General features: G+C 34.7%; 5 protein-coding genes across 5 annotated transcripts in view; 2 read left to right on the top strand and 3 right to left on the bottom strand.

Annotated features, from left to right (window-relative positions):
• LOC107193438 (major facilitator superfamily domain-containing protein 6) overlaps positions 1 to 5,227 on the bottom strand; it is a 15,463-nt gene extending 10,236 nt beyond the window's left edge. Inside the window, exons 1-6 of the mRNA XM_015582881.1 lie at positions 5,023 to 5,227; positions 4,011 to 4,165; positions 3,348 to 3,559; positions 2,175 to 2,316; positions 1,452 to 1,694; positions 659 to 1,028 (exon numbers count right to left, since the gene is read on the bottom strand). Of these exons, the coding sequence (XP_015438367.1) occupies positions 659 to 1,028; positions 1,452 to 1,694; positions 2,175 to 2,316; positions 3,348 to 3,559; positions 4,011 to 4,165; positions 5,023 to 5,119 (1,219 nt within the window). The 5' untranslated portion in view covers positions 5,120 to 5,227. The remainder of the gene's footprint in view (positions 1 to 658; positions 1,029 to 1,451; positions 1,695 to 2,174; positions 2,317 to 3,347; positions 3,560 to 4,010; positions 4,166 to 5,022) is intronic.
• Positions 5,228 to 38,926: 33,699 nt separating this feature from the next.
• Positions 38,927 to 40,734, bottom strand: LOC107193537 (nucleoside diphosphate kinase 7). Its single transcript, XM_015583004.1, has 9 exons — positions 40,547 to 40,734; positions 40,311 to 40,477; positions 40,084 to 40,242; positions 39,801 to 40,008; positions 39,615 to 39,735; positions 39,415 to 39,539; positions 39,226 to 39,339; positions 39,061 to 39,168; positions 38,927 to 38,989 (listed from the first exon to the last, which is right to left on the bottom strand). The coding sequence occupies exons 1-9, from the start codon at positions 40,661 to 40,663 to the stop codon at positions 38,954 to 38,956; spliced, it is 1,155 nt and encodes a 384-aa protein (XP_015438490.1). The 5' UTR covers positions 40,664 to 40,734; the 3' UTR covers positions 38,927 to 38,953.
• Positions 40,735 to 45,534: 4,800 nt separating this feature from the next.
• Positions 45,535 to 50,195, bottom strand: LOC107193437 (chorion protein S38-like). The gene is made up of 4 exons (XM_015582880.1): positions 50,181 to 50,195; positions 48,711 to 48,907; positions 47,312 to 47,528; positions 45,535 to 46,011 (listed from the first exon to the last, which is right to left on the bottom strand). Exons 1-4 carry the CDS (start codon positions 50,193 to 50,195, stop codon positions 45,535 to 45,537), a joined length of 906 nt encoding a protein of 301 aa, XP_015438366.1.
• Positions 50,196 to 51,780: 1,585 nt separating this feature from the next.
• On the top strand, positions 51,781 to 59,709 carry LOC107193436 (proline-rich protein 4-like). Its single transcript, XM_015582879.1, has 3 exons — positions 51,781 to 51,879; positions 58,177 to 58,432; positions 59,279 to 59,709. The coding sequence occupies exons 1-3, from the start codon at positions 51,781 to 51,783 to the stop codon at positions 59,707 to 59,709; spliced, it is 786 nt and encodes a 261-aa protein (XP_015438365.1).
• Positions 59,710 to 69,925: 10,216 nt separating this feature from the next.
• The window catches only part of LOC107193435 (sensory neuron membrane protein 1-like), an 11,812-nt gene continuing 9,648 nt past the window's right edge, over positions 69,926 to 72,089 (top strand). Inside the window, exon 1 of the mRNA XM_015582878.1 lies at positions 69,926 to 70,030. Coding sequence (XP_015438364.1) covers positions 69,926 to 70,030 — 105 coding nt within the window. The remainder of the gene's footprint in view (positions 70,031 to 72,089) is intronic.

Raw genomic sequence — 72,089 nt, 5'->3', positions numbered from 1 at the left:
TGTTAGACTTTCTGTGGACTGGCACTGTATTACACATTTTCATAAATAATGAGTGCATATATATCATGAATATGTATATGAATCATTATATTATATTAGAAATAATTAAGATACATGTAATAAATAGACTGCGGAAGTTTATGCAAATTCAAAATTTTAGATCGTAATATCTGAAAGTTAAAATAGGACAGAATTTTGAATTCTATACTAGAGACTTTACTACCGTAGTAGTAAAACATAAATAATAATAATAAATTTCATTAAAATCTTGATTTTATAGAACCATCTACAGTCTAATAATAAATTTTCACACTTCTGTGTCAGTCTCCCCAATTCCCTTCCATGGAATCCGAAGACGCGCGTTAAAGCCTCTCCGCGCAGTTAAAACGACTTTACTGTAATTACTGGTTAATGAATCACAATTTCAATTTCTCTCGAGTTATGAAATTATTCTTTTCAGGGTCACGATTTTACCCACACTTCGGTGTCAGTCTCCCCAATTCCATTCCATGGAACCCTAAGGCGCCCGTAGAAGCCTCTCCGCGCAGTTAAAGCGACTTTACTGCATATATGAAATTTCACGCGATAAAATGAAATTTTTTACCTCGTAACACCTTTTCCCGCGGTATGTACTACTAACTTATCTGCGTATACTGACCAATAAACACTCTAATAGCGAAGTAGAGCCAGAAAGTCAGTCCCACATTGTACTCCATTATCATATCCATGTTAGAGCACATTTGCTCCCGTGGCGCAGTCACGATGCACCGTTTGCTGCACTCTTCACTGTTCAGGAGCTTGTAAGCCACCGGATTCATCGAGTAATTAACCAACGGCAGATTCAGGACCAGTCTCTCGTTCTCTGTGTCCGGATTACCGCAGGTGATTCTCTGAAATGTGTCTCCGGCCCACGCGATCTGCTCCGATACGTATCGCTGACGATTCAGCGCGCGATCCTCGTCCGTCACCTCGAGACTCTTCAGTTTCGATTTGTAGGAATGATAGTTTACCGTATAGCTCGCGTTATCCTGCACAGAATAAAACCAATTAAGTGATTAATGATTAATTCAACAATTTTTTGTGTTAGTTATTTCACTTATTCACCAGATGTTTCGACGTGTTCATAATCCAGAGAAAGAGTTTCGAATAACAAATAAAAGATAAAAGAGTATTTCACCATTGCCTAATCGATTAAACGTGGCAACGCCAATTTTTATAAGAGAATACTATTTCTTCTACTAAATTACAAAAAATTCTAAATTAGTGCAGAATTATTAAATTACTAAAAATTCTAATTTACTGCAAAAATTAATGAATTACCGAAAATTCTATAATAATGTAAAATTACTAATTACTTTGAATTCTGAATTAGCGTAAAATTATTAAATTACTAAAAATTCTAAATTATTGTAAAATGACTAAATTACTAAGAAATTACTGAATTATGGTACCTTGATCGTTAGAATCGGATTAAAAGTGCAAAGAGTTCGGTTCTCGTAGACCCTATTCGACATGGCGGTGTTCAAGGTTGATGTCTCAAAATCCTCGATGAATCCTGACACCGTGCACGCGAACTCGTAGAATTGATTTGTCGGGAAGAAGTACTCGTTCCTCGAGATCTGACGAATTGACGTCTTGTAGTGCTCGTCGTTGGTTAACTTTCGATGCTCTCTTAAGTCCTCGTCTCTCACTTCCTAGGATTCGAATATTCGATTAAATTCAAAATAATTTAGTACAATATAAATAATTCATAATATTGATATAATATAGATAGAATATTTGGTAAAATAATTGGACATAATACAGATGTAATACTTAGTAAAATAATTTAATATAATAGTGTTTAATACGATCAACATAGCAAATATAATTATAAATATAACTATAATTTAATGAACTTTGTTTGAATTCTGCTAAAATTCTCAACAGAGAGGACTAGTGTCTTTCCAATACCAGTCTCTGCAAATCGGTTCCCGAAAGTTTCGGTAAATCAAAAACAATCTAATTATTTAGACAAACATTTATAATCATCTATAGATATACTAAGCAGCACTACACGATTTCCACAAGCAACTATAAATATTAGATATTCGATTATGAATATGTATTTAGTTCCATATCAATACAAGTGACACTAAAATATTTTAGTCATTTAGTGAGTTGATACATACCACTGGTACGTCGTCTTGGGCAATCGAAAATTTGACCGAGGAATTCGTACCGGTTACCAAATTGTGCCGTTTAAGCGTGTATATTCTCGACGACAAAATAGCCTCGATGTCTGTGTCGTTATGAACATCCATGCGACACACGTACCTATTAGAAAAAGTATTAAGGAATTAGGCAGCGTAAAATGCAAAATTACACGATCACTTCTTAATTTAATTTCTCAATGAAAAGTGTTCCTTGCGAGTATATCTACATGAATGGCCTAGAAATTAAAATGGGCACCGGGGTTATTAAATACTGACAAGATCTTGTAAATATTATAGAGATAAGTATTATTCATACTTGTCGTGTGAGATATAGCACTCTATCATAACGCGAACTGTATTCGATATTCCTGCGTATTAATGGAGTTCGATAAGCCTCGTTATAACCTCAGAATATAAGCATATAACAGGGAATTGTTACTTTACTTTGGTACTCCGATTTATATTCTAAGGTTCTAAAGGAGGCTTATTGAACTCCATTAATATGCGGAATATTAAATGGAATTCGAGTTACGATGGAGAACTATGACAGGTATTTCATGCAACAAATGTGAATAATATTTACTAATATATATACATAATCACAAAGCATGTGAAGATTTAAGGAACTGTTGCTTGTAAGAATGTGCTTGTTGCATGTTCTGTTTTTGGGCACAACTTGTAGAAGTCTCCGAAAACGGTACGTATTCGTCAGAAAATACTTCATACTATTCGAATGTTCAAATATATACTTCATACTATACGAATATTTAAATGTGTACTTAATACTATTCGAATATTCAAATATTCGCATACACAGTACTATTCGAATTATCCGAATACTCCATACTATTCGAATTATCCGAATACTCCATACTATTCGAATTATCCGAATACTCCATACTATTCGAATTATCCGAATACTCCATACTATTCGAATTATCCGAATACTCCATACTATTCGAATTATCCGAATACTCCATACTATTCGAATTATCCGAATACTCCATATTATTCGAATTATCCGAATACTTCATACTATTCGAATCATTCGAGGTGTTCGAATTCTTCGAATAAATAATTCGTACCTATTCGAAATTATTCAAATTATGCGAATAGTTCGAATATCCAAATACTTACAGTGCTAATACCTACCCGCAACTCTCGAGCCTCGTAGAAACTGTCTCTTGCAAATTCACTTCACATGGGTGTTTCTGATTCATCGTGTAAATCAGTCCATTGTTCCCTGTGCAACCGAGGTCCATGATAACCCTGTTCGGATATTCCACGGTTATCCTACCAATGGGCACGAGCAGCAACAGAAGCGCAGCGAGTCCGCCAAACGACGAGAACAAGGTCAACAAAATCTGAATAAAACAGTACAATTTTAGGTGGTTTAGACTTCAACGGTTTCAAATAAAAATATATCTTTTGAAGTTTTTTATGTATATCCAGTTAAATAAGCTATAGGTATTCTGTAAATACAGTAAAAGTACATTCAAATTTTTCTTCTCAACCCTTTCGCTACAACAGGTTCCAACGTAAAGCAGGGTTAGGTATTAAATCACAGTTACGCGCAACGATTGCTAGCCAACGTTACCGCTGGAATTCGGCCAGCAGACTCACGCTCTGATTGGTCGGGGTTTTTTTGTTAATATCTCGTTAACAAAGCCTCGGATAACATTTTTGGTAAGGAAAAATTTGTTTCAAATCACCTCACGAGTCTCCCATTTCAAGGTCCTCCAAAATTTTTGTTACACCCTGCATATTCGGGAATACGTGTCACGATAGAAAATTAAACGTTTAACGGGATTTTACCTTGAAGTTGCCCACGCGATCAGCGACCATCCCTGCCAAGGGTGGCATCACCATCGCGATCACCGGCGTAATAGCGCTCATGATGGCGGTTTCCTCCACGTTTATGCCTAGCTCCCTCATATGTATCGTCAGGTATGGATAAAGTACATAGAGAGCTGAAAATGTAGTCCACCATTACTGTCGACACTCGAAACCACATCAATGATTAGACGATGGTAACAAATAGAGGTTGAAGTCAGTTGTTGAACAGAATTGCAAATTTTTATTCGACACGTTTACTGTTCAAATATTAACAAATAGGGGTTGAAGTCAGTGTTAAACAGAATTGCAAATTTTTATTCGCCACGTTTACTGGTCAAATGTTAACAATTGCGACTCATCCTTGACAAGATGTAGGTATCTATTCAAGTGTTCAATTTACTATTATAAAGATTTACAGGTTGACTCGTACATCATTGTCTGAGTCATTAAACTATTTGTTGAAATAAAGTAACGATCCATATGAATATTCAATGAAGCAAGCCTTCACGTGAATACATAGTGCGTTTAAATTTCCTTAGTCAGTATGTTTGTGTACATTAATATAACCATAACCTGTATTATTTATTCAATATGTGTATGTTGGAAAAATCCATGTGTAGTATTAATGCAAACATACAGGGTGTCCTATCTAACATGAGTACCTTAAATATCTTTCTTGTTTTTGAAAATAGAAAAAAATATAAGAGCAAAGTATTATTTGGTTTGAAGGGGCAAATATTATGATAAGCAAAAAATTTTGGTTCTTGATGAGTTACGTTCAGGATGGCCCATAAGTCACTTCACCATTAAAAAATTTCATACATTTTCTGTTAGTTAATTATTTGTATGTACTAGACTTACTAGATTTTTAATTGGTAAAGTGACTTATGGGCCACCTTATATACGAAAAGATGGGACGATAAGAAATTAATAAACACGAACGACAGGTTATATTTGTGAATATAATTAATAATGTTTTTTATTGGCTTACTGGACGCCTGAACGAAAAATATCATTTTCAGGGGTAGCAGCTCCTTGTGCCGGAAGTCCTTGATGATCCTCCGGAAGAAGCTTTTGATCAGCATCATCTTGTCGGTGATTGGCTATCCAGTGGCGTCGAACAGGTTTGTAGATAGCGACAACGGAAACTTACAGCCGAATACTAGAAACGACACCGATCGTCGGACATATTTTCGAAAACTGTTGCGTCACCGGTGCATGGTTCTTCTTCCTGTTGAAAAAGAAAGTCACGAACGTGCCTCATTTAACATTGTGTTGAGTGATCGCTCATCATAAATTACTGTAACAGGTCGAACACATATACCCGGTGTGTACAGTGACTTATTTTAATTAATCGTGAAATTACAAAGATCGATGCATTTGTAGGAAAATTTAGAAAAAAAATATAGAGGACCAGGGCGATAAAAAAAAGGAATGGAAGCAGTAATAAGTAATAATATTAATCATTTTTACGATTAAAAAGATTAATGAGATTAATCAGATTAATCATATTAATAAGATTAATTCTAATTTCATTTTAAATATCTCATTTAGCTATTAATTTTAAATATATGTATATAACAATAATATTAAAATGAAATAACCAATATTAAAATTGAGATTAATATAGATAAATCAATATTAATATTTATAGTTTTAAAGAAAGGGCTCTAGTTTTCAACATTCTAAAACCTGCAACTAGTAAAACAAACTTTTCTGTGATTTCAGTTTCTATAAAATAGTCTGTCTTTATTGTATACAATAAATGGTCCATATTTATTCAATAAAAATAGTCTGTAAAGAGAAAAATGATAAAGATCCACGATTTATCAGCTACACAGACTGTGACTGATCTCACAATCTATTACAAAAGTATCGATCTATTAATCACACACACTATCAAAGTAGTTAAAAATAATTTTTAAAATCAAATTCTCTAAATATTACACATTCAATATTGACTATTAAAATCACTTCCGAAAAGTCCACATTCGTGTCAATAAAAGTCACCATTATCTTTTCTTTCATTTGTCCATTCTCAAATCAATTCTTAAACCAAAAATCCATTTAAAAGCAATTTTTTTTCAAAAATCAGACGATTTTCCATGGATCACACAGTTCTTCTGACCGTATTAAGTACATACATTTGAAATAACTCGAACAAATTAGGAAGAGTGTTTCGACAATTCGCCGAGTGACACTTGGTCGAGGCAATCGTGACACTTTTCGGGACAATACCGTTGCTCAGCCGCGACCAACTTTTGCACCGCCTCTCCCATGAACGTGTGCGCGTCAGCTGATTCGACGTATAATATGCATATGTCTACAGCCGTCGAGTACCGTCCATCCGGTGGCACGTCTTGGGCATTTAAAGTGGCTTCCGCAAATTTTTAATAATTATAAATTTAGTTGAAAATTTAACAGAACATTCTGAAAAGCTTCAACTTTCGATTGCTACCAAAAAATAGCAAGGTCAACGATAAAATTATTGAAACAGAAACGTTATAAAAATTTCTTTTTAACGCGAGCCTTATGGAACTGTAGTTGATAGTGAAAGATTAATAATTTCTTATTTAGGTACAAAAAATGATGTTTTCATACAAAATTAGGAGGTTATAGATTTTTCATTAGACAATTCAGTCTTTACAGTGTTCCTTCGATGAATGTCGAGAAAAACGATTTTCTCAGCATACGTCATAAACTTTGGCTCAGAATGAGATGGACTTCCTTCTTCTAGTTATTTAAAAAATTTAAAACAAAGTGAAATGTCCACAGACTTCATCACTCCAAATAATGACAATAATTCAATATATGAATAAGGTTTCATATAAAATACTTGAATTACCGTCTCATCAAATATCACTTCAGCAAAACATATGGGATAAAATCAACATAAGTCTGTACTTTTTATAAACTATTAATATCGACAGCGTCTTAAGTCACTTTACAGCAATGAAAAATTCGTTAACGTCTGTGCGACATTATTTGTAATGAGAAAAACGTAAGTAACCGTGATAAATATAAGTGAAATTTTTCTTTATAGTCAGCATAAATATTTTTATGCGTATTAAAATGTAAACAATTTAATGTCTCAAAATGACAGAAAAGTGACTAATGCCACATTCAAAATAAACGGCTCAAATATATTCTATAATCAAATATATCACTGTAAAAAATATAAAGTTTACAGATTAATGTGCACAACAGTGTTGGGCAGAATTTTATTCGAATAATACACAGTGAAAAGCAGCAGTATCTAAGGGTGTCGTTCTGAGCTTCAAACAGTTAATGAGATTAAATAATTGTTCGACAAATGTCGATTCATTCATAAAGAAGTATTATTTCATTATAAAAATTGAAATTTCCACGTTTAAACAATTAAAAATGACGAAATACTTTATCTTTTATTCGTTACTCGAAACTTTTTATCTAGATAATGAGTTTGCCCATCTCTGGTGTACAAAGAGAGTGAATAATTACCAAATTGTTTCCGATTAATGTTTTCAATTATCATACATATGTAATTCCAAGAGCCACAATAAAAACAATAATGAGGCTCCAATGATTTCGCGGTCCTCGAATGTACAATTGGAGCGCAGCACGACACAATGAGGAATTAGATGTTGCGAACACTGTCATCAGTATTCGACGCACTGGCCGTGACAGTGGTACGCTTGTCAACACACAAACGCCGTGACTTTTACATAATGGTTTTACAGAAAATCGCGCTGTAAGGCGCGTGCACAACGGCTGTTCTACGTCAGCTTCCGCTCCATAGAACGAATCCGCTCGTAAACACCTCGTCGCTCGAGTTCTTAACTGTTCTAACTCCATTTTAAAATAATAAATTTAGTTAATCTACATGCGTCTCGTTGGCGCAAGGACTAAAAATTCCACCTGAAAAACAATAAATATTCTTTTACGGGAATTCTGTTGGCATTTTGATGGGCCTTCGTTGCAGTATTGGTTGGACAACAGTTAGAATTGTCACCCTTTTTTGCAACTGGGCCAACAATCATACCTAACGTATGGCCCACGTTATTATACTACGAAGAGTCAACTGGAGGTTTCTTCAATACACGTAGGCCCTATTTTTGGGAATTTGTAGGCAAAAACACTAACTATATCCCAACTAACTCCCAACTATTGGCCACCGTTGGCAAATCATAACTGCTACTAGGGTTATTAAAACTGAATGAATTTTTGGGGATTTCTTGTGAAGAATTTATTAAACCAATCTCTTTGAAATTTAATGAATACTTTATTGTACAATTAAACTGAAAATCTGAATTAAATTGAAATCTAATTCTGTTAAAAGAGATTTCTTCGTGACTTTGTTAAGTAATTTATCGACGTGTAATTTTACGCGCCTTGTATATTGATATGGCGTTCAGTCTCGACATCATTTTCTATTAAGCATAGTTGAGGTAAACTTAAAGTAATTTCAGTGGAAAAACATTATTCTATAGTGTCTCAATCTCTCCTCCTTGTTAGGATTTACTTGAATCACAGGGATACAGGGTGTTACGAGAAACATGGGACGCTTTTATTTTCAAAGTGAATATCACTCTACTTATATTACTCATTCTACTCATTTTGCCTATTTTGTTCATTTTACACATTCTACTCACTTTACTCACGTTACTCATTTTGTTTAATTACCCACCTTGCCTCATCATCCAGGCCTATATGTTCTCTACCGATCCTACCCTCAAAACCTTTACAACTCCTGATTTTTTTCTCAATAACAGAAATTCGTACCTCAAATTTCATTTCGTGTCGACCACTGTGTTATTACGCATTTTTCCCATTTTACTCATTCTACTCATCCAACTCACACTACTCATTTCACGTATTCTACTCACTTTGCTCACTACGCATTTTGCTCATTTTTCTTGTTTTACTCATTTTTTTTCATTTTATCCACTATACTCACTTTGCTTAATTTACTCATTTTTTCCATCTTGCTCATTTTACTTATTTACTCGTTTTACTCATACTTTACCATTCAGGCCTACATGGTCTCTACCGAACCTACCCTCAAAACTTTTACAACTCTGGACTTTTTCTCAATAATAGAAATTCCAACCTCAAAATTCATTCTGTGTCGACCACTGTCTTAATCAATATCAAATAAATTCTAAATTGTCAAAAATATCAGTCCGAATCATTAATTTCTTGTGTAAATCCATTACACTACTTCACGGTACACAACCCTCGAAAGTTCGAAAATGCTTTCGAAATAGGGTTTAGTATGAGATCGAATGGGCGACCCGAAATCTCAACGTCCATTTTGTCTACCAATCCCATCGATTACCGCACTACATCGGCAGGTCGTCTAAAATTAGATGCTTCTAACACAGGGCCTTATCTGTGTAATTAAATTTTCACAAACACGAACATGCCATACTTTTCTGAATTTTATTAAACAAATTCAATATTCATTGCATGAATAATATGCAATTATAAATATATAATAATACTTTTGTAACATTTTTCCCCGAAATGGAAAATGATGGCACCAGCCGCAGGCAACACTCCTAACAGAAGTCGCCGGCCGTAGGTAGCAGTCCGCGAGGAAAGTCGCCCGCCGATAATGTATCAATAGAAAAATTAAGAAAACAATGAAAATCAAATTTATTGCAGGTTCTCCACTTGTCTCGTTTCTCCGTTATTATCTATCAAATTGTCTGGCCTTCGCATCACGGTCTTCTTCGTCGACCTTCCCCCATCGTTAATTCATATTCCGAGGATCTTCCGCGACGAGCCATTGTTGTGCTCGCCTGTCCGCGCCGGTTGGAATTCGCGTTTATCAGGTAAAACCGATCGCTGAGTCGAGAAATGTCGAGAGGTGATGTTTATCGAAAGTTCGCGTGATACTGCACGGCAGGATGAATAATTCAACCGTGGATGGACGGGGACGGAAACGACGATACATTGCGTGCGGCAATGAACGACTATGATGACAGTCGTTGCGCAACGCCGTTTCGACAATGTGAATGGGGAACCGATAAGCCGAACGTTGCACCTGTTCTCGGACTTTTAGGATCATTTACTGATTATTCATTTAGAATGATCACTGTAAACAATTGATCGTTTCAACGTTATCACGAAATTAGTGTGTTCTATAGGGTGTTCAAAAACAGGTTCTGGATATCTGGACCCTAGATGTGTATTTGTGTATTAAATACACTTTTTTAAAAAAAATGACATTTTTCCCGTATCAAATTTTTCACTCTTTTCGATGGTAAAAATTATTTTGTTCTAAGTCGTTTAATTTTTAGTATAATAATGTAAACATTATATTAAGGAACATATGTTGTTCCTAGCCAAACAGTCTAAAGTCCATCACATAAGGGACTTTAGGGGGGAGCCTGGTGTAAACAGCTAAAAATTTTAAAAAGGAACTTTTTAGACTTTCTTGTGAAGAAAGTGTTAAACCAATGTTTTTCATACTTTGTGAATACTTTACTGTACAATTAAATTGAATAAAAAAATTTTTATTTTCACGACAAATCGATGAATATTATAGTTATAAGGATTTATATGTAGACGGTGAGCAAAAAAGATGTTCCACGCCGGGGTATGTAACTAAATAAATATTCAACCAACAAATCCTAAAAAATGCTAAAAAATATGATACTACTAAGGACGTTTTCACTGCGTTGGTGGCCATACTGAAAGGAAAAACGCGATTAAATGCCATTCCACAGTACGGTGTACATTTGAAATTCGTGTTTCCTCGATCGGATTACCGATTGTTTTGAAAGCTTTCGATAACGGAGCAACCGCGTGCACGAAGCCCAAGAGGCGATCCGTAATCAAACTCCTTGAGTATCGGTCGCAGTGTTTTCAAAACAGGACCACGAATGTGTTTCAATTGTTCGACGTGGAATTCTTTCTCGATTGGTTCGCGTGGTACGAACGGAATCTTCCGTTCAGATATATTTTCGAACTGCGTGTATCTTTGTGTAAATTCACTTTTCTGAACTGATCTACGAGAACAATTCAATTGAGATTTATTTTCTGTTCAAAAGAACTTTCAACTTTGAGTTTAAATTTAAAGGAATTTCAAATTTTTATTTTAAATTTTATAGAATCGTAACCTTTGGGATCGAAAATAGCATGAAAGCTTAATTAAACTCCGATGATATTTCAGGAGTAGATATAGGCCAAATTGGTATAGTAAACTATAGAATCGATTTTATCCACATTATTTTAAGTGTTTAGACATTTTTCTTTTAAGTATGATTCAAATTTCTTTAGAATACACTCACAGAAATACCAGAACCACGTGCTTATTTCTCAGCAGGTGATATTATTCGGAAAGTATCCATTTGTTAATAGAAAAGTCTCGAATATCTTAAAAAGATCATAATTTGACATAATAATTTCTTTCGAAATTGTTTGTTTTCTCCCATTTCGAATAACAATTTTACAATTAAACTTCACCAAATTCAGTAATCTTACTACGTATAATATTCAGGTATGCAATAAAGACGTAAATTATAATAATAATCCGCAAAATGCAGCGAATGCATACGTAAATTTCTCGAAGTATTTATTTAAACACAATACTAAATATTGCCATTCTGATGAATAATAAGTTTTAAAAGTATGGAAGATCAAGACAAGCTTGAAGAATATTCTGCGTCATTTTATAACGTTCAAGATCGCGCTCAAATTTATCGACACATTTTGGTAATAGAATGTACTGTATTCTCTGAGAGATATTTGTTTAAGAAACAATATTAAATATCTCAATTTTGTTGAATAGTGAATTTCAAAAATACGAAGATTCCAGACAAAGACGAGCTATCTGCGTCGTTTTGTAACACTTGAGATTGCGCTCAAAATTGACAAATTTTGATAATAGTATAGACACGTATTCCCTAACAACTATTTATCTAAAACAATGTTAAATATTGCAATCTTAATCACTAACGAAATTCAAAAATACGAAAAATCAAGACTAGTTGGACAAGTAACCTGTGCCATTTTTTAACACTTGAGGTCGCACTCGAATCTCTATCGAGCCTTTTTCCTAATAGCATACATACTTCGTGACAAATATTTATTTAAAAACAATAATAAATATCTCAATTTTGTTAAACAGTGAATTTAAAAAATATGAAAATTCAAACCAATTATATGACGAGTAGGTGATCTGCGCCATTTTGCAACGCTCGAGTCTCCGGAAACGTGCAAGTGAGCTTCACATAAATATTCCCCGGGCCTTCAATTCGTTATGTCACCGTTCTACCGTGGCAGACGCGGAAAAAAAATGCTAAAATTTATGGGGCACCTTGTATCACGGCGTGCATCTCGATCCCCCCTGGATCACAACTTCAAGAGAAGTCTCTATCGACACAAGCATTGTAATCGCGTACAGTATGAATTACAGTAATCCGCGATTGGAGAGTAGTCACGAACACCGGGTAGCCTTATGGAAAACCGTAGGATATGCTCGTGATAAGAATCGTTGCGTAACGTCGCGACAAATTGTCGCCCGAATTCTTAATCGTTCTAACTTTATTTTTCAAAAACGTTTAGTTAATTAATCTACGTTTCATTGGCCCAAAGAATAACAATTCGCCATGATATGAAGAAGATTCAATCTAGAAAACAACAAATATAAGTCCTCACTCCGAATATTTGAAAGTTCTTTTTTTCTTAATAAAAAACAATTAAAAATTTATGTTGATATCAGGATAAAATTTTGTAAACATTGTAACATATAACTGTTTAGTAGATCATATTATAGTGTGCTTGATTATTTCACTACATATTATACTTTCCGGCTTCTATAATATTAAACTTAAAAAATTTTAAATTCAGTTTTCTCAGTTTAGAAAGTAGTAGAGGTAGAACAATTAAGAACTAGAACGACGAAATGTTTTCGAGGAGGGGCCAAAGACATCGGATAAGATTTTCTTGAAAAATAAGATGTATGGGTTTCTGTATGAAAACGTGAAAATCTGTTCTTTATTCAGCTTTACGCCATAGATTCAATTCATTTCAATTGTATGGTTTGCACAGAACTTTAATTAACCAATTTAGGAACAAATAGTACAATAATACGATGTTTTATTTTTTATGTAACTATATACTTGGGTTGGAAGAAGTGTCGCGAAAATGATTAAGTAAACCTCTGGAATAATTGGATTGAATAATGTAAATTGACAGAAGCATGTTGTAAATGAAAAGTTACATTAACGCAACATTGGTCTTTAGTGGGTTAAGAAGGCTTAGAAAGGGAGTCTGAAGAACACAGTTAACGATTGTGTAGGGTATAGGTATTGATTCATGTAGTGCAATCTGGGAGATTAGAAAGTGTATTGAAGAATTATTAACTTAGGGAGTTTAAAAGTGTAGACAAATGTATTTAGATCGAGGGATCTCTGTCGACTGAGAAATACTAGTTTGAACTACTCAAGATTCATAAATTCCAATTATCCTGATTCAAGATCGAGAAGCTCGAGAGTAAGCCTGTTACGAATATTCGAATACTCGAATATTCGAATAGCAGTAGAATTCGAATCTGATATTTGAAGTATTAGAAGTATTAGAAGCATTAGAAGTATTAAACGTATTAGAAGTATTAGAAGTATTCCAAGTATTCGAATAAATTATTCGTATTCGCAATTAATCAGATGATTCGAATAGTTCGAATATCTGAATACTTACAGTTCTACTCGAGAAAAAACAATTTCATGTAGAAAGACTCAAACAAAATCGAAACATATCTATTCTATTCTACATTCTGTATATTTATTTTGCACCTACTTAAGATTGAGGGACTCGAATTAGAGAGATCTAAGGTCCAAGGACTTGAATATACCTTCAAGTTGGATTAACTCAATTGAGCCTTGGGAATCCAATGGATTTTGAAAGTAGAAGATCTTGGGGTTATAACAGCAAGTGAAGTAAATCCATAAGGTTATACTTCATAAGGAAGTCCTATTGATCCCAAGTTAAGTACGTTCATAAGGTTATACTTAATAAGAATGTCCCATACGTCCATAAGTATGTATATCAAATTTATAGAATCTCAAACAATTCCATAGATCTCTGAGATTTTAAATATCATATGCACTTGAAATTGAATCTTTCAATTCTTCTTAAGTTACAATCGATTATTGGAATGTAAATCTTTTAATTCTTGTTAATTTACAACAAGTTATTGGAATTTGAATCTTTTAATTCCTGTTATGTTACAATATGTCATTGGAATTAGAATCTTTCATTTTTCTTGTTTTCCATTCTTAATTCTTGATATTCGAGGGTTCCACTTCTTAATCCCTCGATTCTAAGCACTTCAATTAATGTTTCCTGACATAACTGTACACATATTATTTATATAATATTAATTATATATTCTTGTAAAGTTCGAAGAAAAAGTCGCGTTTCTTTTCCACCTGTTTCGAAATCCAGGATCGAGAGAAACTTTCGATTGATTCAAGAAGAAGCGGTATTGTCTTCCGCCATGAAAGCCTAGACAAATGATGGTTCTGTACGTACAATTTCATTACGCTTCCATTGTCTTCTTGGCGGTCACCGCAATCACGACGGAATGTTAACAAACTTGTCAGTCCGAGGTACCAATCAGGGTCTCCCTCTTTATTTTTCTTTCTCTTGAAATATCGTGCAATTTGCCACAAAGACAACAGTATTTGCTATCTTCTTAAAGTACTAAAAATCAGGCCCAACCAGGTGATTGTGATCAGTAGATTGTGATTATATTACAGGCATCACAAATTATACAATTACATTATATGTGTCACAAATAAAAGAATCACCTCTTTAATTATTTACAGGACAACAACGTTTAATCGGCTCAAGGTATTCTTCGGAAAACCCACGAACCCGATATATCAACTATAAGATGCTAAAAGGGTTAAGACAAGGTAACTAAAGTTTCGAGTGAAAGTTTCTATCGAACAAATAATCGATCATGTTCCTAAAGTGGTTCCTGTTCCACTTCAAAAATTTCCATAACTCCCCCCCCCCCTCCCAAAAAAAAAACAGTTAAAAAACAACTAAAGAAACGAGTTGATTTTCCGGAGCCACCACGGATCCACGGTACCTCGCGATCCTGCAAGCTTCGTTTCCACTTCCTTCTGTGCCGTGCAAGCGAAGTCTCAAGCAGCCGACGCGACCCGCAATGGATTACGAGACACGGGCACAGTAATTACCGCGAATTGCCGGAGCGTTGTCGGAGCTGAATGTTGGCCCATTACAAATGTAATTGCATAACTCGTGCAACTCGGACGGACTCTGTGGACGAGCGTGTAGTGCTAAGTATCTTCTTCCTGAGAGAATCTTCCATTTTTTTCCCTTCTTTTTTTTTCTTTTTCGTTCGTTCGTCCCGAAGACCGTGGAAACACGTGACGGTGGAAAATTGGCGGGAACGAGACACGCGCGTTTGAAACCGTGACCAATCGACCGAGAAATGTTTATCGTCGGAGATTACGCGTCACAAATTGTGTAAAACGGTAATTTTGTTTTTAATTGACTTTCAACTCGACTATTTGACACTGATTTTTAACTCGATGAATTTTATTCGGTATTATAGGTTGTAATAAGATTTTAGGTTAGGGATGGACGTTTAAATCGTAATTTCGAAGCGATTTAAAGTTTTTTTTCATAACTGTGAAAATTTGTAATCACTTCGAATTTTGATTCGAGCTTAATTTGGGGACGGGGAAGCCTATTTTTAAGCTTCAGAAGATTATGTTTCGTAGTGTAACGGTATAATAAATATACAGGTTGAGTCTATAAGAAGTACTATCTAAAATAACTCGTTACCTATTAATTGTATCAAGAAACGTTTTAATGAATTATGTAGCACTTTAAGGGACGCATCGAATGGATAAAATTCGATTTCTTTATAAAATATTTTTTTTAAATATCAGGGTGAACTTGAGTTTTGTCAAGATCAATCCATCTTTTTTTAATACCGTCATACCATAGATCATTGAATTCGTCCTTTTAATGACAACAAAGTTTTTAGTTAAAAAAGGATGCATCAATCTTGAAAAAAATTCGAGGTCACCTTGATATCTCAAAAAAAGTGAGATACAGAAAAATCAAGTTGTATCCCTTAAAATGTTACATAATTCGTTAAAACGTTTTCTGATACAATCAATAGATTACGAGTTATTTTAGATAGTAGTTCTTATTGTGTCACCCGGTATAAAACTTCTAATTCGAATATATAAAATGTTATAAAAAAACCTGCTTGCCCTCTAAAGATTAAAACTTTTGAAAGTCTTGAAAATTCTTGGATCTTAAGTCGATTGGTCCTCAAATTTTTGAAGATTCGATATATTCTGAAAGTCTTGGAAATCATTTTGAATGCTTTTTTAAGACATTGAATAGTCATCAAATTTTCAAGATTTATGAAAAGTTTCAGGACTTTGAAGACGATTCAAACTGAGGACCTATTGAATCTTTGAAAACTCAAGACTTATAAGGACTTTAAAGAGTTTCGAATATCGAATCGTATTCGAAGTAACTCGAATTTTTCGACACGTGTCCATATTCGAAGCAACTCGAAGTGCTTCAAAGCTTATCACTAATTGAACCAAGTTATGCAAAAAGCTACTACCAACCCTCAATGTTCTGAAATGAAGTAAATTTAGTTTGAAGATTTTAATTTTAAAAGAAGTAGCTTTATTTGCGTTGGATATATTTTATTTCTTGTTGTTTCACAATATTTTTTAATGGCATATTTATTAGTGAGTAGAATAATTAATACTATTTTCAATTTTCCATAGTTAATTTAAATTTTATTTCTAATTTTCTATGGTTTAGTAGTTTTAATAATTGTATAATGTAAGAGTCGTTCTGTGGGTTAGTAATTTTTTGCAAAATAAAGATCACAAAATTATGAGATCCGTACTATGTTTAACTAATTTTTTGTCATTTTGAGTATTGGTAGGTTTCTGCACAACTTGGCTCAATTATAGTCTAAGAATTGTGGACGTAGCTTAAGGTATGAATTCGAACACACGGAAGTGATAACAAAATAGTTCATACAAACGATCTTTTTGAATGTTGTATAAGGTGTTTCGTGACGAAACCTACATACATCTGTGGCATATTTGCAAATCATTCTCTGAGTAATAAAATCATGTCTATAGATAGGTTTATTTTAATTAGTCGAAAAGGTAACAGAGACAGTGATGTACTGCTGACACATTCCTGTGGTGTGCAGTCGCCTTTATTTGTCGTGTACATTTTTATTTCGGAATATTTATCAACTGTTTACGAGAAACAAAAAATTTTACGAGAATTATTCTATGTATGTACTTTGAGTCTTATGCAACTGCAGGTATCGGAGAACGATAACGCTGTCGAAGAAATTGACTTTCCTTTAATATATTTACCTGACTTACCTATCTATTTACAAAACGTGGTATTGAAAATTCACAATAAACAAGAATATTGTTACGATAAATGGAAACGTTCGCAGAGAATTTGTTGCTTACATTTGGAATGATTTGTTCTTTACATTTGTAATAATTTCTACGGTCAGGGTTTCAGTGTGTGTTGAACTGCTTCCTTTCATTAAGTGTGATTTGGGACAATCTACTTTAAATTAAGGAAATCTTCTCGATCTTCTGCTAAGCAAAAGTAATGCAAGATCTTGGACAATAATTTGAAATTTAAACCGAATAGTGTATTAGATTCATTACTTCTACAGAAATTAATATAAACTACTGTTTTCATCAGGAAATAATGGATTACTTATATGTACATCTGGCATATTTTAAAAATATGGCCTACAATTTTTGTAGTACTAACAGTGATAACATTAATAATAATATTTTTCTCAGTAAAAATTATTGTATACAGGTAACTGCGGAATCTTTGAAGAAGTTATTGCAGTAATGTCTTTCATGGCAAGGGGAAGTTTTTCAGCCCCTCATAAATTTGTTTTTTTCTGTTTACTCTGTTTTGATTGGTTCCCCTGTGGTGGGAATAACGCGGTTGCTCGTGTCGCATTCATCGAGAAATCACTATATTGTGGCACAAGCTGTAAGTCAACATGGCGACACATAAAGAATTAACATTTAAATATTAAGTTCGAAGGTACTTGGAAAAATATTTAAGCCGAACTCTATGATTTAAAAGTTTAAAGTAGCAAAAAATTATTGTTAATATTTGACACTAAGAATTGTTAATGTATGACTAAAAGGTATGTATATATTAATATTTATGTGTTTTCTGAGCGAATGGGATTGTGATTTGGCATTGAGAGTGATTTAAATCGCAAGTATGAAATTTAAATTTGTTACGCATCCTTCGACGTAGAAGATATTCTACCTGCAGACAGTTTCATTGTTTGATTGAATTTTTTTTATTTTGCAATTACAAAAACAATCCTATATAAGAGACATCAAAAGATTATTTAAAAAATTTTCGAAGAGCAAAATATTAAAAACAGCTGTTTAATTGATCGAAAACTTTGAACTTCGTCTTAATCGGCACAGCAACTGACACGCTTACCCAATACATATAATGTACTCTTATATTACATCAAATTCAATACTTAATTTTCAAACAATTTGTTTGACTTTCGGATTGAAGGTGATTTAAATTGTAATGTATGAAATTTAAATTACTTTCAGGCTTCCGTGTCCTTCGATCGTTAATCCTTCTTCGGAACGCTGACCTCCGTGTGTCGTGACCGTGTCAAGGTGTTACGATCAGTATGGGGTCTCTGTACCTACTCGAGCCTTGAATAGAGTACGTGGCTTGGTTTATTGAGCCCCGACACTTCCGTAACGCTGCTTTTTTTATCTGTACTTTTCTGTATTAAGATGTACTTTTCTGTAATTTTATCTGTATTAACCCCCATCCGTCCCTCATGTTCCCAACATAATTTGTCCCTCGGTGTTAAATTGATACAGTGGTAAGAAATTAATTTAACGAAGGGATAGTTAAATTTGCAATTTTTCTAAAATAAAAGTCACGGAGTTTCAGCTAAATTTACCTATAGATGACAGAATTATATCATTTCTTAAGGGAAAAATGTGTCAAATTGACACGAGGGACGGATGAGGGTTAAGTGTCCTTAATCCTTTCGAATTAACGTGAAACCGTGTTGTAAAAATACCGTGTTATTCGAGGGGTTTTCTCAAATTCTCTAAACGTGTTGGAGCAGGGTTAATTTGGAATTTAAATTTTCCGCTATTGTTGGGACACCCTTTACTAACATAAACATGAGGATGGATAAGCATAAAACCACCATTAAGAGTGTCATTACGACATTATCTTGTTGTTGCGTGAAAATGAAGCGTTGTAAACGTATTGAAATGGCATTCAGCAACAACGTGCATTATTCCAATATCGATTATCGGTGTCATAAAATTCAAACAACCAAGAATCACGTTTGTTACCGATTCCGGAATTTTTATTGTCCATAATTGCCAGGAATTCGTCCACCACTTTGACCGTATGCAAGACCTCTTAAAAAACGAGCAATTTTTTTCTCGAATTCCGTACATAAGATTCTTCCCATTAGAATCGAAAATTTTCGCATTATACGGTGTTTAGTTAATTTTTAATATTCCGCCATTTTAATATACTAAGCCCCCTTTAAAATCGAACAACTTTTTATATACTCGAATTCCATACAAAAAAATCTTCCCATTAGAATCGAAAACTTTTGCATTATATTTAGTTAATTTTGAATCGTCCGCCATTTTGATGTACCAAGCACTTTTTAAAATCGAGCAATTTTTCACTAAAATTCTGCACACAAAAATCTTTCCATTAGAATAAAAAATGTTCTGGTTACATATGTATAATATGTGTATACAGGGTGTACCACCTAACTCTGCCACCCTTAATTATTCTCTTATTCGTCACGGTCCAAAAAAGTGTTTCGGAACAAAGTTAGTGTATTTTAGAAGGGAAATTAAACTATAACATTGAAAGTCATCTCAAGGTCATATCTTCTGAGATTTCTCTAATGGTAACGTTTTGTTAAATGCAATGCCTTATTTTTTTGTTTGCCATTACAAAGAGGAGATCAAAACGTATCCAACAATGTGTCACACTATGGGGTGACAACACTTTGAACATGCACTAAATTAATAAATAATGCGATTATGGCGTTTATTTTGCTTCTGCAATTCATTTTCTGTGAGCTTCCACCTCAACCAGTTACGTGCAAAATTTACAGCCCAAGGTCATTTCAAGGTCATAGTGTGATACATTATTGGATACGTTTTGATCTCCTCTTTGTAATGGCAAACAAAAGAATAGGGCATTCCATTTAAAAAAACGTTACGATTAGAGAAATGTCAGAAGATATTACCTTGAGATGACCTTCAATCTCATATTCTAATTTCTCCCTTAAAATACACTAACTTTCTCTCGAACCATTTTTTGTTACCGTGACAAATAAGAGAATAATTAAGGCTGGCAGAGTTAGGTGGGACATCCTGTATAATGTATGTATACATAAAGATATACACGATAAACCACGAATCGTGATCAGTAGAGATTACTCTGTTATTAGTAGTTCGAACAAAAATGTTTTTATCAGGTATATCATGGTTTCAAGATAGCTTTAACGTGATTATAGCAAATTTTTTGTCAACTCTTTTGTTTCATGATTTTTCAAGGTCACCTTCAATTTTTTGTAAATACACCTATAATTTTTTTACGCCTGTATGTTAGAGGATTTCAAGACGAATTCGGTAAATATCATAACATAACATGTGTTCCTTTTTTTTTCATCTGGGTCGAGAAAAGATTAAAGAAATATTCGAACTGTAATATTACAAAGAGTATCGTATGCTACGCCATATTGAACTCTTGCCTACTGTTTGTAAACATTTCATTTTGTATACTGGAACACAACTAATGATATCTACTCATCACGATTCGTGGTTCACCCTGTATAATGTGCAATAGTTCCTGATTTCGAATCATTCGCCATCTAAGAATATATGAAGCCCTCATTAAAACCAAATGACATGCGTAAGAATCTTTACAATATAAATCAAACATTTTCAGGTTGTATTTAATAGTTGGTCATAATTTGCAGGTACTTCAAATTGGAATACATATAAATTTTAATCCTAATCCTTTAATACAATATAAATTTTTCTCCTAGATCTGACAGTCGGGTCGTAAAACGACACCTACGCTTGCATAATACTGCTTCCATTTATTAAGTCGCTGCAAAGGTTTTGACCTTTTCGACGATGCATTAAATAACAGTATAATGTTGTAGAAAGAAAGTGACAGAAGTAGAAAAAAAGTTTGTGCTCCTTCTTGCGTTTTATTTATCAACTATATCTTATACTTTCTAAATAGTGATTGTTACGGTCAGTTGATCGATGCATTTAAAACTTTTTCTTCTTGTTTGGGGAGAGTAATGGACAAAATTTATTCAACGTCCCGGTACTATTAGATTTTCTTTTTTTTCCGCGAGTTTATATCGTTGTTTGATTGGATTACGTGCATATTGCAGTCCACTGGGCTGTAAATAATTGTTGCCTTATTTTTTGCAGATTCTTGTTTCGATTGCAGCGACATGTTTGGAACGAATCCTTGTGGTTTTATGGGATTTAATAGAGGAATAGTAGAGGACATAATAGAGGAATTAGTAGATTTTGCGATGGCTGGTCTGCCTATATTGTCGTTTTTCTTTTTTTTCGTTTGGTATTTGAAACTGTGATACCTAATGATCTTTATTAAGTCAACCAACAGTTTTGATAAATTTTGAACGGTCATTTGACGATAACACTCATTAATAATTCTTCTAAAATTTTAATAAATGCAGTCATCAGGTATTTTACGTATTGAACAATGTAATCGAGGATCTACTGTAGAAAATATTGAACTTCCTGTTTAATGGTATTATTCTGACCATAAACTTGCTCCATAAATTAATTCCCAGAGATTCACGTGGTTGTCATACTTTTACCTATCAGCAGTCATCGAAGCTGTTTAGCGACTCGACAGTTTTTTTTCTACGCTGTTTCGTTTAACAGTTTGCCGTTATTATCGGCCAAGTGGGCCATTTCTTTGAAGCGACATGAAAAAGGTGTTAACCGAAATTACCGAGAAACTCTCTATGTACATACTTAGAGTCTTTTTAGGACTTATTCTGAGAACGATACAGAAATGGACTTTTCTTCGTTATTTACCTAATTTGCCTATCTACAGTACGAAATTCATATTCAGGAAACGTGGAACTTTAAATTCATAGTGAACAAGAATAATTGTTACTGGAAATAAAAACTTAAACAGAGAATTCAATTCTATGGGCCATGAAAGGTTGAAAACATTAATACTAAAACAACCAAACCCGTCAAAATGACGGAATTCAGATTTGTTATTTTAAAATTATTGAACTCATAAAAGTACTTTCGTCGATGTTCATGACTACCTTTAATTTATTATACATATATTTTATATTATACTATATTATGTATTTTAATTTATTATACATTCCACACTGGTAGTTCTAGCGTTAAAGAACTGAATATAACTTGAATTTGAATTTGAACATTACTTATTCTGTATTATTAGCAACATATCAAGTTACTTAAAATGTTGTGACCTCTGCTAAAAATGCATTATGTAACAAAACAATTATATATTGTAAATGCTAGCAATAGACCTTATCAACCTTCGATGCAGAAGATATTTTGCCTACAGACAACAATTTAACATTAAATCATTAAGCCACAATATTAACCTTTAGTTTAACATTAATCTTTAATTCATTTAGAATTGAATTAATCATTTAGAATATTTAATAATAAATTTAATTTATTTACAATACAATTAATTATTTTAAATATTTAATAGCAAATCTGATTTATTTAAGATTAACAATATAAAATATACAAAAACGATTCAAGGAGTCAAAACTACTTAGAACATTACGAACGAATACTTAAATATTCGAATAGTATTCGGATACTCTGATATTCAAATACTATTCGGATACTCTGATATTCAAATACTATTCGAATTATATTCGTCAAGAATTGAACAACTGAAGAAGAAGTCCCAGCCTACTTAATACCCAATAAAAAATAAACAGATAAAATGTATAAAACGACCCACATCTATTCCATACACATTATACAGTTAACAAATTTATTCCACAATTAACTGATTTTTTAAAAAAAGGTCCAGGATCCATGTTTTAAATAAAACCTATTAAAAAGTTCCATAACTTCTTCGATCCCCGAAAAATAAAGTTGACCTTCATATGACCTCTACGCGTCCACATAGAAAAAAGGTACCTCAAAAATTGTACCCCCTGATACCATAAAACTTTCGTCTGAAACATTTTTGAATATCGTCAATAGTTTCGGAGATATGCAAGCGGGTCAGTTTAAATAGAACACCCGATATAGCCGCCACTCTATTACTGAAACAAGATGGCAATGTAAATTCGGAAATTCCCACAAGAGTTCATTCTCGACCACCATGAACTTTCTTCTTCTTCCCAATCTGTCACATAACTGTCTTGCACAGAATGGCCACTGTTATCGTCCCAGAGGCTTCCTATTAGTCATGAACGTTCAAATATTTGACGATCGATGGTACCCTAAGTCTTTGAAATTTTCGTTGATATATATGTATATAACGGTCTGTACTGTTAACGGAGCCCTTAATTAACTGACTCACTGAACTGTTTGGCGTTACTCTGTCAAGCTTCTCCCCTTCATTTTTGTTGCACTTCGTTCCCATTCGTGGTTCACTTTCCCTCGCCCTCGGTACCGGTCCGCTGATCTTCGCAGCACAGATTTCTAACGATAAGTAAAATCCACGGTGTTACGTAAACATGGCGACGGTGGTTGTCGAACGGCCACGTAGATTTACGAGTTTCTCCGATCGTGAAAGAAACACCGCAGCTGAAATGTCTACGATGTCGCGTGTGTGTGCGTGAAATCTCGATAATTTACACACCGTGGAGATCGATCTCTGTCCGACGGTGTTCCTTTGTCACGGCATTTCACCTGCTGCGCCACTAGTTTATCTAACGTAGAACGTGAAATATGTATATGGAGGTTTCGATGAAAGTTTCAAAGCTGGTAGCGATTTTACGAGTCGTTATGGTTTATGAACTAGATATTTATTTTCAGGAAATTAGCCCTTTCGTTCCCACTGTTGCCATATGGATAGGGTATATGTCACAATTACGGATCCCATCATAATTGTGGAGCCTCTGTGTTGAAATCATCATTAAAAATAATACATGCATAAATAGACATTGACAAATATTTGAATTAAATTTAATCATTAACAAATTAGATTCAGAGTAAAAAACGACAATTTTAACATGTTATAATGTTATAAGTATTTGTTAGAATATATACATTACGCTTTCGGTGATTTCATAGAATTTCTTGTCTTACTGAACTGTTTCATATAAAGCAATAATGAACAGCATCTTCATCGTATAAAATACATATCACATCTTAAAAAGGGTTAGTGTAATTAAATAAAATTAATTCAGCACATACAAACATTTTCATTTTTCCTTTTAAGTAAATTCTGTAAATCCATGAGATTTTCAATGTTGTCCGTAATAGCCTTCGTGGGTCTTCCCTATAACCTTATTTTCGTTAAACCAAAAGTGAATTATAGTAAATATTACGGCCATTAAATTAATTACATAATTATGTGTTTTTTATTGGAACAATATTTGGAACAAAGTAGCACTACTTCACAAAAGCTAAATCAGGTGCGACATTTAAAGACACTGTAATACAGGGTACCGAAAGGTGGACAGGATCCGAAATTGTAGGCACCGAAATCCATCTGCAGCTACTGAAAGTAGCTATTAGTAGTATTCCAATAGTCGAAATGATCGAACTTTGGATTGCACAGAATAAGAATCTGAACATAATACATTTTTTCACACGTTATCATAAAATTCTTTGCACATTGGCCTTTACAGTTATTTGTTTTTCAAATTCCTACTCGGTACAACATGAAATTCGAACACTTTTGTTATTCGAATGTTGAAAGAATACTTCATACTTCATACTGTTCGAATATTCAAAGAAGACGAATACTTCATACTATTCGAATATACAAATAATACGAATACTTCATACTATTCGAATATTCAAGTAGTACGAATACTTCATACTATTCGAATATTCAAATAATACGAATACTTCATACTATTCGAATATTCAAGTAGTACGAATACTTCATACTATTCGAATATTCAAATAATACGAATACTTCATACTATTTGAATATTCAAATAATACGAATACTTTATACTATTCGTATATTCAAATATTCGAATACCCCGTACTATTCGAATTATTCGAATACTTCGTAATATTTGAATTATTTGAAAAATTACGAATTCTTCGAATAAATTATTCGTATTCGAAATTATTGGAGTAGTTCGTATATCCGAATACTTACAGATCTAACTGCTATCTTCCACAATTAATAACGAAATTCCTACTATTTAATAGTACCTACTACTATTTTACCCAAGAATGTAAATTAGCGAACATTAATAATAACTAATAATAATAATACTATTTTATTTTCACCACAATGGAGTCCACATTTAACTTACATTTCCATAAACTACTCAAGAAATACGTTATTTCTCCCAAAGATCGACAGTCCATCGACCACAACCGATCCTAAATAGTCGACACACCAGTACCCCTCACAGTATACCAAAATCCCTACTAAAATTTAACAAAATTACTATTTTATTTTGTCCTCAATGGAGTTCATTTAACTCATAATTTTCATAAATTACTCAAGAAATGCGTTATTTCTCCCAAAGATCGACAGTCCATCGACCACAACCGATCACAAACCTCTGAGCAATGACGTAACATTGCCTGCAAGGACACAGAGGAGGAATTGGAGTCGTTGCCCAGAGAATTCAATCACGAAGAGATTGGAGAAAAACTTGGGCAGGTGTTCGATTTCGATTCCGATTTCACTTTCACCCACGAGCGTCCCGACGTCGACGCCTAGGGAATCGGGTCAAGTGCATATTCAGTGGTCATTCCTACGTTCTTATATGACGGCTCTGTAGTGTATCTCTAGGGCGCGTTCAAAGGAACTTGCAAATTGCTCGTCGTTAAATTGTTGCCAACGACACGCGTCACCGTGCGTGTATGTACAATGAGACGATCAACAGAAAGTTTAATAACTGACAGTAGAGATCTTGTACATTCTTATACACCGTTGATTCGAATTATCAATTGACAACTTAGTTTTTAATATAGGAAAGACCAGGAACTAAACGTAACAGATTGTCTTTTTGAGTCTGCAACTTTTAAATTTTGTAAAATTTTCCAAAAATTCGTACACGACGACTAGCCTTTATCGTTGGACTACATAATCAAACCTAAAAACTTGAAATATATTACATTAGTTGTTTTGAGACAAGACTTTCTTTGAAATTACTCATTTGTTACTTTTGTCCATATTTTGTCTAATTTAAAAAAAAACAGTTAATATAAAAGATGCGTTTAAATAATATTTTTGTTTATTGTACAGATAGACATAAATATGAGCATAATGTAACACCAAAAATTGCTAAGGATTTTACGCAATTGAAAGAAAATGATATTCTTCAAAAAATGCGGGCTGAAAATTTCACTAACTGTGTTATGTTCGTAAAATAAATTTTTCGTAAATAAATGTACCACTAATTTAAAAACTATATATAGCTGAAAAAATGTATCCAGTAAAATTTTTCTAGTAAAATCATGTACAGCTGTATAAATCTCATAGAGATTTGGGTAAGTTTAAATAAAAAAAAATGATACTTAAGGAGGAACACCAATGTAAAATTTAAAGAAAATCAATTTTTTTTAGATACATTTTCTTAAAGTTTTACTCTTCAAAAACACAAAATCGATATTGAATGAATTTACAACGACACAGAACATTTCAATTACATAAATAATTTCAAGTCAAACTTTAAACGCGTTTTCCTCGAAACTACATGTTTTTAACTGGCGATACCCTTAGCACTGACGAGATATAAGAATAGACCTAACATCTTACGGGACTCGGTGTCCCACGAAAATCAGGCTGGTTAGAACGCACCTCTAGATAAAAGTTTCCGATATCTGGAATTACAGTCGATACTGTGATAACGAACAGCACACACACACACCCGTGACTGCATATAGCGAAACATACATACATTATTGCCCCGGCTTCGTTAGTAAGGAATGGAATTCCGAAATGGTATGGGACCTTCTGACGGCCCCGAAACATGGGACAAGAAATTACATTGCATGTTAGGTGCATCCTTATATCTCGTCTGTGCCCTGAGTAGCATTTACTGTTGGCATTTTTATGGGCCTTTGATGCACTATTCGTTGGCCAACAGTTACAATTGTCACCCTCTTTTGCAACTGGGCCAACAATCATACCCAACGAAGGGCCAACTGGAGGTTTCTTTTTGTAGGGCCAATTGTTGAGTATCTACAATAAACCAACAATAGGAAGACAGCTGGCTATACTACACTTCCATAAAATCCTTCACAAATATTTGAAGGAGTATAACACTTGAAATAATATTTATAATAATTACTTGTTGTAATAATTATATACATGTATAAATTGTATATGTATATTAAACAGGTAAACAAGTGTTTTACCAGCGAAGTTACCTTTATAATTTATTATGTACAATTTATACATGTAGCTAATTATTACAAATAATTATTATAAGTTATTTCCACTCTTCTTTCCCCTGACTCTATTTTCACAAAATGTCAAATGTCAAACGTATTGCGCGACAGTAACAAATTGTGAGAATGTTCATAAATAAGAAAACAAAAAAATTAATTTGAAATATAATAACAAGTTTTTGGTTGTAGCAACATTTCAGACGTCTTTAAGACGATATTTAAATGTTGGCAAACTTTGGGTGGGCCAATGTTGTATTATATCATTGTAAATTTCTTGTTAATTAACTATAATAATTGTAGGCCTAACATTGGATGTTCGTTGTCAAATTGTCATAACTTTTTCGTCCTAGGTCTTATTTTAGGAATTTGTAGGCAAAAACACTAACTATTATATCCCAACTAACTCCCAACTGTTGAATACCGATAGTCAACCATAAATGCTACTAGGGACCGGACGCACAATCGAGTACACTCAACTCTTTTTTTGCACGGAAGATAAGTTCCTTAAAAATTTGTGAAACAAAAACTGTGCAAAAAAAATACGTTTCCTATAGTAAAATAGGAAATACAGAATCGCAAATGTATTAAGTTATCATAATACATATTATACTAACTGTACTAATGGGTAACCCCTATTTTTCAGTAAAACGACAACGGTAAATTATTATATTATCTTTAACAAAGAATAACACACAAGTTTTCTGAATACATAATAGCCACAGTAAACCATCTTATGAAGTGCTGATTGATTTTCCACTATTTTCTTAATAACTTAACCACATCCAATTAATAGGCAATTCCCTGAATAATAGCAATAGCAAACCATTGTACAAGGTACTGATTGTTCTCTCACTATTTTCTTAATAAAGCTACATCCATTTAATACACAATTTACAATTTCCCAAGTAATAGCAGCAGTAAACCATTATACAAGGTATTGAGTGGTTGCTCACTATTTTCTTAATAAATTAGCCATATCCACTTAATTGACAATTTACCATTTTTCGAGTGATAATAACAATAGCAAACCATTGTACAAGGTACTGATTAGTTCTTCACTATTTTCTTAATAAATTAGCCACATAACCATTTTCTAAATAATAAAGATACTAATCGTCTCGTGTGAGGGACTTATTGGGTTCCGCACTATTTTCTTAATACGATGGCGATACACAATGCAGTTTTGAAGGTCGAGCGGCTCAATGGGGATTATAAGATTCACCAAACGTCACGGCGATTGATCTCGGTCAGAAGTACCGCTTTATTAAAAATTCTTGCCTATTGCCCCCGGTACGACTGGCGAAGCCCGCCGAGAAGCATTTGAAAGGAACTCACAAATTACATTATTAGTACCCTCGGACACGCGTCGCTGTCCACTTCGGTATGAACGAGCGTGAGCCAATTTGTGTACACGTCATCGATGAGGATCATTTTTTTTACGTACCCTTTTTCGCCGCCTGTCGATAAAATTTAATTTATTGACCGTCCAAATTAACAGATCGAGACGTGATTATAAATAAATATGACGACTTTCAAGTGACAAAATTTGAAAGAAATGATATTAGGGACGTTATTTATTGCTGTATCACGTCAGTCCACTAATAATTATGATACCGATTAGAAATTTTAATTTACTATCAATGAGCATAATTTTAACGTTCAATTACTGCAGTTGTAGTTTATGGGTAATTGTACCTTAATTTCGTTCCCCACAAACTCTGGTTTTAATTTGCGATTATTTCACGCGTCAATGGTGTTTTAATTTTTACGATAAACAAGAGAAAGTATAATGTTTAAATAAACATTCCAATCAATGCATGCCAATAAAACTTTCAAGCAATCCATGCCAATATTGTTGTTAACATTTTTTTGCAATTATACAAGAAATATAAATTTAGTGTGTCAATAATAATATTTTGCATCATTGTTAGTTATTATAATCTTGTAGTATCAGCACTCTGGTTTCTTTTCATTGTGAAATCAGTGATTTCGTTATCTAAAAATAAACGATACAGAAACACAATAATGTCAATTATTTAACGAATAATTTTCAATTACTCCAGTAATGTAACGATTAATTTCGTAACTTCGTGTGTTACTATAATTTTGGTAAACTAACAGCGGTTAAAATTTACATTGTATTCAATTATTTTCCATCTGAAAACTCCATAATCAAGAAATCACCTGATTTTACATGACTGACACGAAATGTATTAATATAGAAAAGTGGCTACTGCATCTCTCATTTAAAACAGTCCCTAAATTTTCTATATATTCTCATAAATAAAATTGCAATGTCGACTTAATTACGAAATCCTTTACTTCTGAATAAACTTAATATATTTATTACACTCAATACATATATTCATTTGCAATATATTACTTTCAATTTCATATTATCAATAAATCAGAATCGTCTGCACTTGCCTGATAAAAAAAAACGATAGATCAAAACGAATCACATCGTAACCATTCAAACCATCATGTAACGTACACACAATTTAATGAACTAAATTCTCAAAACAGGAAATACTTTCTATAACACCTACAATTACATCAAAACAACTTACTCAGATTCAACATCGGGAAAACGCACCGTCAGCGACCCAACTTCCTTCGCTCCCAAATTCTCTGACAGTCACGAGGCAAGTCTACCTTCGAATCAAAGGATTTTCCGCTAGTCACCAATAATACTTCACAAACAAATTCCGAAGATCAGAGGGCTTGAAGGCGCCTTAGACCTAAAATAGCCGTCATGCGCTATCCGGGTTAGATATTGTCTTTGTCGAATTTGACTTACTCGTTATTGGATTACGTCTCTGTTGAATTTGACTTACTAGTTATTGGATTATGTCTGTGTTGAATTGGATTTACTAGTTATTGGATATCATCTCCGTTCAATTTAACTTAATAATTGTTGGGTATCGTCACAGTCGAATTTAACTTAATAATTTTATTGAATATCGTCTGTGTCGAATTGGACTTATTAGTTATTGGATTACGTCTCGGTTGAATTTGACTTACTAGTTATTGGATTATGTCGGTGTTGAATTCGACTTACTACTTATTGGATATCGTCTCCGTTCAATTTAACTTAATAATTGTTGGGTATCGTCACAGTCGAATTTAACTTAATAATTTTATTCAATATCATCTGTGTCGAATTGGACTTATTAGTTATTGGATTACGTCTCGGTTGAATTTGACTTACTAGTTATTGGATTATGTCGGTGTTGAATTCGACTTACTACTTATTGGTTATCGTCTCCGTTCAATTTAACTTAATAATTGTTGGGTATCATCACAATTGAATTTAACTTAATAATTTTATTGAGTACCGTCTGTATCGAATTGGACTTACTAGTTATTGGATTACGGCTCTGTCGAATTTGACTTACTAGTTATTGGATTATGTCGGTGTTGAATTCGACTTACTACTTATTGGTTATCGTCTCCGTTCAATTTAACTTAATAATTGTTGGGTATCATCACAGTTGAATTTAACTTAATAATTTTATTGCGTACCGTCTGTATCGAATTGGACTTACTAGTTATTGGATTACGTCTCTGTCGAATTAGTCTTACTAGTTATTGAATATCGTCTGTGCCGAATTGGATTTTCTAGTTATTGAATATCGTATCTATCGTATCTTGACTTAATAATTATTGGATATCGTCTCTATCGAATTGGACTTACTGGTTATTCGATATCGTCTCCCTCCAATTTGACTTAATAATTATCGAACATCGACTTCGTCGAATACAACTCACTAATTAATTAAATACGGTCTCCGTCGAATTCGCTTAAATTCAACTACACTATCGAATAGACGATTTTCGATAGCGAACCGCGCACTGATCCGTACCACCACGATCAAGACAGACCCCACGAAAAGCGCCGTTTGGGTCCGTTCCGCGCGCCGTCGAGCGCACTACTGGCCGATAGTATGTTTACCGGCACGAAAACGCGCGCGTCCCCGCGCAAGTACATACATACTTATGTATATTCTAATGCCCGTCGCGATCGGGTCTAAGAGCGTGACCGCGGCGAGCAGCCACCGTCGATTTGCGTCTCCACCATTGATAGAACCCGTGCCCGATAACCGCGAACCGGTCCGACCGTTTTTCCGCGGAATTCCACCGAAGAACGCGTTTTCTCGTCGACGACCCGTAGGATGGGCCTGGTTTTAATGGCGAGACCCGTTTACTTACGGGGACGCGCGAAATGTGGGATAACCGTCGATCCGTTGTGTATTTGGATCAAGAGGGCACTCGAAGAATCGAAAGAAACGTCGAATCTTTGCTGTACGATGCACACAGAAGAGAATTATTTATAATATTAGATCGTGCCGGTAAATAATTCGCTATTATTTGTTACCATGTTGGAAACATCGTTTGAATACGTGATATTTTCCCGCTGTTTTCTTCGTCAAAAATGGCGCACCATGGTGGAGGGCGGGAATGTCTGTCACAGATATACAACGCAAGTTTTCAATTTTCTTCGAAATTAAATATTGTATTTGATAGAAAATATTGGTTATTTGTACAACTAGTTTCGGTGGATTTGAATGTTTTTTAGGTATATACTAAATATCTTCTCTATCTGTGATCATACGAGAAATATTTTTTACCTAATTTAAATGGTTTCAAGAGACGCGACAGATAGTGGACAAAAATTATATAAGTGAATTTATACTTTTTAGAGTAAATTTTTCATAAGAAGTTTAAAATGTTTAGAGTTCAAGATTATTTCAAAGTAATACTATTGTAGTGGATAAATGCATAATAACGTTGGCTATAACATACAACAGAAACAATTATGTGCATATAAGTATAAAAACATGGGTGATCTTGAAAAAACTATTAAAAAATGATACTTATAAAAGATGTTTGCCGCCATCCGATTCGTCTCTAGAAACCATTTAAATTACGTGAAACATATTTCTCGTATGATCACAGATAGAGAAGATATTTAGATGGCCTGTTTAAAGCGCAACACCTTGCATATACAGGGTGTCCGACCTAACGTGAGCACCTGCAATATCTCACTTGTTTTTGAAGGTACAACAAAATCTGAGGGGAATATATGATTTGATTAGATGGAGCAAATACTGTCATAAGTAAGAATTATTCTCCAGGTCATATTTTTGGAAATTTTAAAGCCCTCGATGTTGTTTTAAATGGGATCACATATTTTTATCAGCGAAGCGTAACAGTTGAGATAAAGACCAATCCAATGACCTATAAAAGTATGACCTTCATGTGACCTTGAGTACGAGAAATCCACAAATGTATGAGAATAAATTGAAATAATAAAATAACTAAGATAGAGGGATTAGTGCGAAAATGTATTAAGGTTCATGGACACAACTTTGAGTATTTATTAAAATAATTTCTTTGAAAATCAACAATAAGTGAGATATTAAAGGTGCTCACGTTAAGAAGGACACCCTGTAGATGTAGGTCTTTAAATACAGATGCAGATTTTGAGGTTCTTTACATTAGATCTAGCTCGAGAGTTACACAATGATGAAGTAATAAGCTATTTTTCGTTAACGTTAACTACCAATGTTAACGGTATATTAAATTGAATTATGTTTACAACATGTCCGCCGTTTATTTTGAAAACGATGGGAATCCAATTTTGAGAAAATCAGAAGTATGGTTGATGTGCTTACAGACAAACGTCTGCCCATATAAAAAAGGATAAACAAGAAAAAGTGTATTTTATGTAATATGGTATAATATATAGGATGTATACTAAGGTCAACAGAAATTCAGACGAAAACACTTTCCTGATTTAGGTATTTGTGAAACGAAATATTTGAAATCGGTCGATCTGTCAATTTTGATAGTTCTAGGGTTCAATTTTTGCATCAATGAGTATTGTATCAGAAAAAAACTAGATGTAGTTTGAAACGCAGAAGGAAACGGAAGTTTTCAATACACATACTGTGGATCCACAGGTGATCTTCAAGCTATCACTGATAAAAATGAGATTTTTGCAGAATAGATTGTTCACAAATGAGAAATCTGAAATCCATTGTTTAGTTTGGCAGTTCTAGCGTTAGAAATTAGAATAAATACTGATGAATCTTGTATAATGAAAAGTAAATATAGTTTGAAACCTAGAAGGCAAAAGGAGTTTTCGATACTGTGGATCCATAAGTGATCTTCGCAGTATCACTAATAAAAGTGAGATTTTTACAAAATAGATTGTTTATAGTTTCGATTCTGGTTTCCCAGGCATGCGAATAAAGAGTGAAATATTAGAAGTTGTTTGTGGTCGGATATTTTTATTCCTTGGTATCCTGTTACAATAGTGGACACTTCTGTCTTGGTTCAAAGATCTTGGAACGGAATCGATTCTGTCTTCTATATCAACGGATATCACATTATTAGTGTTTCTGATTTCTCGATACTTTTCACTTTTCGAGAAAAGAAATTTATTCATATTAGTATATATCCTTAAGTTCAATTCAATTTTGTTGCAAGTGGATATTTAAATCAGCACTGGTCAAAACATTTTTAAGTTGAAAATCCTAATTGGGAAACATTAGGAAGCCTCTAAAATGCTGAAAATGCGAATTTCATATTGAAATTTTGCAGCGAATAGATTTTTATTTATATATTAGCAACATATGTTACCATAAGTATTGTCCTTGAAATTTTTCAGATTTTTGGTGAGGTACTTAAAAAAATTATAAGTGTTCTCAGTATGTTTTAAGGGTTTTTAATTTTTTCCAAATAAAATCTTGAACCGAAAGATTAGAGAAAACTGTAACGCTTGTCTTGGTATCTACAATGTGTGCTATTTTTTTTTCAGAATTTTAGCATGTTTCTGAATAGGGGAAATGCAGTAATAACAATTTTTATTCATACGTTATGTAGCAACACTAATTATTAAAAATAGTCCGAATTACGTCGTGTTTAGACTCATTTTCATCGGGAGAATCTCCTCACTTGTTCGTAACATTTTCATGAAAATATATTGAAAAATGTAACAGTTAAAATTTGTATTCCGTCACTATTGTAATACCGACACTGTTGATGTCTACAATCAAAATTTTCTCTAATCTTCTATTTTATACTTTACAAATTTTATACGATATTTCTCAAAAAATTTCACAAATTCTCAAGAATGAACTCTTGAGAAGAAACCCAACACATGATAAATACAGTTTAACGAATGGTAAGAAGAAAAAGAAGAAACCGGAGTCCTTCAAGCGACGAATTTATCTTCGAAGACGCAAACACTATTAAAAATGATTCTTATGACACGGAAGATCGTGAAAATAATACGAAAATTTTAAACACAAGGTGACTTTTTTGCTCAAGAATACCTCGGATGGATCGCACGTTCTCTTTTCATAATGATCGAAGGAAACAAATTTTATGATCTAGAACCTTCTAAAGTGAGAGTTGCTTAGATACCCTAGAATTTACATTTTCCCTTTTGTCTCCTTTATGTTACGACTCTTAAATTACCTATTCTTATTTACGACTCTGAAATCCTTTTAAAAAAATCTATCAAATGGTGTCCATCTTTCTGAGAAATTTTACAGCTTTGTAAAATTAAAATCTTACTTCCAAAATTTGTGGCTTACTTTCTTTTGGTTTTCTTTCAGTTTTGCACAGTTTCCTTAAACACTTTCGATTATCAATGGATCTACATACTCTAGCGTGACAATTGATGACCAAACTGCGATACAAAAATCTCAATCCAGAATTAAACAATGCTCCAAACAAAAATTACTTTCAAGCCATTTAAATATAAATCTTGAAAAAACAAACGTTTCATCTTTTCAAGGAAAGCAACTCTTAAAACTTATGGTCAGAGCCTTCCATAAGTTCTCCGAAAAAACCTTCGCGTTTCCAAAATCAGTAGGTACAATAGAATTCTTTGCGAAATTTTAAACAATTAGTTAACGTTTCAATTCTTGAAAAAAATTTAATCCACTTCCAATACTTCAAATTCCAATCCGACATGGACAATTGTATTAACTTTTATCCCTATGGATACAAATAAATGCTACCAAAAGTTTTTGTGAGTTTATTGTGACGAATATTTATTGTGAGAAATATTTATAAACTGATCAAGTATAAGGTATTAAATTGCTCATTAGGATGCATTAGGTCCTGTAAAGGATTAAGGTTCCTAAAAAGTGCCATGTTATACGAAACAAAGAAGTACTATAAAAAAGAGGGTTAGAATCCAAAAATTAAAACTTTTATATTCTTACAATTAAGAGAAATATTTTTAATAAAGCAATTTTCATCGAAAGTACTAAATATTAATATGTATTAAATAATGATTTCTTCGTCATCACTACTACAAGCACTATTAACTCAGGACGTTTTCTTTTTTACAAGATATCCTCATCCTCCGAACTTCCTTCAACATTATATACCCAGATAGCACATGACTTAATGCCATGACTTTAAACCTAAAATAGCCGTAAAATGGACGTCTTCAAGGCGTCATGTGCTATCTGGGTATGTTCAGTTCTATACTCCACTGTATGCAAAAAAATCTTAGATTGCTTTTTGCGTTACTTTAGATTGCTTGCTTTTAGCCGAGAGAGCTTTATAAATTCTTTTACATTGTGCTAAACACTTGTGAAGTGTTGTTCGGGGATTTCTCTAATTCTCAAACCGTGTCAGAGTGAAACCCTGTTCTAGGATTCCATGTTGTACGAGGGTTTTCCCTAATTCTAGGACCGTATTATAGAAGTACCGTCCCAGATATCACACGACGCCTTGAAGACGCCCATTTTACGGCCATTTTAGATCCAAGGCGCATTTAAGCCGTCTTCAAGCCGTCATTGCTCGTCATGTCCTATCTAGGGTGTTATACAGGGGTTACCTGTAATTCGATCACGAAAGGGTTAAGGGATTCCGAGGAACCATTAGAAATGAAAGTGTCTTCTTGCCTGGTCGTCCACAAGCAGGCGCATCTTGGCGACTTTACGTCGCAACAGGCCACCGCGAATCCTTGACACACATCATTATATGCCGTTATTAAGACAGGATAAGCACAACGCGTAGCGGATTCGAAATGAATGGATTCCCATTAATGGCCCCATCGATCGCAGAAGGTTTGATATACGAGACTGGTTTACGGCTTTCTTTATCGCCGATGGCCTAACTGGCTGAAACAAACTCGCGTGTATCTTCTCTTCCCCTGCCCCGTCTTTTTTTCTGGAACAATCGAGCAAACAACAGCTTGTTGGGGTTGAGAACGAAGCGTTATCTTTACCTTGATTTTTCTTTATTCATTGTCATAATGGATATGGTAAAAGTGATGACACATTTTTTTACATATCCGCTGTGATATAATGTATTTCAGCTTTCTTTTTGTTGTGAGATAAATACTTGCAAATCGAGAAAGGGCAAAGGGATTTTTTAGAGAAGAAACAGATTTTACGAACGTTTGTAATTTTTGTAGATTCTTTAATCTACATACCTGTTTAAAATTGTGACTTTTAATATTTTATTAATATTCCCAGAGAGCACAAGACGCCTTGAAGACGGCTTAAAAACGCCTTAGACCTAAAATAGCCGTAAAATAGACGCCTTTAATACGTCATGTGCTATCTGGGTTAAGGATTAATTAATAGTGACTGCCACTTTACAAACAAATGAAGTAGGTATAAACCATTTTTCCGTTTTTTCTATTAATTAAATAATTTTCTGTCAATGAAAACAATATATTTCTTCAAAATAGTTGAAGCAATAAAAACGTAAACAATTCTATATTATTTATTGAGAGAATATAATTAATCATAGTCATAAAATTACATTGTCGATCAAAGAAAGCTGATATATTGTAAACATAACATTTTCCTACATGCGATTTTATTTATGACATCTTCCTTAGGTTATAAATTTTTACAATTTTTAAATGGAAATGTATTTGCGAAAATTCTATTATTTGTCATTTGTGTTATCTGTGAAGTAATTTGAAGAGATCCAATCTTGTGAATTTAACTTTAGTCATCGACAGTCATTAGCATCATTTGTTTTCTCCCAAACAAGATAAATTCTCGTATCAGTGGAGCCTCCCCTTTCTCTGAGAAAAATAAGTTGCAACGTGTTATCTTATCGACTACTCGGACATTCTTTTGATTCTTCTAGAACAGTAACAACGCATTTGTCGCCATTTACTTATAATAGTGGGACAAGGTAACCTTATGGTCTGAATAAAATGAATTCTACTCTTAAAGTGACTCGAGGAGCTATATGTATCTGCTATCTTGTTTATCTATCACCCATTTATCTACCCCTCAGCTATTTTAATTTCAATACTTTCCCCGTGTCTGTCATCATTTTTCACTTTTAAGAATTTAAAAAATTCCAACCTTGGCATTTTTCAACTTTTAAATTCGGTGAATACATATTTTTGTTTTGATTTTATGAATCACTTTACTACCAAGGTGAAATTGTGTATTTGCAACTGATACAGAATTTTACTGTTATATTAAAATTAAAAATAGTACTATTAAATATGCAGATAGTAATCTAAAGCGACCAATTAATTTTGTTCTAACTGTAATATGATTTTTTGAAACTATTGTGTTGTTTAACAATCGCAAGATATAATAAACTGAGAAGGTCTCATTCATCCATAAAGTTCAACATAACTTTCTTAAAAGTTGAATGCAATTTACTGTACTCGCCGAATACTTAATTTTAAAGCATAAGTTATGCAACAATTTCATTATTACATTCTCGAACGAAAAGATTTCGTTTAATTGCATCCACGTTGAGGTGTATCTAATGTTTAGTTACACAATCCAGAGTTTAATGTATTAAGAAAAAATTTTAGCTCTCTATAATCATTACTGAATCGGAGAGAGTCATGGAGTAAATCAATTTATTCGCAAAATTTTTATTTCTTTGCGGATAAAATTATAAATAGTACGAGGCAAAACATACGATAAAGAAAAATTATTAAAACGCGTGATCGACCCCTTAACGATCTAAACAAGTCAAGAAACTTTCGTAGTGATTAAAAAGCAATTGTAAGATAAGTAATGGCAGGGAGTTTACTCTTGTTTCAATTAGCGATTAAAAGAAGGCAATTACTGAAACGGTTCTTTATTATAAAAAAGGAGTGGAAATAACATTTATATCTCGTGTCGCTATAAATAGCTTGTTCTAAAATTTATACGATTTATAATTATATTTTCTTTATATAAGGCAACTCCTGGTAAACTCTTAATGTTTCTTTAGTGTCTAACTGCTATCAAGGATCTTGAAGAAGTATTCCACCTGTACGAATTTAATTAACTTATTTAAGTAGTGTTTTACCAAACAATGTACACAAAAAGAAAATTCATCACCTCTAAACTTCCATCTTCTGGTAAATCAGAGCAATGTATAGCATTCTGTACTTTTGTTTTCCCATACTTAGCTCGAAGTGTGTCTGGTCTTACTTGACGTGCAATGTCCTGTAGGAAATACTACTGTTGGTATCGCAAATGAAAATGAAAAATAAACATACTTACAGGGTCCATGGGGCCACACCATTTTCTGAATTCTCCCTGTACATCAAAGTTCTGATCATTGTGTTTTAATTCCATAACAATGCATGGTCCTGACTGCAACTCTCCTACCATGGCCTGAAATGAAATTTATTAGCAATTCTTCTGGAATGGTAACATTTAATGAGTTCCTTTTTTTGTATATAAACACACCCCATAATCAGGGAGAACACCCTTGTATACTTCTAGAAATTCTTCTGCATCAAACGGATTAACATTAAATTGCTGTATGGCAGAAATAGTGTAACCAGCTTTCAGAATGTCGTCAATAATGTTCCCTATGACATTAATAAAAATAAAGAATAATTGAATACGTCCTTGAAATGTATTTTAATGAAAGGTATACTACACACCAGTTAGTTTAGCTTGAACAGCATGTGGCTTAATGATGCAGCAGGTGCAATCCTTCAAAGTAGCTGTATTTGCTGGTCCCTTGTCCTTGCTTTTTGAATCGGGGAAGAACAATTGTAGTTCCTAGAAAGTAGAAAGGAACATAATACTTGTATATCTGTAAGGTTATAATGAAAAACAATACAAACTTTTATTGCAGCTTCTTCATTCAGGGAGCCATGCAACGCATTGTAAATACCATCTTTACCAAAACAAGCTCTCAGCGAATTTGGAGCTTCAGAACGAGCTTGTTCGCTATCTTCTGGTCCAATCAGTTCAAGCCAACGACTAATTGCATGATCACCCAATAATTCTAAAGCTACAATGGGACCGGAGATGAGATAATTTACAATGTACCTGATTAAAAAACACAGATGATAGATTTTGTACTTAAAAATTAAAAGTATATTCAACAATGAATTTATATATTACGCTATGTCTGTGCTTTCTCTCTGTTGACAGAAATTTGCGGCCTCCTCTTGACTCAATTTGACCATTTTTATATTTGCAATGTGAAAATTACAGGAGACTATTCGTTTCAATATTTCTCCTAAACTGTCAATGGCATCTGATTTCACGATTGCGAATGTTCTACAAAAAATTATATTTCGTTAAGTGCAAAAAAAGAATATACCTTTGTTAATACATAAAGCACATACTTTTGCATTTTTGTTTGCAATTTCGTTCGGGTGGTGCAATCCGCATAATCCGTTATTTTTATATTTCGCGAAAATATTGTTACAACAGCACCCACGTAAAAATCTTCCGCCTGTATGCCCTCGCATTTTGTTCTCCTTAGAAATGTTTTTCGTGCTTTTATATCAAACTGAAATGTAGAATGAAATAAAATTTCGTATTCTAAATTATTAAAATCATTAATCCAGAAAGTACGTACCAACTCTACAGTATTGTCATATGAATAATAGTATAAATAGAATTTCTTTAGGATACTGGCTATTTTATCGTACCACTCAGCCTCAAAAATATATTTTTCATTGTGGTCCACCGACATTGTTTCAATACCTAGTTATTTTCAATTAAGTCAATTAAGGATTCTGTTAGATTAGTTTATTTTAATATATAAAAGATTATCCTTAATATCATGTCATGTCACGATAAACACCGTAGTTGTCACAGAGTTCGCGTATGTTTAGTACAGTTTAGTAGCCATGGCAACGACGCAATGATGGCTAATGAACAGCTGAATACATTTGACATATTTCATTGTTAAACCAATGTTATAAATATAAATTATAGATTATATACGTCTAATAAACAGTACAAAAAAACGTTCTTTATGCCTCAATTTAAGAGCTTATCACCACGAGAAACCATATGTTTCTCTATCTACGATATACTAAGTATGTAAAGAACCAATGCAATAGTGTTATTCACAGTTAGAACGTGTAAAACACCAAACTTGAATAATGTTTGCCAATTCTGCCATAAGATACTGTGCAAATAGTGGCAAGAATTATTTTCTCTGTAACGCATGCGCCTCTGACAGTCAAAATTCGATTGGAAGAAGCGTGAATTCGTGAATTCTATATTCCATTCAACCTTTCTCAAGCTCCACTAGCCAAACTTCTACAATACAGTCTCTGAAATATGCTACATTCTCGAATTATGAGACCACAGATGAGAAAGATGCGTGGAGAGCGAGAGCTGTTCAGTTCCCAGTGTTCAATTAACGAACTGGAAATAATCGAGCGTCTATTGTACTTTTTCGTGACTAGATTTTGTGAGGGCTGTGGACCCCAGTATGTACCACTTTAGTATCATTACCACAGACAAGATATAAGAATAGACCTAACATGCAATGTCCCATCGATGATTTTCCGACGTACCGAACACTCATGTTCTGACAACATTACGTACTTTAGACTCGACAACACTGCAAAAGTTAGATAGTTGACCTCGAATGGTTTAACGTAGTTCACAAATTCACCGTTCTCATAATGCAGAGGGCAGCAGAAAATCCCTGACTTTTTACACTATCGGTATTTCAGAACATGAGACACGAAGTCCCATAAGATGATAGGTCTATCCTATACCTAGTCGGTATCATTACCCGACAATACCGGCAAAGAATGAAATCGGATGTATGTGTCATAGACATATACAGGGTGTCTCAAAAATGTCTCTCTTCCAGGAAATGTGGGGTTGTTGGAATGATTTGAAACCACTTTTTCCTTAGCAAAAATGGAATTCTGACTTTCGACAGCCCCGAAGGCTACAATAAACGAATGCCCACCGTATGATGTGTACCTAATCTGTGTGCAACAATATTATTTCAATTGCTCCTCGTTAATAAGTTGTTATTGAGATATCTGACTATTAATTATTATAAAACAGATCAGGAGCAATTTTTTGGTACCATAATATTTGTGTAAAAAGAGCATGTACATACTACTACATATTTTGCAAACAACAAATTTTTGCTTCTTCATTTACGATATAAGAATATCTTATTAAACATAAACGGTGCGATGGGAGCAATTTTAGATTCCGAGGGAGCAAATTGGGAGTAATTTTTTACGATATAAATTGTTAAGAAACGCTAATATTCGGCGCTAACTATTTTTCGGTGTAGACTTGTCACTTTTCGGGACTTGGCAGCCTACCTAACCTGTAGTACCAGCACTTTAAAAGGTCTGTGATTTTAGTGACCTCTGCGTTATGAGAAACGTGAATCCACGTTATAAAAACGGTGGGTAGTGACACTAAAATGGTAATGGGGCGTCGACGCTCCAGAAAAGAGGGCTGCAGAAATACATTGGATGTTGGGTCTACTCCTATACCTCGTTAGTGCTTATTCCTCGTACGTATATGTATTCCCAAATAGCACATGACGCCTTGAAGACGCTCATTTTACGGCTATTTTATGTCTAAGGCGTCTGTAAACCGTCTTCAAGGCGTCATTGAGCGTCATGTGTTATCTGGGTTTTATACGTGCTGTTGTACTTTATAAAATGACAGTTCAAAATATACAGGGTCAGGTTTTAACATCCTATTTTACATGTCAAACATGTGTATATATTTAACATTTTCAAACAAAATTATGGTACACGTAAAACTTAACATATGTAGAGGTTACTCATAAATACAGTAGACTCACGTTAAAGTAGCGGTAGGAACGCCCCAACTCACACGCATTATACACGTGTGCGCAGCCCACTATTGGTCGCCATCTGTAACCAAAGTTCTGATCCAATTGGTGGATCGACCGAACGGCCACATGATCCTGCGTGCCCATTGGCTCACGTTGAAGTAGTATTTCCAGGAAAAACCCGCCTCGAGAGCCCTGCACCGGTACTTTAACGCGAGTCTACTGTACACAACAACAGTTGTCAACCGTACTTTCACTATCAACCAAACACGGTTCGTTAACTCTTTGCACTTGGACTACTTCTAGGTTTAACAATCAATCGGTTACAAAGTATTTTTCTTAATTAAGAATTAATTATTGTTGCTGTTACAGTTTCAGTGTTAACGTTACCGAATTATCGTTAATGGTATTACTAGAAAATTAAAAGCGTCCTTTTTACACACGACAGACACAGTAAATGTGTCATTCGAACGATTAAAATGATATGATAAAAACGATTCGTTACTGTCGATTTTTAATCATAAAGTATTAATCCTTATTCATTCCATCAAAAACTCAAGGAATCCAGATAGCACATGACGCCTTGAAGACGCCCATCTTACGACTATTTTAGGTCTGATTAATTAACCCGTTGTCTTACGATATACGTCACTTTCGTGGCACAGACTTTACTCTAAAAGCGAAGTTGCAAAGAAATAATGTACATCTCGTAAATAATAAGAGACTCTGTCTATTATTATTATTACCTTACCAAATTATTATTATTATTACTTATTACTTATTACCAAATTACTTGTTACCATTTCACAATCGAATATATTATACAAGAAAAACGATTGTTAAGTTCTGTGGTATTTTTTGCATTCTTGTTACAACCAACTGTGAATTCTTATGAAACAGTGTTCGATACTGACATTTCCAATGTTATCTAATTATCCATCTGACATTTGGGTAAAATAGGATTTATTTTTCATTCCTCAATAATGTATCTTAAAAATTGCAATGGTAATTGCATTTATGCCTGGTAGATGTCGATACAATCTCTCAAATTAGATATCAGTTCCCAGATAGCATATGACGCCTGGAAGACGTCCATTTTACGGCTATTTTAGGTCTGAGGCGGCTTTAAGCTGTCTTTAAGACGTCATGTGCTATTTGGATTGTCTTATGAAAGTCCGTATGAGTTGTTAGAATAATATTACAAGACTATCTTTTACAATTCTCATACATTGCACCAATTACAGCATATCCATATTATCCAGATCGACACAAAACTTAAAAAGTGTCCAACCTTATTCCCGTTGAATTCCAACCGATTATTGTTCAGGGTGGAAATTTCTAATCCAGCCGCATAAAACGATCAATCCATCTGTATTTCCCGTAGGTGACTCATTATTTATCCCTTGTACATGAACCGATGTCTGTTGAATCTTCGTAAAAGAATAAGTAAAAAGAAGTGCAGAATAAATTCTTTCCGTTCAAAACTTACTTTCCAAAAAAATCGCTATTAAAAATTTATCTGAGACACATGAGTATTCGTACAACAATAACTACAATGTGCATGTACCCAATGAAAATTTTCAAACTAATTCCTCAAAAAAACAAAGGCCTGATTCGCAAAGAAAATTCTTTGCAGATCATCAATTTATTTTTCTTCGCGAAGAATCACTTTTCCCAGATAGCACATGATGCTTTAAAGACGCCTATTTTACGGCTGTTTTAGGTCTAAGGCGCCTTTAAGCCGTCTTCAAAGCGTCATGTGCTGTCTGGGTTCTGACGGTATACACCACGATTACATCTCCACTTCGTTATTCTGCATTCCAAAATCGAAATCGAACATCCCTACATCACACATCCTTTTGTTTATAATTCACTGACTCGCCTCGATGAGGTATAGTATTTATGTATATAAATGCGTAAAATGTACGGTCTAACCACAAGGCAACGGCTACTGTTTACGTACACAAACATGGTTTTTATACTTGACGCCAAATAAGACCATAACTGCGAAATGACGAATTTCGGTTTTGTTTGCGTATATTTCTTTCGGTTAGTTAAAAATTGAGTATCACTATGCCTCGTGTAGCATCATACATCGAGTGTCTGTGAAGTATAAACGTGCCATTTCGTAAGTATTCATGTCTTGAGAAATACTTTATTATGTCACCCGGTGTATGACAAATCCTATCGCCGACGTTACAGAAAGCACCAAAGGAGGTGAATCGAGGGTTCGACAGACCTCTCGTGCTCATTCCAGATGCGCGAAACAGTTATAGTCTTATTTGGCGTTTACTACATGTATACAGGGTGTAACAAAAATGTTAGACGACTCGGAAATGAGAGACTCGTGAGATGATTTGGAACAAGTTTTTCCTTAGCAAAAATGTTATCCGAGGCTTTGTTAACGAGATATTAACGAAAAACCCCGACCAATCAGAGCGTGAGTTTGCCGGCCGAGTTCCCGCGGTAACGTTGGCCACGCGCTGTGATCGGAAGCCGACGTTACCGCGGGAACTCGGCCGGCAGACTCGCGCTCTGATTGGTCGGGGTTTTTCGTTAATATCTCGTTAACTAAGCTTCGGATAACATTTTCGTAAAGGAAAAACTTGTTCCAAATCACCTCACGAGTCTCCCACTTTCAGGTCCTCCCACATTTGTGTTACACCCTGTATAAATGTCTAACCACAAGGCAACGGGTTTTCAGTTCATATTGTTCACTGTGTTCTTAATTCACTGGATCGCTGGAACAATCCCTGGCCGTCGATTCTCACCTGTCAATCCTTGCTGCGTTTTTTGTGATCATGCCCGTGACCATGACCATGATCGTGGACATGGACGTGCGACAAGTGGGGATACCCGTAACCGTGGGCGTACGGTACATGGCCACCGTGCCCGAATCCGTGACCACCGTATCCATGACCGTGTAACTCGTGACCGAATCCGTGACCATATCCGTGGCCGAAACCACCGCCTATACCACCATGCAACAGGTGTCCGTGAAACGGTGCGCCGTGAATGGCCGCCGGATAAAAGTGACCACCGCCATAACCTCCACGACCGTAAACACCACCGACAGCTATCGGACCCGGCCCATAGAGGGCGATAGGTGGTTGGACTGGGAACGGAACGGGCACCGGGACTGGTACTGGGAACGCCTGCTTCACCGGAACCGGATAGGGTTGGTGCACAGGCACTGCGACAGGATGCTTCACCGGTATTGGCACCGGCCGTTCTATCGGTATCGGGACGGCCTAGAGAGAGAGACAGAAAGAGGAAACCTAGTAGAATACAAGAACGTTTGATCACAGACGAGGTATAGGAGTAGACATTTCATTTTATGGGAGTTGGTGGCCCACCTAAACCGACACATTAAAAAGCCTACGATTTTAGCGAACTCTTCGTTTTGAGAACGGTAAATCTGCGGTGGGTAGTGACACTAAAATGGAAAAGGGATACGTAACCCCAGAAATGTGGGCCGCAAAAATACATTGGATGAAATGTCTGCTCCTATACCTCGTCTGTGATTTGATGAACAGTAGACATTCGATTCCCGCACGAGTCGGGGCTGTAGAGGGCTAAACTTCCAGGAACCGTGTAGGAACCGTGTGAGAATCGGTGAGCAGTTACCCGTGCTCTTTTCCCACCACTCGGCCGTTCAGTTGCGCGACGCAGCTATATATAGGGTGGGCTGGATATACGCATTTTATGGTTATGTTAATTATCTCCGTTATTTTTAGAAATATCAGAAAAACGTATGCACAGAAGTTTTTTAACATGAAGAGGGCTATTAGTTAGCAGTAACAGTTTTTTCGTAAGTTTTATCTTCTGCGTTCTCAAAGTTAATTATGTTCTGTTATTAATGATATTGAAAGACTATGAAATAAAAATACTTTTTTTTTTTACATAAATCGATTCTTCTAAACATGCTGTGTAATAAAGTATTATGGTATTATGTGAAAAAGTTAATAATTCGTGACATATTTTAGTGGCAAATGTCTAGCTTGGTTAGCATCTTTTATCCATTACGTGTGATCCGCGAGACAAGAAGCAATGAAATTGCTATCAATACTCATGCCAACAATAAAAACATTGTATCATTTTATTAAAACAGTAATATTGATTTTTTTTTTCCAATTCCTTGTTTCATATTCAAACAATTTTCGCTCTACTGGTTGGAAATGTTCATTTACCTAATATATCGTTCATTCACTGATAAAATCTATATTTTTTCTTTTTAATTTAATTAATTACATTTTTCCAATTTTTTAAATTGAAATCTATAAAGCTATAAAAATGTATAGATATTAAAATGTCTAATTTTCATGCGCCAAATATTTATTAATATTATTATCATTTAAAATTCGATTTTAATGATGAACAAAATCTCTTATGTCATTTCGTTCATTCATGCGTTTACCTTCTTATTCTCGCGGATATTACATATTATGTTACTCGTTCATGTGATTTATATTACTTCCACCGCGATATTTGTTCGAGAAATCGAATTAGAAGAGAAAAAAACGTTAGGAAGAAAAGGAAATATGCCCTTACCTCGGGTACGGGATACGGAACCGGAAATGGTTTATGAATGATTTTCTCGATCGGGACATGGATCACCTTCTCCACCGGCACGTGGTACGGTTTCTCGATGATAACCGGCTCCGGGACCGGAACTGGCTTCTCCACGACCACGTGCTTCGTTATGTACACTGGAACTGCCTTTAGAGGAATGGATGGTGCTCTACCATACGCTAAACCGCCGTACAATCTAAACAAACACAAACATTATTGATCGAATTAATTATAAATCAGTCGATTTACATCTTTTAATTTTTTTACGATCGTTGATTTTATTCCGTTCCAGGGTAGCAATCTAACCCTTTCATTCCTAAATTATTTAAAAATTATTAAACGAATATTTTGTTGTATTTTTATGTATATTACATAATTTATGAATTATTTGCACGAACATTTTCACATTTTGTACCGTCTAATGCCGTGTCTCATTAGTTCATAACTTTTTTACTTTTATCACAGTTACATATAGGGTGAGTCAATAAGAAGTATTATCTAAAATAACTCAATATCTGTTAGTAGTATTAAATAATGTTTTAATGAATTATGTAACATTTTAAGGGACGCATCGGATGAATACAATTTGATTTTATTATATCTTATTTCTTTTAGGTGACCTTGAATTTTATCAAGGTCGATGCATCTTTTTTTTTTAATCCCATCATGCTATAGGTCGTCGAATTCGTGTTTCTATTGGCAACAACGTAGTCTTAAAAAAAGATGCATTGACTTTGATATCTAAAACAAAATAAGATATAATGAAATCAAATTGTATCCTTCCTATGCATCCCTTAAAATGCTATATGATTCACTAAAATGTTTTCTGATATAATCCTTAGGTATGTAACGAGTTATTTTAGATAGTAGTTCTTATTGACTCACCCTGTCTATTAATTGCCATTATAATGTTATTATACATAATAAAACCCAATTTGTCATATTTTTAATCAATAAACTCTCTTGAAATATTTGACAGAAATTACAGTTTTGTAAGTCTCTATTGTATTCGTAACAATGCCTGACACTTTCGTCAATTAAACATTATTTCTACAGATGTTACACGGTATCCAGGGGGACATCATGTGATTTACAGAACTCCTTTATAAGAGGAGGCGTATACCAGATTTGAAGGTCAACTTTGTTTTTCAAAATGGTGTCTGTTGTGTGAAATTACTCTATTCAGGTCATTCCCTTTCAACTTCCCTATGATTTCGAATCGGGCGAAATCCTTTTGGGATTATGGTTTCGAAATATTAAGCCGTGAGAAAATGTAAAAAAGAAAAAACCAATTTTTTTTTATCCATCACATTAGGGGAACCCCTTAAGAAAAGGTTGAACGAAAGGGTTAGGTGAAGAAAATTTGCGTTAACGTTACCCTCCATGGGCCAGATCGAAAGCAGGATACTTCAGTCCTTTCCAGCCGTGATCGGCCGCCCACGGGAGTCCGTGCCCGTAACCATGGGGATTCGGTATACCGATCCATCCGCCGGTATCGAGTATACCACGTTTACTTGGCTTGGTTTCGCTTGATTCCGCGGCGAGCGCGGAACAGACGAAAATTATCAGGAACAGCTAAAATCAAATGTATCTGAAATTCACCCGAAATTTACGGTAATCATTAAATTTTATGTTTCCTTTAATATTAAACCACCCTGTATACCGAATACATCTCACGCGTTCAAGTGTATTTATTCTTTGACAATATTACCTATCGGATGTTATTGAATAAGGTTAGAAAATCTAACGATCAACAGCCTTGGAACTCTTATTAAACAGTTCAGTATCACGGTAGTAAAAATTATTATTAAGGTAGTAAAATTATTAATAGATTAACAATTCCTAGTTTAACCTTGATTTCACAAGGGAAGGACACCAACTGGCCGACTTTGATTTTAACGGAGTTTTGTAAGTATACAGGTTCCTAATGATGTGTGTGGAATATTAGGTGTAGACACTCGATAATTCTAATTATATAAATAATTAAAGTTATGAACCTTCAAGATATACCGAATATAAGTCAAAGTTATCGAAATTACGTCAGCAAAGTGAAACAAAAATATTTCGGTGAACGGTAGTCGATCCCAGGACCTACGATTTATCAGTCAAACAACCTTATACAGTGGACACTAACTGTATTGCCACTAAACATATTGCCACGCGAGGCACTTCCCCTTCACTCGTACTTTCGAGCACACAAATTCGCTCTCCCACCACGTTACGTACGCCGGCGCACCAGCACGATCCAGCCTTTGCGCAGGCGCTGAGGCTAAGGCTATGACGATAGAACTTAGCATGGAGGGGGCGCTGAACTCATTGCCATTTTACTCCCCTGCAGTCCCGATCATGGCAATATAGTTAGAGTCCACTGTACTTCCATAAGTTTGACTGATATTCATAGTACAAGGAACGTAACCTTAATTGTTTATATCTTTAAAATTACCGAGTATTTACACCTAATATTTCACATGTATCATTAGGAATTTGTATACTTACAAAGCCCCGTTAAAATCGAAGTCGGACAGTTGGGGTTGTTTCCTTGCAAGAGTAAATTAATAAAGCTGAAATTTAAAAGTCTGTTAATGGGCAATCGTTCAGTAAAGCATTAACATTAAAAGCACGCGGAATAGAAGAAATTTTCATGCCCAGAAGATCCAAAAATATGTGTGAGATGATAATTTATACGTTTTTACGTAAGTAACGATAATTGCTGGTAATTAAAACAAACGAGTGTAAAGAAAATTTTTTTAAATTCCCACAACGAATGTGTATATATGTAAATCACTTCACCAAGAGGAGGCGATTTTTGTTTTTCAGTTGCGTGGAACGGTTTTCCTGCGTTTCTTACCGGAATCACGGACATTGTTCACTCTCGTTTGTGGAGGAAGTGTTCGTTGGATCGTGAAAACGGTAGCTTTATATATGTTCGATCTACGATTCCATAGGCGGACAGATCGACGAAGAATCTGGGGGATAGTGTCGGTCCAGGTCAGGTTCCCGTCTTTGCACTGGATCCAGGAACTTGGCCTTGTCAATTGGCCAGGTTAACGTTTCCGGTGAAGAAAGTGCTCGGGGAACGAATCTGGTTCACAGTGCTCGCCGCCGTACATGGTGCATACAGTGGGTCAAAAAAGTATTCAAAGACCCCTTAAAACAGAACAACTCTTTCAAAATTGGACCAAGTGACTTGAGTTTCTTTGTGAAGGTAGAAGGATTAGTGTACAGTAGTAGTATCTGAGATCGTCATCCTGATTTTTAAAGAGTTTGTGAAATTAAATAATTGTTTGCCAAGTGTCTACTCATTCAAAAAGAAATATTACATTATTATATAAAAATTGGAATTACACAACGTTTGATAAATTAAGGGCTTACATACCTTTGACCTGTTAAATAAGAGGGAAATTTATAAAATTGTTTGGTATATGCAGATTTACTGTTTATTAAAAATTCAACATATACATCTTATTATATGTTATTTCCTTAGAAATTCCTGAAACATTGAAAAAGAAATGCATCGTTTTCAAATCTAAATGCCTAATTAGTCAAACCTGCAAAGCTAAATTTTGTCCAATGCCTGTTGCTAGTTTTATGTATTCAGCTGGGTTAGAGATTTGATACAAGATCTGCTATAAACAACTTGCACGCAGATTAGCAGCAGATTAACAGCAAGGCCTGCAACATAGTCTAGTATTGCAAGACTTGCTGCTAATTTGCTGCCCATTTGCTTTATATTTTGCCTGCAAGACACAAGTCAAATGCGGATAGAGATGGCTATCGTTTTTTAGACAAATTTTGTCATTATTTGCTGGCAATCTGCTCGAAACTTGCACACAACTTGTTATCAGGGTGGTTCGGTTAGTGAGTTAGTTAAACTTAAAAATAAAAAGTTATGATGTAGGTATGTCTTTTTAACTTTCTAAGCTAACTTCGTGTGAGTTTAATTTAAGGTTCTTATAGACTAACATAACCTATGAAAAGGGTTATCGAAAACGATGGGGATTATGCTAGTCCTTAACAGGCCACTTCTTGCATTTTTGTAGCGAGTACTACTCCTTTCACCTTTGAGATTAAGAAATAATATTTCTCCCGTGTATTCTACACCATAGATATGCATAATCTATAAATATGCTCACCCCTTTAAAAAAATCGAAAAGGTTTCGAAAGGTCGAAAGATTAGACAAAGAGTTTTTGAAAATGATGGGGCTACTTTATATACTTTTATATGTATTTCAAGATTCGCAAGAGAGATTATTAAGAAAAAAATGATATCACATTCCGATACCCCTAATTGTAAATATCATCCGAAGCAAAATAGGTTATGTTAGTAAATGAATACTCCCGCGATTTGGTAGCTATTCAAACGATACTCGTGGTCTGTTAACGTCGATCATCCATTTTTTATTTCAGAACGAAGGATCGTCATAGTCTTCAGAATAATAAAAGACATAATGCACATGTTGGAGAACAGGGAAAAGGTCATACATCGATTGGTCGAGCTCAAAGAAAATACATATATTCATACATCTGTTGTGACCGGTTTCCAACAAGTTCGTGTTCTCGGACGCCTACCAAGGGAATTTCTTTATGCAACAATGTCGATCATATCTCGAAGTCTCATGAATTATTCGGTGAAATTCTTGTATCGAGAACTTTACCGGAAGCGAATTGAACTTGTAGAATTCCATAATCCATTTTGTAATCGATAGTATACTTTATTAAACAACTGTGTTTTTCAGCAATTGGTCGCGGGTTACAAAAAAAAAAATGAAATATTATTTAATATCACGTATAGGTTTTCGTTACCACAAATTTATTATTACGAGTGAAGTAACCTATTTTAGATTGTTATACGAGCCGTTCATTTGCCAAAGTGATTAAATAAAAAGAAAAGTAATAAGTAGAGATTTATTTTAAATATAAAAAGTTAAGCAGTATTCGAATGCTTTGACACTAGAATTTGAAAAATTCAAAAAGTGGAGTTAGTCACTTGGAACGGATCATATATATTGCAAACAAAAATTAATGCTTGCAGATATCGTTACCTTAACGTTCAATTTATTTCTAGCGACGAGCTCTTGTAAGGATGATATTCCCATTAAAGGACCAATGATAAAATATTCCAAAATTCATGTGTCCTTCGGAAATTAATTTTGTTCACATTAAAAATGATCACAGAATCCAATCAACCAACACCTGAATTTTTTCGTGGTATTATTTTATTCGTGGTTTAATCGAACAAATACGCAACAGGGGGTTCGATTTGTCGCGAGGTGGGCTCGCTCGTGTTTCATTTTCGATTTAATTATGCATTTACCGACCTCTCCGGTTCTTCCAATAGGAATACTTATAGTTATAGTTGAAAAAGTATGACGCGGATCACGACAAAGTGTTTTGAAGGTGTATACTAAACCGAAGGATAACGTGTTCTAGTCTCTAAAATAAAGAAGTCTATTTTCTTCTATTGAAACTTCGAAAGATCAATTTCCTCTAACTATGTAAATGGTATATAAGCATGGGCGTAGCCAGTTTATCAGTCAGGAACGAAGGGGGGAGGGGGGGGGCAAAAATATTAACGCATCGACTGCCACAGTGAAAAAGGCTGTACGTAGCCAGACACACTTTATTTCGTTTTTTAAGTCATAAATTGTCGAAAATATTTGAGTTTATACTGGGATATTAATTTCATGCAAACATTTTATAACAGTGTTTAAATAATCCAGACACTTTTCACTGTACGTGTCACCCATATTTAGGTGACGTGGCAATCAAAGTGTTAATAGAGGCTGTTGGTCATGTTTAAAATTATATGCAATATTAAATATTGCGCAAAAATTTTGTAATTGAATTGATAAATAATAAAAGTGGGGGGTATGTTTTAATTTAAACAAAGAATTTTTATCAATTTAATTACATCGTTTTATAGAGGATAAAAAACCATTCAATTTTTTTATAACCATTTCTTTATATCTACGATAGTTTTAAAGATATACAGAGAAATATGGAAACACCTACCTACCTTCAAGGGATGTTTACACCCTGAAGAACTGAAATTGGGCTAAAAACAAAAATTGCGCTATACTTCTCTTGCAGTCCCCTACAAACCAGCAATGTTTAAAAAAAAATCGGAATTATCGGGTCACCGAACTTCCCTTGTAAGCCACGCCTCCACCAATTTTCCCAATAACTTCATAACGTTTATTTGTTATTTTAAATTAAACAGTCTAGGATGACAGTAATTCGGTAGGTGGCAGTAAATAGATATTTTGCCCTTTGTATAATAATTTCAATTAACACAGACCCAGATACCTCTAGTCTGGGTCTAGACGCCGATTCGTGTCACGATCACGATCCCTGGATTTCGATCGTGTCGCATTCTATCGGGTCCGCCGGGCGTCACGATTGGAGGCCTGTGTTGTCGTCTAACGAGATCAGTACACGCGAAACCGGCCCCCCACGGCGACGACTTTTCTTGCACCCGTAGACCATTTCGCTCGGTTTCCGCGTCAGTCGCATCCGCGAACTTTCCTAACTTTCATTTTCTAATACGTACGCGAGCCACTTCTAATGCCGCGAGACCGTCACACGGCATTCATTATTCATTCGTTGCTCGCCGCGAGATCGGTTCGATTCCATAACACCGCGGGGTCGAACGTGATGTGTACCGAACGATCTCTGTAACACCGACGAAATTATGAGAGTCAGAGCTTGAAAACGACGTGGTCGAAATGAATCGAATAGGAACCTCGAATAAGGGTCTAGAGTAAAAGACCCATTTACTATCCAGATAGCACACGACGCCTTGCAGACGCCCATATTACGCCTATTTTAGGTCTAAAGCCCCTTCAAACCGTCTTCAAGGCGTCATGTGCTACCTGGGTAAGTACCACCTACCGAATTATCGTCATCCTAGACTACCTAGGAGCATTTATGGTTGACCAACGGTATCCAACAGTTGGGAGTTAGTTGGGATATATGTAGTCACTTTTTTTGCCGACAAATTCCTAAAACTGGGCCCACGTCGAAAAAGTTATGACCATTTGCCGACGAATATCCAATTTTGGGCCTATAACAGTTTTTCTTTTTTTTTTTTTTAATTTGTTTATTTATTGTCGCATCAACCTCTTGTGGGTCATTAGCGACTTAGGACTACGTTACATATATTTGATTACATATACGTTACTGCTATTTTTATACTTTTGAGTCTAGATGCGATGTAGAAAATTGATTTCTTTTAGGAAGGCTAAAGTGTTTTCAGGCCTATTACAGTGTTCAACAAATTTGAAGTTTTTTTCGTTTTTGTAACCTCGAATGAGCGTTTTTGATAGATCTTCATGAACTGAATACGAATCTGCAAACCGTTTCTTTGCAGCACGTCCAGTTTTTGAAAAAATCAATTTTAAAGAAAATTGCAAATTTTCAACTTTGGAACTGTGTTGGGCATTTACAGTGATAGTCATGCAATTTCTTTTGACACAAAATAATTCTCTGCACTCTTCCGAACAAAATGATATATATTATTATTATATTATAGACATCTAAATACGTTTAAATAATGTTTAAAGTGAAAAGGACACCGAAATGGCACCACTTTTCGCTGATATTCTTTAATTTATTTCAAAAACTAAAGGTCCTGAAATCTGTCATTGAGTACCACTGTCGGCGCCGCGTGTTTTGCTGAACTATTTCGCTTCCTTATTTAAAACAACACAGATTTTGTATCTTGCCTTGACACTTTCCTGCGCAGAAAAGTCTGCTCTATCGTATGTTAGATTTTCTCCTAGACTTTTAGTTTTTAAAATAAATTAAAGAATATCAGCAAAAAGTGGTGGGTATTCGGTATCCTTTTCACTTTAAACATTATTTAAACGTATTTAGATGTCTATAATATAATAATAATTTATATCACTTTGTTCGGAAGAGTCCAGAGAATTATTTCCTGTCAAAAGAAATTGCATAACTATTACTATAAAAGCACAACACAGTTCCAAAGTTGAAAATTTGCAATCTTCTTTAAATTGATTTTTTCATAAACTACGCGTGCTGGGAAAAAACGGGTTGCAGATTCGTATTCAGCTCATAAAGGTTTATCAGAAACGCTTATTGAAAAGTGCAAAAATGTTTAGGTATTGAACAATGCAATCAGTAAAACATGGAGGATCGTTGCAACAAAATTTTCCGAGTAGTCACTTCGACAAAAATTCCCGTATTTCGCTTACGCAAACGATATGTATTAGTATTCCTCAGTCCACTCTCGTCATACTTCCGCCAAGGCGGTGAAAGAAGAGGAAAATGTATAACGAGACCCATCGAAACGGCCGCATAGAACTAGGCCTTCTATCGACGCGTGTCACGAACGTCGAACGATCTTATTGGTTTGAATCATCACGTAGACAATAATTTTCACCGTTTCCGATCTCGAAGACGCCGACGGGCGACATGTAATTGTCGAACGGGTGATATTATTGTCCGCTGCACCCGGTATAAAGGTGCGTATCCACTTGTTGCGTATCCTCGTATCGTTCATCATCGTTGTGAATCACTGTCAATATTTTTTATTAATTACCTTACATGCGCCGTGTAGATTATGGAATATGGAATATTCTCGAAGAATCTGAATAAAAAAAAAAATAAATATTTAAGTAAAACTACACTTCTTGTGATTAGCTATATTATAACCATTGCAATTTAGTTTTGTTATACATTATTGCAGATATATTTTTCATACTATTTTCTGTACATAGTTATCTTGCCATTCTAGTTTCCCTTTCTTCGTAACAATAATCGGCCAGTACCACTCTCGTATCTGGCAATCTAGATTTTGTTCTGCGTGCAATTCTTCTCAAGGGAAGCAGTCACTGTATATTTCTTTGTTTTTATCAGAGACTCTAAATGTTATAATCACTATTTAAAATGTGGCGGTATAAGGGTTCATATCTTTGTGTGAATGATTTTGGTTACGAATAACCATTATAAATAATTAACATTTTTTTTTTGTTACTAATAACCATTATCAATGATGGAAATTATTTTTGGTTCCATGTAACCATTATCGATGACGAGAATTTCATTTTGGTTATCGATAACCATTATTGACGACAGGACCCAGATAGCACATGACGCCTTGAAGACGGCTTAAAGACGCCTTATACCTAAAATAACCGTAAAATAGGCGTCTTTAAGGCGTCATGTGCTATCTGGGGAATGTTCTTTTGGTTACGCAGTCACCAATATCCATAACGAGGGTTTTGTTTCGGTTACTTTCGACCATCGTCAATTTTTATTAACGTATCTATATTTTCATTTAAAATATATAAATTCTGTAATGCATTTTGTGTCACTGATAGATACGTTAATACAAATGACATTAATAAAAATTGAGCATAATCGAAAGTAACGAAAACAAAACTCTCGTCATTGATATTGGTTACCGCGTAACCGAAAAAAATTCCTCTCATCAATAATGGTTGCAGGTAACGATAATGGTTACGTGCAACCAAAAACAATTTGCGTCATTGATGATGGATATTCGTAAACAATATAATTGCCGTAACCAATAATGGTTATCTCTAAAACCAAAAAAAAATTCCGTCATCGATAATTGTTATTGGTAAAGAAAAATTTCTTCAAGATTCATTAATATCTGGTTTCCATTTAAATAAAAATTATTTTTACTACTCAATGACTTTTTTCCAAAGAATATTTAAAATAACTATTATCTCTAGTCTTTGATTTTTATACATTTGTGACACCCACCAACGCGGTGAGTTCCATTTTTTTTGTTTTCAATGTATAATGTATATACGATACCATACGATGATACGCAACGGTGTTACCGATACCAGGACACGTAATAAATGAATACGCTCCTTTATGTATGCACATTCGTTCCGGTCTATGAAATACATAGGTGATCCTGTCACGGGGCGAATGAAAACCGATCGTGACCGTGCGTATTGGCCGTCACCCAGGTTTGGCAGGAAAGGCGAAAGTCCATTCAAAAACGATAACGTCCCTCCCGTTGTGTCCCCGTGTGTCATCCGTAAGTTTCGTGGCCTATAAATACTTAATAGGGGTCACTAGTACCGATCGAACGCAGTTTTCGTTCGGCGCCGTCCCTGACCACTAGGATCTCGGGAGCCTCCCCCGCACGCGATCATGAAGTCACTTTTGGTATAACTATTTCTTTCGATCCATTTTTTTTTTTAATAATAATAGTAGTATTGTGTTCGCGACAGTGTATAACGTATTTCGTAGCTTCACGAAATAGAGATCGAACCAGTGGTGGGATCGTTTCCATCGTGAACCGAAAAATTTATCGGTCGGTTTTTCTGCCAGTGAAAGTGGTAAAAAAAGTCAAGCTTTCCGAGGATGTTTCTTCCGTGCTGCTGTGCAATTCTTTTAATAATTCGATTTTGGAACATTGTTTGTTTCGTTCATGTATTGGTTTCGATAACAATATTCGTGTGATTTCGATAACAATTCGAAATGTAAATCGTCTTGGTTCATTCTCCGATTGATTTTTGGTAACTTCGTCAAGCATTTATTGTGCCTGATTCGGACATGATTCGGTAAATAGTGCCTTTTTTGCGCAATCGAGTATTTATAAATATGAGAAAAGAGAATTATTAACCGTAATCGGCGCCGAGCAGTGGCGGCCATCTTGAATTCAAGATGGCCGCCGTTTGCCGTTACAGGACGCTGTGAAACCGTGTTGAAAATTGTATCGATGTTTCCACGTATGAAACTGTGTGTTTCGGGGATCTATGTTTCTCAGAATATTACTGATTCTGTGGAATATTCGTTGGAATGGTTACCATTTTAAAAATCTCCACGTGTATTTGCAGATTTTGTCACTGCTTTTGGTAGTCAGTGCAGCAATCACGGTCGAGAGGCGCGACAAGGAGAGCCCGATCGCGGTTAAAAAGCACGACAAAAGAGGCCTGGTGAATTTAGGGTACGGTCTGCAACCTGAACAGATATACGGGGCACCGGAACCAGCGCCTGTTTACGAGTCACATGTTCCGGATGGTCTACCGCCGGTGGCTGAACATTTGGAAGCGGTTGCACCGCCGCATCCAGCAGGCATAGTGCACCCAGCCCGTTAGTATGATACATATATAGCTGCTTCAATTATTAAATCATTAGTACTTGATCAACGGGGGCCTATTGTGCCCCACCGCAGTGTCGTAGGCTACTTTCAGCTATGGGGTTCCATGGAATAAAACGCAGAAGACCGGAATATTTGAAAGAAATTTACATTTTTTAAACTATCATCAAGAATAAAAGGGCCAGAAGTATTTTAAATCTGAAATTAGTACGCTATAAGTATTTGTTTAATTATATTAACACGGAAAAACCGATCCCAAATTGACGTCATACGCCTCTGAACAATGTTCCAGCACAATTCTTAAAGGTACCTTTGATTTGTAAGAATTGTGCTGGAACATTGTTCAGAGGCGTATGACGTGAATTTGGGATCGGTTTTTCCGTGTTAATGTAATTAAACAAATACTTATAGCGTACTAATTTCAGATTTGAAATACTTCTGGCCCCTTTATTCTCGATGATAGTTTAAAAAATGTAAATTTCTTTCAAATATTCCGGTCTTCTCCGTTTTATTCCATGGAACCCCATAGCTGAAAGTAGCCTACGACACTGCGATGGGGCATAATAGGCCCCCGATGATCAAGTGACAGGATTAGGCTATGACAAGATTAGGCTACCGAAACACATAACTTACGGTTGAAGTCAGTGTTGAACATAATTACAAATTTTGTTTCGACACGTTTACTGCCCAAATGTTAAAAAATAGTTGATTGCTCAATTGTTAAAAAATGTGTGTCATCTAACGTGCACAAAAATACGAAAAAATATTTCATTGGTCACCGTTTAATATAATTTGCGAATGACAAAAAAAAATGGTTAAAAAGTTAATCATTGTTCCAGCCGCCGTTCCAGTTCCGGTACCGCATATTCTTCCGCATCCGTTGCCGTTGCCCGTCGTGCCGCAGCCAATTCCGCATCCGGTTCCGGTCGGGATTCCGGTGACCAAGCACGTGGCGGTACCGGTCCCGGTGGATCGTCTCGTTCCGGTCGCTGTCCCGGTACCGAAACCGTATCCCGTACACGTCGAGAAACTGGTCCACGTGGACAGACCTGTACCGGTCCCAGTCGACAGACCTGTTCACGTTCCTGTCGATCGACCGGTTGCCGTTCCGGTCCCGATACCAAAACCCTACCCAGTCCCCTACGAGAAGCTTGTCCACGTGGATCGACCGTATCCCGTTCACGTGGCCGTTCCATATCACGTGCCGAAACCGTATCCGGTGCCAGTCGCGGTCCACGCTCATAAGTCACACGGTTGGTTCAAATGGTGACGATCCAGATCTACCGTTTCAGCTTCCCTTTTGTATAATACCATAGTACACTCGCCGTGCAAACTCGACTTTTTTTAGGGGGAAAAATAGTGTAGGGATAAGGGCATCCTATGTAGATAGCACATGACGCCTTAATGACGCCCATTTTACGGCTGTTTTAGGTCTAAGGCGTCTTTAAGCCGTTTTCAAGGCGTCATTAGACGCTATGTGCTACCTGGGTGTCGGTTGATAAATTGATCTGAAATATTAAAAGAAATGTTAATTTGACAGAAATTTCAGTAACTCCGAAACAAAGTGGTAGGAGGTTCTTTCCTTACAGCACTGTTTTCCCTAGGGAAGCAGAGCTTCCACGTCGATGTACCCTCGCTTAGGGAAAGGTCCTCCTACCATTTGGTTTCGGAAGTTATTGAAATTTATGCGACATTAACACATTCGCGACGGGTAAGTTTTGTTAGAAGTTTCCTATAAAACGGGGGATTTTAATATCAAAATATTTCAACGTGTGTGTATTGAAACTGCGATAATGATTTTTATATTTAATATATTTTATTGAAAATTTCAGGAGTTGTACATAAGTAGTGTTAGTATTGTTTTTTAGTACGATAATTTTTAGTACGATTCTTCTGTACTCCTTATAGAAAAATTTATAACGCAAATAAAAGCTGAAAAATGGACCAGTACGACGTATTTAATTGTTCGCAAAACACTGATGTGTAATGCAAATATACTCTATAACGAATTTAATAATGTACTATTGTCATATATTAATTCCGCTATCTATGAAATCATCAACAAAACGTACACTTGTCGCAAAACAAGAATTCTCGTTTCTCGTCGGGAATGTGTTATCATTCAGTTCAACCTTTTTCTGATATTCACGCTTTTTATTAGCAATTATTGGACGTAGTTCTCTTTCTCAAGTGATGTACATACAAGGTAAGTCAATAAAAACTACTATCTAAAATAACTCGCTACCTATTGGGTGTATCAAAAAACGTTTTAATAAATTATGTATTATTTTAAGGAATGCATCGAGCGGATACAATTTTATTTTTTTGAAATATCAATGTGACCTTAAAGTTTTTCAAAATCAATATATCTTTTTTTTAATATCACTTCGTTGAAAATAGAAAGACAAATTCAACGACCTATAGCATGATAGTATTAAAAAAAAGATGCATCGACCTTGAAAATTCTCAAGATCATGATGTCTAAGAAAAAGATGTTATAATGAAATCAAATTATATCCATCCGATACGTCCCTTAAAATGATATATAATGCATTAAAACAGTTTTCGATACAACTAATAGGTAACGGGATATTTTAGATAGTATTTCTTATTGACTCATCCTGTATATTGTTCATGATAATTATACCTGTAAGAATATCAAAATGATTTTAGGGTGTTTCTTTATTCTTCGTTTCCAATGACGATAATTGGAATTGTAGTTTGACGTATGTAATTGAATTATCGACGAATACGATGGACAATGAAACTGTAAGACATCTTTTCAGATCAAAATGTTGTTTAAATTCATGACTCGTCGGGCCAGAAGATTCAATCGTCGTTCTTTCCGCCATCTTGCAGCAAAATCGCCAGGGCCATTTCCATAGATTATATAAATATGGTGAACAGTATATCACCTTCAAAGAAAACTATTTTTAATATTTTTTTATGTTGAAGAGCTTCGTCATTGTTTTTTGGCTAAACTGTGTACAATAAGATAGATCTTCGATTAATCGTCACTCTATTGCCCATAGGTTAACTATCAGACCACTGTCTTGGTCATTCACGTATTGGAAGTTTCTACTTTCCTTCTTTTTCTTTTTATTTAGTTCTACCATATTACACCTTTATTATTCTTTCATCTAAAACCGCAAAATAATGTTCCCTTATATTCCCAAAGTAATAATTTCTTCGGCCAACGTCAAATGACTGTCTGTTTCACGAATCGGTAAACCGTTTCCGCTTAACAAGAGGACGTCGCGCGTTATGTATTCTTTCTAGTAACAAGACATGCATATGGTACGTACACTCCCGTCCATAAAAAGCAGGAGAATTGTGATTTTCAACATTTTTAATCGTCTACCTCGTAACAACGTTAACCGATTTTCATGAAATTTTCAACATGTATGTATGTAACTAACATAGATCTTCGATATGTATTTATTAAATTTTCATTATAATCTCAGATTAAAAAGTTGTAAAAAACGACCTTTACTATTTTCTTCGCGATTCCGACCAATTGCAACTTTCTCAATTTTTGTTCACACATCATTTAGTAAACTAATGTGCCCAACTTCACAAAAGAACTCAAGTCATTTGGACCAATTTAAAAAAAAGTGTTCCGTTTTAAAGGGTGTACGAATACTTTTGTCCGGTACTGTAAATATGTATATTGTTATTTTTTTATGTTGCTTATCGTACTTTAGCTACATTAGGTACATAAAACATATTTTCGTTGAAAAAAAATCGATATGAAAGTGTTTTTAATTTTGGCCACAACAAATCGCTTTTCAGACTACTGTTTTGAATTCGCAAATTTTTTCAATTTTTGTTCACACATCATTTAGTAAACTAATGTGCCCAACTTCACAAAAGAACTCAAGTCATTTGGGCCAATTTTAAAACAGTCGTTCCGTTTTAAAGGGTGTACCCATACTTTTGTCCGATAGTGTATGTCTACGGAGTGCTTGGACTGTATTGTATCTTTAATAACATCTGAATAAATCATTGTTTGCGGCGATACCGTTGTTCCGTACGATTCGAACCAGGTTCACAGGGTGCGTCCTTGGTGGATGGCGCGAACGCAGTTATAATTCACGGAAAAATGGTGCACTACTGTCACACCCAAGTGTGTTTTTATGCAGGATAATACTTACTGGACAAATTGACGTAGTAAAGGTCGTCTCTGCAGTTCGAAGTTGACACTGGAATTTTAATGCTCCCCGTTTACCGCTTCGATCGCGGTCATTTTGTCGCTTCCGTGAATTTCTTCGTCTGACAATCGTTCCTTCCCCTATTGTTTATTTACAAAAGAAAATAATCAAAATACAGTCTAGTCTTGAAAATATTCCCCATCACTTTCTAGACATTTACGCAGAGGCTTCAACCGTTAAGATTTTGATACCGGTGCAGTGATTCCTCGATGAATGCGACACGAACAACCGCGTTTTTCCCACCACTGGTGGGCTCCCCTTGTGGAATCAATTAAAATAGGATAAACAGAAATTAAGCAGAGGCTCCACTTCGCGCAAAAATCAAATTTATGAGGGGCTGAAAGCTTTTTTACCTTGCCATGAATGCTCCGAAGCGGACCCGAGTATGTCGCACTCATCGAAACATTACTGTATTATGCCATCAAAGCTATACCGAAATTGATATATTATCGAACACGGAAATAAATACCAGTATTTTTTCGGTTTCTATAGAGTAGGGCTTATATAGGGTTATATAGGCCCAAGGTACAACCGAAAATACCTGTATAACACCGGTATTTTATGTTTCGATGGAAGTCCCTGCATTTACGTGTTCATAGTCTCTAAAATAAAAAAACAACATTTTCTTCTATTGAAACGTCGAACGGTGAATTTCTTCGAACAGAATACAAACATTTTTTTTTTAAATAAAATCCGATTTTTTGCAATTACTAACGAAGCATTGTAACGAGATATTTTAAAAGAAAATTAAAAAAATAAAATTAAGAAAATACTCCTTTTAATACACATTACAACCTTCTCAATTCGGACAGAGTGCGTTCGCTAGGTTAATTATAATATTGTATTTCGTGTAATACTTTTACAGTGAATATTTTTGGTCGAAGAGTAAGGGTTCTTTTCTATCGAAAATTTCATGTCAATGATGAGCAAAATAACTACTAATGATAAGCATGAATAACTACTTTGAAAAATTAATATTGCGACGCGAAGTGTGGTTTTTTGTTGTAACAAGTTGATATACCTATGTATATATTTTTTTGTTTACATCCAATCTTAGAGAGTCCAGAATTATAGAAATGAACTTTTACATAAGAATAAAAATACAATAGTACGCACGCCAACAATTATAAAATGAATCGCAAATTTTGAGCGCATGTTAAGTTTATTTTTTATTTTGTTATGATTTATAGCTACTAGCTGAAGGTTTATAATAAGATTATTTTGTTTAAATATATTATTTTCTGAAGTGTTAAAGGTAAGAAAACAAATTACTAAACTTCAAGAAGGCGTAAAAAAATCATTAAATATCATCTCTTTCATATTGTGTGTATTTAATGTTAATTTGATACCTTAATAATATTTGTTGAAATTATTTACCTTTGACTGTCTCCCGTTGAAAACAAATTGTTAATTCGGACAAAACATTATTAGTATAACACTGTTCAACACGTATAAAATTTTGCAACCTTAGGTGTCTTTTATAGATTTTCATAACACGAATACGAATCTGTAAACAATTTTTCCCAGAACATAAATTTAAAAAATAATTTTTGTTTAAAATTGTAAAATTTTAACTTTAGAGATGTTTTGTGATTTTACAGTAACAGTCATTCAATTGTTTTGGACACAAAGTAATTCTCTGGACTTTCCCGAACAAAATAATGTAAATTGTTATTACATTATAGACATTTAAATATGTTTAAATAATGATCAAGAAATAACAATGTTGACGAAAATATAAAAATTTTGTGTGCAAAAAAAAGACAATTAGTTTGGCTAGATTTATAAAACACCGCACTGCGCGATGGAAAGATGCGGAGAAACAAAATGGCGGAAAACCTTATGACAGTAATAGGCCGTAATATTTTCCTCTACGGGGGAGAAAAAATGATTACGAGAAACATTTATCGACCATTCAATTGGTAAAACTTAGCTGTCGTAATAATCACACGATTGAACGCCACCGTGAATCGTCACTGGAACAAAAAGGTCATTCGACATAATTGTTCACCTACGTGCACGAAGGACGATGATTGTTCCTAGAATTTCATTTCGTTACGAAACGTTCCTTTCTTCGTGGGGCAATCACTTACCACCCAGTGAACAGCCAGACTAGTGTTTTTTTTCTCGATAGGATTTTCCTGTAACCTATAAAGACGATCATATTTCAACCCTTTATAGTACCTTACCATTTTTCCGTGTACCCCATCTACAAATATCTTGGAAAATTATGCATTTTAAAAGGCATTTACTAAAGTTAAGATATTTTTTTTTAAATAAAGGTAATTTTCCAATTTTTTCCTATTTTGTTGTAAAGTGTGTTTTGTTTTACATAAAAAATGTTGGAAGTATTTTAACTTTCGTCACTTTCTGTAGTATGCATTTTTAAAGGTTATTTATTAATATTAACACATTTTTTTCTAAAAATAAAGATAATTTTACACTTTTTCGTTGTTTTATTGTAATGTGTGTTTCGTTTTACTTAAATGTTGGAAGTGTTATACATTTCGTCACTTTCTCTATTATGCATTTTTGAAGGTAATTATCAAAATTAGCATATTTATTTCTAAAATTAAAGGTAATTCTACACTTTTCTCGTATTTTAAGTGTGTTTTGTTTTACATAAAAAATGTTGGAAGTATTATACATTTCGTCATTGTCTGTATTAGAATTTATAATTTATATAACATATGAAAATCCGAAATATCGGCTCAAGCTATTTGTGGCAAAGACCGTGGAGCCGTTATTTCGTCTCTGGGTATTAAAAGGGATAACGTCCAGATTCGGTACCGCGAAATTCAAAATCAAATTTAAATTATCTAACAAATACAATTTTCAGATTTTGTTTCCCTTTAAATTAAAAGGTAACCAAACATATAACTAAAAGTGTAAATGTCCACACTCGTGACCGCAAAATTCAAAATCAAATTCAAATTATCTAACAAATACAATTTAAATACTTTGGTTTCCTTTCCCTAAATATCATCGATGGTTGACGATCGAATGTAATATATTTATTGTATAATAAATTACACAGCCTAACTCATCGTCGACGAATCACAGTCGTCGTTCGTCATTTCCGTAAACAGTCCGAGAAATTTCAAAGTTCAACTATCGGTAAGTTTCCTCAGCCCATGAAAATTGCATTGGACACGACCAATGGCCACGGAACGTTCTTGATACGAGCGTGTTCTACTAACATAGCGGAATCTATGATCTATAGCGGCCCTCATATTTAATAGATTCTTCGGCACCTTCGCGTTCGATAGGCGTTACACTTGACACCGAAGAACTACCTACATTGTGTAGAAATAAATCCATAAACCGCGAGTCAAATGGAACTGAATCGTCGCCCTCTTCGAGACCACGAGGAAACGCGGAAATTTCGATTGGAAAATTTGTGCGTGAAACAGGGAGAAAAAGAAACATTGAATCGTTAAATTCATGTTATTAATTTTACTGCTGCAACGAAAAGCATCTCAATTAATTACAATGTAAGCAGATAAGGAATCAGGGGAGAATAACAATTTTGTTTTATTATATTAATATTAATTTAATTATTTGTTGTTGTTTTTTTCATTTCAACATGTCCTGGCTAGGCGCAGGCTGAAGGAAGATGTATTGTGTTATCTTCTAGACATTTTTTAAAATGTATCTCATTGAAAACTCCACCATCAAATATTCTACCATTAGTACCGACATTTGCGTATACCAAGTCGTAATTTTCGTCGACTAGTACTGCAAAAGGACAATACTAAAAAATGGCATATGATTGAAAAACTCACTACCCAGATAGCACATGACGCCTTGAAGACGGCTTGAAGACGCCTTAGACCTAAAATAGCTGTGAAATGGGCGTCGTGGAGGCGTCATGTGCTATCTGGGTATTTAATGGTGCTTGTAAAGCAATTTGTCATTGAATTATTTTTCTATCATTTTCCACTGCGATTCATTTTTTGTCATCTGAAAGAAAATAATCAAATATCATTCAAAATATCATTATTTGTAGGTTCAGGAGCAAGTTCAAGAGGTTCAGAAGGTATCTGATACGGAGGTAAATGAAGGAGATAGAAATAAGAGCCACCATTGGAAAATGGACACAACAAACGTGTATTAAAGTTACCCAAAAAGGGAGCAAAGCAAAGATGCAGTCAATTTAATACGGTGCCTATTTTAAATTAGGCAATTTCTATTATAAAAAACATAGGGTAAAAGACCCATTTATTGCCACTTACCGAATTACTGTTATCCTAGACTACTTTACATAAAATAACAAATAAATACTGGGAAGTTATCATGAGCCTTTCGCCCAACAGTATAAGAAAATACAGAATATCTGCTATTGCCATGATGTGCCTGCTCTATTCGATGAATTCCAGCAGCCTCATGATCCAGAAGAGTGGCGTTTGTTCATCGATAGCAGCAACGAAAGTTTAAAGGCTGTTTTGCTACAGAATGGAAATGAAAAGCCATCGATTCCAATCGCACATGCCGTCCAAACAAAAGTAACGTACGAGACAATGGCGCAGTTATTGCAATGTTTCAAATACGAGCAATACAAATGGAAAATTTGGGCCGACTTAAAAGAGGTCGGAATATTGTTAGGTTTGCAAGGCGGGTACACGAAGTGTTGTTGTTTTCTTTGTATGTGGGATAGCCGTGCACGTGATCCGCACTACGTAAAAAAAGACTGGGCCTTATAAAAAATTTCGTGAAAGCATTGAATTAAAATAGATGATGCATTAATATATTTAAAGACCATTTTCCCCAAAGGCGTTTTCGATGGGCTGTAGATCAAAAAGATGCTGGAAAATGAACAATTTGAATTGCATTTATCGCCAGAATGAAGCTGCCGCATTCAATTCCTTTCGATTGGTCGTCGCTGGCTTTCTTGGCAACAATAAATGTCCAGACTTTGTGAACATCATCAATGATTTGCTCAAGAACTATAAGAAAATCGGTATCTAGTGCTGTTTGTAATAATTTCATTTGTATCGATCTTCTGCTGTAACAAGCTTTTTTTAGTTTATATTAGCATATATTATTATTTTCAATTATTGATAAACGTTTCAGAATGTTTATTGTTAAAGAATATTAATCGTTCGAATTCAAAAATTGCGAGGGTACGAATACTTTTGTGACTCACTGTAAATGTAAATTACATGTGTGAACGTAAATATGTGAATGTATATGTGTAAATGTAAATGTAAATACAAATGTAAATGTATAAATCTAAATGTAAATACAAATGTAAATGTTTAAATGTAAATGTAAACACAAATGTAAATGTGTAAATGTAAATTCAAACATAAATGTAAATGTGTAAATGTAAACATTAATGTAAATGTGTAAATGTAACTGTAAACATAAATGTAAATATGTAAATGTAAATTTAAACATAAATGTAAATGTGTAAATATAAATGTGTAAATGTAAATATAAACGTAAATGTAAATGTGTAAAAGTAAATATAAACGTAAATGTAAATGTGTAATTGTAAATGTGTAAATGTAAATGTGTAAATGTAAATGTGTAAATGTAAATGTGTAAATGTAAATGTGTAAATGTATATGTGTAAATGTAAATGTGTAAATGTAAATGTGTAAATGTAAATGTGTAAATGTAAATGTGTAAATGTAAATGTAAACATAAATGTAAATCAAATTAAAGTAAAATATCGAATGTTCACAAACACATCGGAATGTTCTTTGTACAGACCAGCTATCACGACACATACACGCGAACGGTAGCTACCGTGGATTTCATACGCGCGGGTTGCGACACGTGGAGGTGGGCGCATACGCGGGTTGTCGTCGGTTCGTCGCGTCGTTGACGATCGGATCGCGCAGTTCTTTGGCGCGAGCATACCAAGATTGACACCACCCTGGATCCTCGCATCGCGACAAAGTACACATCGTTTCTCCAGGCGTTTTCACGGTCTCGAGATCTGCTCAAGGTGCGCGCAAGGCACGGTTTCGATTAGTGTGCTCCAACGTTCGCGCGACAGGGTATCCGAGGGGGAACGTGAATTTACAAAAATAACGAAAAACGTGCCCAAGATCATTTATATTTCACGATTTTTCACTAGATATTTGTTGTTTCTCGCGTATCGATGTTATAAAACGTACGATCATCGGGGGGCTGTTTCGAGAATGCGGATCGTGCAATTCGCGTACGATCTAGCTGGACCGATTTTACGGCGTACCGTCAAACTTAACCTCTACACATCGATGCTCGCTGTCTTCTCGGTTCTAAAGACCGGCCAAAAGCTCCGAAACCGACTACCAGCTTCGAATATATCCAAGGTTTTTCAGAATTTGATAAAAAAAAAAATTAAGAGAAACCAGGCACCGCGGTCCTTTGTGTTCGCGAATCGAAGATCGTGGGATCCGTGATATTGCCGATAACGAAACTTCAGTGCATCGAAAAATCCGAATTTTTTTTTGTAAACTTTGCAGATTAGTAAAGGATCTCCACAGAAGCATGCGGAAATTTTTCGTTTTTGCTAATATTTGGTTCTTTAGGGTGAAACCACCCCTAAAATGTTAACGCGTTCTTTCCTATTTCCCTGTATATCTTCAAAATAATAATACATACAAAAAAACTATTGAAATAAAAACTTGATGGCTTGTTACGCTCTAGAAAAATGTGCAATGAAATTGATAAAAATTAGTTTTTTAAATAAATAAATAAATAAACAAACAAATTTTTAACAATTTAATGGGACGTTTTTATAGAGTGCAACAAGCCATTAAATTCTTGTTTCACTAGTTTTTTTGTATGTACTGTCATTTTCAAGATATACAGAAAAATAAGAAATGACATGTTAATTCTTTTAGGGCTGATTTTACTCTAGAGAACCGAATATCAGGAAAAACAAAAAATTGCACGTTGCTTCTATTCAGATCCTTTAAAAACTTGCGGATTTTTATGAAAAAAATCGGAATTTTCGGTGCATCAAAATTGCCTTGTACCTTTACCGATTTCGGGACCTTCTTTCGACTTTGAAAAATTCTTTGCGATCTAGTCTTCACATTGTACCTTGAAAACACACACACACACACAAACATTTTTATAGTTTATTCCCTTATGAATTGTGTTTAACAACGGTGAACAGTTAATGGTTTATGTACATAAATAGCTCCGAGTGAAAGTGATTTGAAAATTATTCCGTTCTTTTTTTTTTGTAAATCGTTTGTTGTTCTTTCTTTTTCTCGAGAATCTTCATGGAAGTAAATTCACGGTTTTGGTGGTTTTGCCTAGTATATCGCCGCTATGAAGCCGAAGAAATTGGGAATCATCGGCGGCTCCATGTTCGGTTTCGGCATTGTGTTCCTTACGATCGCGTTCCCGCCGTTTCTTAGGTCGCAGATCAAGAAAGTAAGTGGAGAGCGCTTTCAATGTTTTATTACTTTTTCCACTCCTCGTGCACTCCTATTACTTTATTCTTTTGTATCGTGTAACGTTCAGCAACGATCATCGTGAAATTCTATATTTTGATAATGAAAATGTCGATAGGGTTTCATGTTTTGTTACGAATTGATTTTGAAACAGCAGGTTTTGCGGTTAGAATTAGGACTGTTACGAATATTCGAATAATTCGAATGCTCGAATATTCGACTAGCAGTATTCGAATTTGATATTCGAAATATTCAAATTATTCGGAGTATTCGAATACTCGTAGTGAACGAAATTTGGATTGTACTGAATAGAAATCTGAACATAATATTTTTATTCACTCTTTATCGTGAAATTCTTTTCACATTGGCCTTTACAATTATATGTTTTTCAAATTCCTATTCGGTGCAATTCGAAATTCCATCACTTCTATTATTCGAATATTCAAATGTTTTAATAGTCCGTACTATTCAAATTATTCGAGTAGTTCAAATATACGAATATCCGTCCAAAATTTCAAAATGTTTTTTCTATTTCTGACCTTGTATGACCTTGAAGGCCATCGTGTCGTATATAAATGAATCCGTTTTGACACACGCTTTCAAATGATATAAAAAAATGTATACTATTCCATTGAAAAAATTGAAGGTCAGCTTCATTTTTAAAAAAATAGTACGAACACAAGAAATATTATATTTGACTTTTTCCTCTTTCATTTTTTTCTAATATTTACCATTTCCAAGAAAAACGCTTATAATAACGTGAACGCCCTGTATAAGGAATCAGAAATGTGGTGACTCTTTTTGTCCGCTACTGTACATGCTTGTGATTTATTGCGGAATTTTTTGCGACAGTTCGAGCGCCGAAAAAAGGAAATTAAACGGAAACATATTTTCAGCTTTTCATTACAACCATTCGTTACTAACCACTACTGCAGTGCTGTTCTTTATTCCTGTAATTGAAACTTTGTACCCGAGCCCGTTCATCGTCATTCGACGTTGCATTTAATTCTGCGTGATTATCTTCCCTAAAACGTGCAATTAATTCTGATTAATAGGGTAACGACACGCACGCCTTTGTTTTCACTTCATTCCCATTACCTTCGTCGATGTAACACCGCCAGACTTTCCTGAATCTCGCCACTGTAACTGTCATTTCGGGTCAATTAACGTGTCATTTAGACGATTATGTAGAACGTAGAACATTAGTTAAGGAGTTATACGAATTCGAATAACGCATGCGTTTCCGTGTCACAAAATTTGGTTGGTTTTTTCAATAATTTTTGGGTGAACATCTGAAAAGCATTCACACCTGATGACCCTGACCTTGACATATGTTATCAAGGTCATCCTCCCAAGTAACCTTCAAAAGGTTCAAACCACCTTGATCATTGGTTAAAAAGTTGTTAAATAATTAAGTAATCTTCCTAGAAATCTGAACACATGTAACGTAGTGTTGTAAAAAAATAATGTTCAAAACATTATACTTATAAAACAAAACAAAAAGTAGTGTTCAAAGCATTATACTGATCTGAGTCAGTTAGAGCTAGTTAAAAAAACAAACTGGTAGATTAAATACTTGCTTATTTCGACGTTGAATTCCACAAAAAATAGGTGATAATAATGATACCTTTTTTCTTGAACTCTCCCTAAGCAACTTTGAATTATTTTTGTTTCTGAATGAAATATTTTGTTTTTGTTTCTAATAAACTTCGAAGCATGATACTGATCGTAGTTGGTTGGATAATTTTTTAGTAACCAATAATTATAATTGGCCGTTTAAATCTTTTGAAGGTTAGTCAGGAGGATGGTCTTGATAGCATATGTCCAGATCAGGGTCAGCGGGTATGAGTGTTTTTCGAAAGTTTATCCTTAAAATGCCTCCCTTCGCGTTACTTGCAATGTTTTATACCATTTTAAAGGAAAATAAACCGTTTTTCACAGAAAAAACAGTCTGCGTCATTATATGTATATACGGATATGCACCTGGTTAGGCAAACCTTCCTTTCAATTTAGTCTGATTACATTCAATTTTCTTTACG

Source organism: Dufourea novaeangliae, unplaced genomic scaffold (genome assembly GCF_001272555.1).
Source record: "Dufourea novaeangliae isolate 0120121106 unplaced genomic scaffold, ASM127255v1 scaffold6, whole genome shotgun sequence".
Taxonomy (NCBI): domain Eukaryota; kingdom Metazoa; phylum Arthropoda; class Insecta; order Hymenoptera; family Halictidae; genus Dufourea; species Dufourea novaeangliae.
The sequence above is the reverse complement of the archived record's forward strand: the minus strand, read 5'-3'. Positions and strand labels throughout refer to the sequence as shown.

Excerpts from the sequence above, each read along its gene's own strand:
- LOC107193537 (XM_015583004.1), bottom strand. The coding sequence starts at position 40,663 with ATGTCGGTGGACCACAATGAAAAATATATTTTTGAGGCTGAGTGGTAC. Across the intron at positions 39,169-39,225 it reads GGTGTGGCCCCATGGACCCT|GACATTGCACGTCAAGTAAG; the intron begins GTAAGTATGTTT and ends TATTTCCTACAG. Across the intron at positions 38,990-39,060 it reads CAGAAGATGGAAGTTTAGAG|GTGGAATACTTCTTCAAGAT; the intron begins GTGATGAATTTT and ends AAATTCGTACAG.
- LOC107193437 (XM_015582880.1), bottom strand. Across the intron at positions 47,529-48,710 it reads TTCGATCTGGCCCATGGAGG|ATTGTACGGCGGTTTAGCGT; the intron begins GTAACGTTAACG and ends GTGTTTGTTTAG. Across the intron at positions 46,012-47,311 it reads TTCCGTATCCCGTACCCGAG|GCCGTCCCGATACCGATAGA; the intron begins GTAAGGGCATAT and ends CTCTCTCTCTAG.
- LOC107193436 (XM_015582879.1), top strand. The coding sequence starts at position 51,781 with ATGCACATGTTGGAGAACAGGGAAAAGGTCATACATCGATTGGTCGAG. Across the intron at positions 51,880-58,176 it reads TTGTGACCGGTTTCCAACAA|ATTTTGTCACTGCTTTTGGT; the intron begins GTTCGTGTTCTC and ends GTGTATTTGCAG. Across the intron at positions 58,433-59,278 it reads AGGCATAGTGCACCCAGCCC|CCGCCGTTCCAGTTCCGGTA; the intron begins GTTAGTATGATA and ends TCATTGTTCCAG.